A 62,437-nucleotide genomic window follows, 5' to 3' on the forward strand; every position below is an offset into this window, starting at 1 on the left:
GCCCATATTCGTTTTTAGAATTTCGAGAACGCGATTATCCTCGGCGCTGTGGCCCAACAAATTTTGGCTATTTCGACGAGTTACGTGCACTGGAGAGGTTGCTTTGCCTGCAAGCTTCTCAAACCGCATGTATTTTGGCGCGATGTAGGCGAAATTTGTTAGGCCACAGCGCCGAGGATAATCGCGTTCTCGAAATTCTAAAAACGGATATGGGCATCACTTACCGTGGGCTACATGCCTCTCAAAAATTAAGGAGCCCAACGGTAATAGTTAAAAAGTTAACTATTAAATATTGGTTAACAAGCCTGCTAGTTAGCACGTCTTAGCTGCATTATGATGTACTACACCACTGACAATACTATGCCAGAAAAAGCGCGCATCTAATTCAAATAGCTTATTTTTAAAAATTGCAGAAAGTCTTAGGTGAAACACCCTGTATACATACAGGGTGTTTTTTTTAGAAGGTCCAAAATTTTTAAAGAAAGGTAAATTCCTTTAGATTTATTTTAACCCTGGAGCTATACTGAGGGCTACGGCGGACACCAGGTAAGAGGCAAACTACTTTAATTAGTTCGCTAATTAACTGAATACGTTAATTAACTTTTCTAATTTTTATTTTAGCGGATATGTCGTATTAGCAGAATTGGAGATCGTCTTCCAAACAGTCCAGCCAAGAAAAAAGATTTTCATGAAAAAATTTTTTGCGCGCGTAACGAAGCGAGAAAAAGTCACCCTGGTAGGCAGCTTCACACAGTAACACAGCGTCTGTGAGCGCCTGTGACGTAGCTCGCTCCGCCCTGCACTTTGTGTCAATGCGTTTTTCTTCCAGTGCGGCATTCCGTGAGGCCGCGGAGCGAAGCGAGATAAGCAGCGATAGCGCAGGCCGCCAGTCCGGGACGCGTGACGCAAAGCACAGGGCGGAGTGAACTACGTCAGAGGCGCTCCCGCCGCTGCGTTACGGTGTGAAGATGCCTACCAGGGTGAATTTTTCGCGCCTCGTAACGTGCGTGAAAAGTTTTTAATTGAAATTGTTTTTTCTCGGTTGGACTGTTTAGAGGACGATCTCCAATTCTGCGAATACAACATACCCCCTAAAACCAAAATTAGAAAAGTTTATTAACATATTTTGTTAATCAGCGAACTAACTAAAGCAGTTTTCCTCTGGCCTGGCGCCCGCCGTAGCCTCCAGTATAGCCCCAGTGCTAAAATAAATCTAAAGCAATTTACCTTTTTTTAAAAATTTTGGACCTTCTAAAAAAAACACCCGGTATATATATATATATATATATATATATATATATATATATATATATATATATATATTCACCACCAGAGTTGCCCGTACGGCGCTGGGAATGTGCGACTGTTAAACTCAAATTTGCCGGTGGTAGCCGCTTCGTTAGAGGCGAGAATCATGCAGGCACCTGCAGTCACGCCGAGTGTCATGTGCTATAGCTGCCGAATATACCCCGAGTGAATAACACCAAAAATTAATTTCTCCACTGGTTAAGGTGCGTGCTTTTGACACCGGAGAAAGCTTTACACGCTGAAAGCCTGTATACGAAGCCACGGATAAAAGAGCATCGACTATTTCAGACAAGAACAAGAAGCACGAAATGCAAACGCCTGATTCCATTCACAGCAGGCGCCCGCCGGTATCGACAAACCTGCATGATGTTTAGGACACGATAAACTCCGCATGAAGTAATAACTAGGGCCAGCAAGAAGCGATAATTTGGGTTCTTGAAGCAAGGATGCTTTCGTTCACCAAACAGCTCTATGGCAGCTGCACTGAGCCCATTGTCTCGCAGTTGCGTCTACTTTAGCGTGGTAGTCGACGAATTCTGTGCAGCCCGCCACTTCAGTCACGCTGCTTGAAAAGAAAATCACACGAGCCTCGCCCTGATGACGTGGCGGCGATGCTGGCGTGCGGCAGTTACAGCCGGTAATGTCGAGGGGCGGTATTAGATACACAAAACGTTACGAAATCTACTTCAATATTCTGTTCCCAGTAGCAATATCATTGGAGCATCGAAACTGTTTTTGCTTGCGCAAAATGCAAAAGAAAGCACAAGCGCATCAAAGCTATCTCCTTTCGCAGCGAGCCACGCAACAATTTTGACGCACGCTATCATGCGTTTGCTTAATCTCATTTTAGAGCAGCAGTCCGCTCCAGCGTGCGCGCGTGGAATATCGAACGCATAGACAGTGCGTCTTTTGCACAACACCGGACAAGCTTTCGTCGAGTAACGCCCCTTTCGTCGAGTAACAGTTGCGAAGGCGAGACGGTAGCCGATGGCATCGGCCGTTCGGTGAACTGCTTTAGAGCACACTGCTAGGCGCTAAGGTAGGAAGGCCAGAGCCTCCAACGTTTATGGCGGGCGAGACGGCATCGGCGGTGGAGAGGACGGAGGCCACTTACACCCTGTACGGCTTCGGCAATGACCTGGACTGGCGGCAGACCTGCTTTCTGGAGCCGCTGCCCCCGAGCCGGTACTGCGCCTACTGCGGTCGTGTGTGCGCTACCATGATGATGCTGCCCTGTTGCCACATCGTCTGCGCTAGCTGCTACAACCAATGCATCAAGAGGAACTATATCTGCGTGTTGGATGCGCAGCGATTCCGGCTGCACGATGCCGCTGTAATGGTCTACACCATCCAGGACCTGGCCTCAAAACACGTAAGCGTCGACCACCAAGGCTGCCCTGCCTAGTTTTCTTGAACTAAGACATCGCGCTTCGCAACTTAAAGGGGCCTAACTATATTGCCCGAAATAGTCTGCAAACATCACTGCCCTGATATCAATACACAAACCCGGCGTCGCCCAAAAAGTCACGGCGTTACAAAACTCGCGGGAAAAGCGAACGTCGCTCGCAAAATAGACCGGAAGTCGGGTACCCGCGACGCCTCCTGCTAGTCTCGCGAGTCACTTCTGGGCGATGCATGGGCTAAATTTTATGCAAACCCAGAACCTGATCGGCGCGGTGAGGCAGTAGTTCAGCGGTCCTCAACACATGCGCGTAGCCATCGCAAGGCGTAACGCCGAGAATTATCGCCTCGCGCGGTTAGCGCTTGAAAGCGTACACAGGACCCCTTGCGCTACGCTATACCTCCTCTTACAGATCCACTGAGACTAGCGGCTCTATTCGGATTTGTTTGCACTGCAGCTGGATGCATCGGCGATCACGCGCTAGGCCTCGGCATACAGTTCTGTGCTGAATGACTGTGCGTGGCACAGTCATAATCTGACGCATGCGATCGAAGTGCTTGACCTTACTAGTCAGGCACTTAGATTGGAATGTCTGTGCTCAAAGCATAACCACCCCTTTTCGGCACCAAGCTCTGTCAAGCCCAGCTTTGCCTCTCAATACGGGTGCCTGCACTGGGATCATGCACACATCTTTACCGGACGCACATTGCGCTGCATGCTAGAATGATCACACAGGGAGGCCCTTGTGGCACACAGCGCTCAAAACTACCGAACACTAAGAAAGTGCAGGACGAACACGAGCGCTGAAACACGAGCATTCCGATCGTGCTCGCCGTGGTTCCTTTCTTATTGTTCCGTCTTTTTGTGCGCGGTGTTTCGCAGTGTGCATTAACTGTCTCAACGTTCTACTTTGCTATACTTTGATATTTTGAGCAGAGCCTCTGAGGTAATTCTACGGCTCAGTTTCCTTCCTCCGTAATTGTCCTACAGTATAACAGTCGCCGCGAGTGCTCCGCAGCTGAGGAAAAGCGAACATGTCTCGTTAAAGGCGTCACAAATTATCGCGCAGGCTAAGCTCGAAACCACCGCAGGTGCCTCGAGGACGCCGAAACGTCGTTTTTCACCTTTTACTTTCTCAGCATTAATTTCAAACAAAGGAATAACTTCTGTCGTTCTTGTAATTCTTGGTAGCATAGTGATGTTGCTACCAAGCAAAACTATACGGCATTATGAATCTACTTTTACAGGGTCATTCCACGCGAAACGTCTGACCGCAAAAACTACCAACGCCGATTCTTTTGAAAACAATTCGGTTAGTTGGCGATTATGCGATTGCAGTTTCAACGAAGTATTGTTCTCGAAGAATTTTTGCTTACGTGAGCGCTCTTTGAAGATTCCGCGAAGAAGCAAAAGTTGGCTGCAGTTAAAAATTTTTAAATCAAGTGCGAAACAGCTTACAAAGATAAGTCTTACTTTACAATATTTTACTTGCGTTTTCCTTCATCTGTCTTGAGTAATGAAGCCATGCAAGATGTGTCCACGTTCTCTTAGTTCAGTAAAAAAGCAAAAAATGTGGATTTTCAAGAGTTTTTTTTTATATAAACGTCGTTAGTCCCAGACACAATAATTTTTCCCTGCTTTCACCTGTTGCTGCAGCTTATGCTAAAAATAAATTCAAACGGTTAAACTGTTCTTTTTAAGAAAGTTACTTCCAAATTTCGCAAAAAAGTGATTTTTTCCTGAGAATTTAGGATCAAGGCCCTCCAGATAAAAATTCGTGAGATGGCTCTTAATATACACACCAACTTCGTTGCTTGTAATCTAGAAATTTTAATTGGAGCAAGTTTTGTTCGACGCGATAAAAAAACTTAAATCGACAACCAGCCTCCTGCGTAGATACTGCCGAACTGTGTCTTCAGAGCAAAACACGAACTATCCAGCTCAATATTAAATGCAACGCACAATATGTGATAGGGGCTCAGTTCTCGAAGCAGTGCTAGCCCAATGGTGCTAGAAATTGTGGAGTTAGCTGTGGATGCAAGCAACAAAGTACAATGAATGTTTGTGCAAGTCATGTGCTCTTTGACATGGTGCATTGATGTACCATAAAGCGAAAACCTCAGATGGTTTTCATCAGACGCGTTGCAAGCTATATTGAGCGCAATAATACGTGCCACCGCATATTTTTATGGCATGAATATGCACTGTGGCTCTCTGCGAAGCGAATATGAGGTGCCACATCTTGTGCGTTGCAGTTCATATTGAACACGATAGTTCGTGCTATGCAGTGAAGAAAGTTCGCCAGTATCTACCGAGGCGGCTAGTCGCAGAGTTCAACATTTTTTTCTCGTCTCAAACAAAATTTACTTGGATTCAAATTTCTTGATTACAAGCAACTAAGTTGGAGTTTATTATGACCAATCTCACGTATTCTTATCTGGAAGGCCTTCATCCTTACGGTCTGAATCTGAGAAAGACACATTTTGCCAACTTTGGAAGCAATTTTCTTAAAAAAGTATTTTCACAATTTTAATTTATTTTAGCATAAGCTCCAGCTGACAGGTGAAAGAGAGGGAAAATTATTGTGGCTGGAATATAAACGACGTTTATGTGAAAAATAAACTCCTTCCACCACATTATCGCTCTTTTAATGAACCAAAAAAACGCGGAAAATTCTTGCATGGCTTAATTGATGAAGTCAAATGAAAGAACAATACAAGTGAAACATTCTAAAACAAAATTTGACATCGTGACCTATTTTACATTAGATTTCAAAATTTTTTAACTCTAACCAACTTTTGCTTCCTCGCGGAAACTTCAAAGAGCACTTACGTCCGCAAAATTTTTTTTCGAGAAAAATACTTCGTTTAAGTTTCGTTCACAGAATTACCAACCAGGCCTTTTTTTTTTTTTCAAATGGATCGGCGGTGGTTGCTTTTGCGGTTTGGAGTGTTTCGCATGGAATGAGCCTATAGTTAAACAAAAATTTGTCTCGGTCCACGGCTTCAATTAAGGTGCGCCACCTACCTGGTTTGGTTGGTCGACCAATTAAACTAGCCGGGGAGGCTAGTTTAATTGGAGCACTTGCTAGGGCGACGTCTTAATGATCTACAACTCGGAGCGCGGACAGCCTGTGTATGCTTTGTTTACGCAGGGCTGCGCTGGCGTGGATTTCAGTAACTGGACCTTTACTTGAAATCGGGCCCTCTTCGAAGTAACACCTTTCCTATTTCGAGTAGTAGATCAATTCGATTTCGCACTGACAGCTGCTGGCTGTACTGTAGCTATCTTAGTAGGGTGACTGTTCCGGGCAAGCCTTTGTCCTGGACGGGAAAATTTTGAAGTATACAATGGTGTAGAAGTATACCCTTATTTTGTGCCATGAAGCTGGGGTCATGTCTATGCTATCTGTACTTTTTTTTAATATGCTTCATATTAGGCTTTCCCCGTAAAAAAATTCCACTACAGTCATTTTAGTTCATTCGCCCTAAAAACAGAACATGATGTTATAAGTCTAATTAAACCCACATCGTTATAATGCAAAAGCTGCATACTCGTATAGGCATTCGTCCAGATTCCTGCGTTTTCAACAGACAGCGTAAAACAAAACATTTCGTTGTACGTCTTCTTGCCACTTGCAGATCCGATGTTGGAACGCTGACAGGGGCTGTGGCATTGTAGGGCCATCGTTCCAGATCTTGGAGCATTACCGGAAGGACTGCCAGCACCATTTAATTAGCTGCCTCAGGTGCGGCAAGGCGATCCCTCACGGAGACGTCGTCGCTCATCTGGCGCAAGACTGCACCCCGGACACGTCGTTGCGGCATCTGCCCTTGCAGACAAATCAAGCCTCGCTGTTGGGAGCCAAGGAAACTGAAAGGCAACTCGAAGGGCAAAACTCGGAGGCTTCCCGAATTCCGGGCGCAGCCGATCAGGATAGGTCCCCCACACATAACCAACGTGCAGACTTTGAGGGCAGAGTTGTCTCATTAGAACCATTAGAAGAAGTTTTAAAACCATGCCATCAGGAACCACGCATCTCGCAGACACTTCAACCGGGGAAAGCGACCGGCCAGGATGAACCGTCCAGCAGTCGCCGCGGAACGCCAGCTCCTACGGATGACAGCAGCAGGCCGCCCGTTGTAGCGAGTGGTGTGTACCAACAGCTCCCAAGCACTGCACGCGCTGAATCTGCAGAAAATAAATTATCTGCCACTCCCCACGAGAACGTAATAGTGGCGATAAAGAAATCATGTGCATATTTAGAAGATGTAATGAGAGAGGGGCTAGAAAATTTACCTTTCCAGACGAAGCCGAGCATGACCACCACACACGAGGGGAGCGTAAGCTCGTCAGAAGTTGCCAGCGCAGTAGTCAAGACAGCGCGGCAAGGGAACACTCAGTACCCGGACAAAACAGCTGCAGAGGCGGTCGCTACGTTACCTGTTTTAGAACGGCAAGACCCCAGCGGGTCGATGGCTAGCGTAGTGACATCGGAAGCAGCCACAGTGCCAGGAGACCTCGTATCCTCGGATGCTGAAAAACAGACTGCTACCGCTCAAGACAGTGGCAAGGCAGAAAAAGAAGGAAAGTGTGATCCTTCCCAAGGTCAACCAGCTATGACCGACAGCGCTGCGCCCTCGCATAGCGAAGTTGAAGGTGACTTCAACTCGCAAGGCAGCGCGGGGGGCGATGGCATGCAAGCTACAACCTCAGACGTCAACCCAACCTCACCAACTTCCACTTCCGTCAGTCCTGCCGACGAGGCATTGTTGTTGCTGCTTTCTGGTTACATAAACTGCATCAATCGCTTCCTGAGCACTATTTTCGAAGGAATCGACGACGTTCACGATTCACTCGAAGAACTCGATCCGGAAGACCTATCCTTCGTCTTAGATGCTTGCGAACAGCTTCGGGAATGCATGAAAGAAGAGTGCCTGGGATGGGGTGCCATGAGGGACCAAATCCAACAGGAAGTAGCAAAGGTGTTTGACGCTATTCGAGGACAGGTACACATTATGTCCCGCGAAGATCTATTTCAGGATCCCGTAGGGAAGAAAATTGATCGCCTGATGAACATGGGCAAGCACATTTTGCGCGAGCGCATCAGGGACTCGGTTCCCGTGCAGTGGCACGTTGACAGATGGTCCGAGCTGAAGGCCAGGGCTGTTGCTGCGGGCAAGGCGGCAGACTACTACTCTGGCATCCGCACCACCTTTTTCGGCTACTTCATTGTCCCCGGTCTTCTTCTGGAGAAAACAGGCAGGAAACTAGCGCTTCGGTCCTCCTTCTACGTGCGCAAGGGAGACTTCGATGATTTCCTCCAATGGCCCATCGAGAAGGAGTTCACGCTGAGCATCCTTCACCCCACGGACAAAGAAAAAGCGCGCCGTCTGGAAGAAGACACGAGGGTGGGTCAAACAGAACGATACGCGAGACCAGGCAACGAAACCAGAGAGCCCGTCTCGAGCAAAAAGAGCCTCAAGGCGAACTACTTTGACGTGAACGGGTATGTCGAAGGAGACAGGCTCTTGCTGCAGTTTGAAGTGAAGTAGTGTCTCGCAGCCAAAGGACTGTTTCGATTTCACCTATTCGACCTGCTCTTCGAACGACTGTCCGTAATAGGAAAACTCAGACCTGTGTTCTCGGCAGCGAAACTATAGCATGCGACGAAGACAAAGCTTTTTTCCCAGATATCTGACTGCTTAAGTGAGCTTGTGTGTGATAAGTGTGTTTTAAACATGTCACTGTGATCTTGACATCAGCAGAAGGTGCGCACCTCACTAACTTTTCAGTCCACTTTCTGTACATCATGCTTTCCCTCAAGCTTTTGTGAATATATGCTCAAGTTGTGCTTTTTATGCTGTATTTTGGAGCCGTAGTACGCTGATCTTCAACGCAAGCCTTGCGATGAGTAGGTACGCGCAGCACTCTTGAGCGAGCTCATACTCTGCTGAATCAACCTCCATTCCGATACTAACCCCCCCCCCCCCCCCCCCCAGAAAAAAAAGTTTCGTCTTTACGGTCTTTCCTACAGCTTTAGAAGAACATTTTCGTTAATTCATTACTGCTGAACGAAGTTGCTATTATCGAATTACCGCTTCGTTTGAGGTTGTGTTAATGACGAAAAATTCACAGGAGCAGCTTCAGAATCGCCTAAATAGACCGGCTGGAATCGGTGGGCTTTGACAGCACCGGTCACCGGGCCCTCATTTTTGCTACAGACATGCCGTCATCTCTGCTAGAAAAGTCCTGCGCACGCCGCTTTGGAAAGCACCGGCAGGTGCTACCAGCGAACAATGGTTAGCGCTGGCGGCGTGAGTCGCACGCAGTAGATGTTCTGTCGTCAAGCGCATACGTGCAACTTGAGCTTTGCGTGTCGCCAACACAGCGAAAAATGTCTAGCATGTAGGCCTCAATATCAAGACTTTATTCAAGCCTCTACGCCGAGTTGCTACTTCATACGTATTAACGAACGCCTTGCGGGGACCATGACCGACCGAATCGCGTGTCGTTGTGAGAGTTCGCGTTTGTGAGTCGAAAATCTTCCGGTGTGCTCGCGAGCTTGGGTGCGCTATAACGCGGCGAACGACGGTTATTGCCGAAGATTGGGGAACCGGCCAAACACCATGGTTTTGCGTGGACTGACACAGGTGGTGATCCGTTGCTCCTACACATTTCCGGAATCCAGGCCAATATCGCTAGACCGTGTGGCGTTGCGATGGCGCCTGCTCGAAGGCGTCAACATAATTTTACCTTCATCAGTATACAGTCTTAAATTGTAAAGCGGGCGAAAGGCAGGAAAGGAATATGATGTTGACGTTTTTGCAGAATACAAGAAATTATTGGCGAAGCGCCAATCCAGAGTACGGTTTCGGCACAGACTTTCGCACTTTTTTTTACCGGAGATCATTTTACTGGGTTACTTATAGAAGCACGTATGTGGCGGTGGGAAGAAGCACCTCGAGTATCAGGAATTCGAATCATTTTTCGTGCACTTGACAGCAAACTGGCGCATGATGGTGGCGTGCGCAGCCGTGTACCGTCGCTGCGAGTGCTACTCGAGACTCCTCGAAGAAACGCTCACGAGGCTCTACGCGCGTTCTTTTTCGCCATGTTTTATCTCCTTGTCTTCGAGCAGTCGTTGAAGCCCGCTGAAACTATCCTGACGGTTGTACTCTGATGCAATAAATTTGTACTGGAGGTTGTCGTGAGCATTCAAGTCGTTTAACAGCTTCGAATGAGCCAGCAATTTACAAATAACTACAAAGGCAACATTGGCTGCTCAACATTTATCCCCTGTTCTTACTCGTTTATGCATGGAGTTTCCTCCAAGCGTTTAGGGGCCCCCAGATAGCGGCGACGGAAGTGGCCCGCCTCCTTCTCCTCCGGTGGCTTCACTTTCCGGAGCGCAGCGCTGCTGTCCGGTAGCAGGCAGCGGGCATCGCGAGGCGTGGCCAAGTGAAGGCGGCGCAGCGCAGAAGAAAGTGATTGCAACTTTCATTCACGCTTCCGCCGACCACCAAACTTGATAGTGAATACGCTTTAACCACTGGCATTCTTGTACAACCCCGTGAGTGCAAGTTGCGCACTGGCGGATCGGCCACATTGCTAGGCCTTCAAGACGTCAAGGCGGGTGTGACGCTGAACCAGTTGAGACAGTATGCGACTGCGCACCCCTTTCGTAAACGCAGAGACCCACGACGTGCCTTTCGCATCACGAGGTCAAAACCTTCGTATTGGGTGAGTATCGTCGACAACTACACTGCTCTGCAGGCCTCATTTCACCGGTGGCAAACATGTGACTGTGCACGCTTAGGGGGAACGCCGCTATAGATTCGCGAATGACACTTCGTCGACGGACAACCACAGCCGTCCATGGCGTCTTAGCGATTTCCGCCTCCGAGATCTTCCCTCCGCACACTCCGAGTCGCGTCGCTATATGCAGTCGCCTGCGGGCACTGAACAAGCATGACGTGTCTCGAGGTCGCTGCGAAGTGTCTGTACCGGGCGTCTCTTTTTTTAAAAGGACCCTGCGGGAAAGTTGCGGCTGGACTAGGCATACGATATACTTAGTCATGACAAAGAACCGGAAACAGGGCCCTGAAAACCACATAGTGAAATGATAGAAATGCATTGCCTGCGCAGAGCATTTCCACAACTAAATAGTGGCGCCATCATGTGGATTTTTTTAATGCTTAGAAAACCAAAAATTGCACGCTTGAACTTACGGATGACTTAGTCGCTAGAGCACAAAAAAAAAAGACGAAAAGAGCTGTAGCGGAGCAAAGAAAACATTCGGCGTCATGGCCAAAGTCGCGAGTCTGAATCTAAGTGGCACGAAAAAAACATGCAAATTTAATTCCAGCTTTCTCAGCAGTGAAAGTCTTTGCTACCCAGTAAGCGTAGAAATAGCCACGCAAAGCCAAACAATCTGATTTTAATAACAGAAACCCATTAAAGCAGGTCCCTTAAAACAGGTACAGTCGAGCCCAGGTATATCAAACTATTCTTTATATCGAACAGTCAGGACATCCCCTTAAAAATCTCATGCGAAAGTATAGCACTATTGTTCGCCTTTATCGAACTTACATTTAGGCGCCGCGCCCCAGCAAATGGCGCGTCTCCTGACAACACTCATCGATCACTTTTCACGCGCAGAAATGGGCCGGCTGTGCGGCCTTGGGCACCTGCTGGCAGCGCTAGCACCGTGAAACCACGTGAGATGAACGTGGGTTGTGTCTGAGGGTGGCCCTCGATTTTTCGTACTCATTTTCCGCGCCACGTCGCTGTCATGCGGTGAAGTCAACCTAAATACCTGGAGCCCAGCGGTGACCCTCGCGTGCTTCGCTGCCGAATGCGTTGCGGAAACCAACTGCACCTTAATTTTAGTAACATATCCTATTTATAATGTACTGATAACAGGATTACACATCAGGTGGTAAGTTGTGGTTAGTTCCAAAGCACTGTGCTCTGCGGCTGCGATGCGAAGAAGGTTAGGCCTAGAAACACCTAAAGTCCCTTTATGAGCTTTTATAAAGAAAGCTGATCTAGGGGCTTTAGCAACACGTAGCGAACAGGGCGCTTCCAGCACGCCGACGGGCGGCACATCGCTGCAAGAAGCGCGTCACTAGTGTGGATGCAATGTATAATCTTGCTTCTAGGTTACAGATAAGCATATCAACTGTCATTTCTATATATATCAAACTATCTCGCGCTGCCCTTCGAATTCGCTATGTCAGGGTTCGAGTATATGCGCACGCCTTTATCGGCTATATGCACGCGCAAATAAAAGTCTGTCCGCAGCTCTTACCACCAAGCAACGCATCCGATTTTTTTTTTTGGCATGAGTAGCATCAATGGAGAGTGCATGCACGCCAATATGAATAGGTGGTGTATCGATGCAATTATAGGCGATGATATAGTAATTAGAAACCCAATCGGTACAATCATTTCCGACATTTTTTTACGAAACCCAGCTAGATCTTGATCACTTCTGCGCTCTTTGTAGCGAGTATTGCTTGACATATCTTTAATAAGTTATGTATCACCTGCTGGGAAACCCTGATACGACTACAACCCCTTTTATGTTTGTTCTGTTTGGTTTATGGGGTTTAACGTCCCAAAGCGACTAAGGCTATGAGAGACGCCGTAGTGAAGGGCTCCGGAAATTTCGACCACCTGGGGTTCTTTAACGTGCACTGACATCGCACAGTACACGGACCTCTAGAATTTCTCCTCCAAAGAAATTCTAGCCGCCGCGGCCGGGATCGAACCCGCGTCTTTCGGGCCAGCAGCCGAGCACCATAACCGCTGAGCCACCGCGGCGGCTATGTTTGTTTGTATGTTTGTTCTTTTTATTGTTATGCATGTTCCCATCATCGCCGTTGTAAACCAATATGCCCCCCCCCCCCCCTTATGTAATTTCTTCGGGCCTTTAAGGGATCAATAAATGAAATGAAGGTATGTTTCAGGCTACACTGTTCAATATAATGCACGCGTGTTGAGTTACGAAGCACCATATACAAGCTACTCGACACCGAAAGCAGTATGTTGTCCTCATTAGTTGCAGACGTCTCTAAAGGATGTGACATTTGTAGAACGTTCAGTTGGACGAGTTGGTATAAGTTCATATTGTAAAAAAAAAAAACAGCGCACAAAAGACAGAAGACCAGAAGAAAGAAAGACACAGGACGAGCACTGACTCACAACTGAGTCTTTATTCATAAAACCTGGAGTATATAAAGGACGAAGGAAAGGCATGACACGTTACTTAAAAGGCAAAACATGAAAACAAAACAGACATGCTCGCGCCGCTCAAAAATGGGCAAGAAACAAGAGCTCCTTGTTAGATAAAACACTAGGTTTACTAACGCAGCCGCGTTGCTCCGTTGCGATAAAGTATGCTTCTGCCGCTTCCCGCGTGGTCCTTGTGGGAGTATAGAGCCTGAGCGTGACGTAACATAGCAGAGCATTTTTTTTATGCGAAGCATATTGCTAGAGCTATGCCCCACGCCGTCACCGTGGCTGTACGCGTCCAACCACGTGGCACGATGACGTCATGACAGATGAGAAACAGGTCCCCCAGCTCGCGCCATCGCTCGGAGCTGTACGCGACCAACCACGTGACACGATGACGTCACACCACGTGACAGGATGACGTCACACCACGTGATACGGTGACGTCATGACAGATGAGAAACAGGTCCCCCACCTAGCGCCGTCGCTCGGAGCTGTACGCGACCAACCACGTGACACGATGACGTCACGACAGATCGCCGTCACGCGCTGGGAGAGGGAGAACGATGCCATCGCACAGACGCCGGAATGTCCTCGAGCGGCATTCCCGCGCATTTATTACCGAGCATCCAACGTAGGCGACCTCGAGGGGAACGAACCTGTACCCCAAGATTATTCGGCGATACTAAATTATTACAAGGGCTGCAGAAAGCGGTATCCACCACCGGACAACTCCCTTAGCAGAGAGGACTCTGTCGCGTGGAGGCAGCTACAGACGGGCTCCTACCCGAACCTACACGTACTCAATAAAATATATCCAACACAATACAATGACAAATGCCCTTGGTGCCAAGAACCCCCCACGCTGTACCACATAACGTGGGCATGCCAGAGGATAAGCGTGGTACCAGTAATAACAAACCCGAGTGCGGAGCAATGGGAGGGAGTGCTCTCCAGCGATCGCCGGGTCGACCAAGAAGGTCTGATTCGGCGAGCAAAACTGGCAGCAGCATCCAGCGGAGCCCTGGACTAAGGGCAACCGACCTTTGAGCAAGATGGACGAAGCCATCTCAAAACCGCCGAACACAACCGAATCTAGAGCTAATAAAGTTTTCACTCACTCACTCACTCCCGCGCATTTCGAACGCGCGTTCACACTCGGTGTAGGTGAAACGCTCGCTCCACCGGGCAGGCGGACGCGGCTTCCGTGGCAATCCAGGGGCTCACCCAACGCGCGTCTCGGGGTTAGTCGGCGTTCCGCTGTAGCCATGCCGTTGTCTTCTCCCACGACGAAGGCTTCTAGTGGTTGTATTAAAATGACCAAGTATTCAACCAAGGAAAGCCATGTATTACCAAGCCTAGCCATCAATATGCTTCGCATCTGACAAGGCTAACCTTAGCTAAGTCTCAGCCATTTTTTTTTCTTTTTCATCGCTTCGCACCCCCGACAGTGTGTGACAAGATGAGACTGGTCATTGTTGTTTGCAAGAATATTTTGGTGCTCTTGCGAACGCTTCTTCAGGCAGCGACCAGTCTGCCCAATGTGTCGGACTCCACACTCTAAACACGTAAGAGTAAAAGGAGAGTAAGTTTTCCTCTAGAGCACTCCCTTTTAGGGGTAGGGTGTGCTGATCAAGCCCTTGGGTAGATTTTCATTGGTAAAATTGCGCAATACTTACGACTGTCGATGCAAACAAATTGCCTCTTCAAAATATGCCAAGTTCTAGCAGTTACGAAGATTTTAACCGAGGTTTCAATCTCCTACATTTGCTGGTTGTGTGAGTGCTGGTTGTAGAAAGGGAAGGGTGGAGGAAGAAGGCTGCTGTGGAGCCCGCGGTTTCCGTGAGACAGGCGATACACCTCCCCTCCTCCACGCTCGCCCTAGAAATACACGGGATCGCCGATGCCATCACACACTTTGCCACTCTACCCCCCGCCCCCGCATACGTTGTCTATACAGACTCGCAGGCAGCTCTGCGTGCCTTCCATGAAAGAGCCCTCCCTTTCCCTACTCGATCAGCCTTAGATGCCGCCCTCTTAGCATTAAGCCCACGACCGGTGACCCTTCGGTGGATCCCTGGTCACATGGGCATCCCCGGCAATGAGCTGGCTCACCAGCTTGCCTGCGAAACTATACACCGGGCGCCGGGGATCCCATGGACGAGCCCACCGACAGAGCAGGCGGTCAAGGCTTACAAACGCACTGTCGACGAATACTACACGCAGCAAAAATTGGATTTTGCTGATTTACCACCACCGCACCCATCCTTATCGATCCGTGAAGCTCGCATTCTTCGCCGAATACAGTTTAATCTCCTGCATACACCAGCCAAACTTTACCGATACCGGTACACTTCCACACCTCAGTGCCCAAACTGTCCACACACATATGCAGACATAGAACACTGCCTTACACAGTGCCACGCAGCCTTCCAGTCCACCGCCTATCCATTCCCCCCACCCCCACCGTGGCCCATCTGGCTCGCCTCCCTGGATCTGAGACTGCAACGTGCCCTCGTCGCCTTGGCCCAGGATGTACTGAACACCTAATAGAAAGGATGTTCGAATAAAAATGTCACACCACCACCACCTACATTTGCTAACCTTAGGGCACCCGGTGCCGCCTTTGAAAGCCTCCTCCCAAGGCTAACTGTATCAGGTTACTATTGCATTGGGAATATGCCTCCGTCGCGAAGAGTAATAATACCGCATGTCTAGTGATCGAAATCTACTCCGGGACTTCATCCCCACACCCTGCCCCTAAAAGGGGGCGCGCTAGAGGGCAGCTTACTTCCGTTTTATTCCCATATAGGATCATTGGTGTTTAGAATGCACAAGATAGGGGAATGCTGTAAACAACACCTGTGCGGCAGTTGACGAACGGATCACTGTGCCCGACACCGCACTCTTTTTTGCTTTTTTTAGAATCTCTCTTTCTTTGAATTTTTGGACATAATTGCTTTATTTTAACGGGTGCTGAAAGTACGCTTCAGTAGTGATGTCATTCAATGTTGATGTCGTACTTCCGCCACTGCCAGGGAGGAAGAACCGGCAGTGGCGGCTGTAGAATGGAGTGCGACGACGCATAATCCCTGAGAGCACACGTAGTGTGCAGTATAAGCGGTTTTCGAATCTGCTAACCATCTAGGGTGTGGCCATGACTATGCTGTCACTTTCGCTTTCTCTTTTTTATTGTTGTTTATTCCGCAGACTGCACGCTGTGCTTTGGCTGTCTGCCTGTGACTAACTTTTACCGTGATGTGCCCTTTGTTTCCTCTTCTTTTGAGTTTTTTTTACTGCTCTGTTTTTTCGTCCTCTTTGGAGCATTTACTTTTTTCATTTATGTTGAATTGGCGTTAAGCCTGGCAAAGCTTTGCTGGTCAAGGCACCCTCTCTCTTTCTTTTATGATTCTTTTTTTACTTTTCTGAGAGGGCCAATAGAAAGGTAAAAGCGTTCTGAAGTGATTCGTTGTTGATCACGTCTGAGAAGTTATTTTTTCGGTTTTAGCTAAACGCTGCCGCAATCACCAATTGAAATCGCGGTGTTCAAATCTCCCGCTTACCGCGAGAACGTAGGAAAGGAGAACAGCGAAAGGGAAATCTTGTCTACGTCGGCCCACGTGACGTCACGTTTAGGAGCCAGGGATACTTCGAGCCACCTGAGCGAGCTTTCAGCGAGCGTTGTTTCTCGTGCTGCGTGCGTTGTGGACGCACAAAACGTGCCAGCTGAGTTTGAGCACCAGGTACAAAACAAGGTACTGCCCCGCATTCGGGCACACGAACAACTACGGCCGCGACTGTGCCGCCTTCCACAGTTTCCCGCAAGATCAAAAGCTCGCAGAGCGGAGGGTCGCTGCTGTGAATAGGTCGAATTTCAAGCCGACCAAAGCAAGCGTCCTATTCTCGAAGCTCTTTCGTCAGAGCGGCTGCATGCAGAGCTTGTCCCTAATGCGATCTCTGGGGCTTTCTGTCAAAAAGTCGCGGCCGAATCACGACACGACTCCTTCGATATTCTCGCGTACAAGAAGCGTGTCACCATTGCCACGAAGTGCCTCTGCTATAAGAAGAAACATGAAGTAAAGGTTTCTACTTCCGTTTCCAATATCATTACTTTGCGACAGTTCAGGTCTCTTGTGCGTGGAGCTTTTCGTGAAGTGTTGACAGCGATCAGTCCACGGAAAGTGACCCCGCAATGGGACGGACAGCCAGTTTAAACGCGCGGTTGCATCTACGTGTCTCCTTTTTAGTGTGAAAGTATACTTCTAGCCTACCCCCAGTGATTTCGACGATGTCTCACGCGAAGAAAATTAAGCCTCAGCCAGACTCAGTAAGGGAATGGGTGTGCATGGCAATGGACCAAGCAAAACAGAATTCTGGGGATGGCCCTGCAGGGTAAGGACGGCAGCACATAGTATGGCACATGAGGAATGTCCTAAACATGCTTAAGGCCACCCCGAAATTCGACCCTGGAATGACCTCGGCCAATTTAAAGACGCGTGAGACACCAAGCAAAGCTCAGTTTGGGGATGGCCTTGCAGGGCAGGGATGGCAGGCATGTCCCAGTTATGCTTAGGACACCCGAAATTTGTCCTTGGAATGACCTGGGCCGAAGTTGACTGCCGGTGAATCTGGGTGCGAGGGGGTGAAAGACAGGCTTGACTCAGTCTCGAGATGAAATTGACCCACCTCCAAAAATGGGGTTGGCCAACCCCAAAATTTGGGCAGACCACCTCCGAAAATTTGAAAACTGAGTTGACCAACGATCGGCACCGACCGGGGACATCCACAGAACGGGTTTGGCCCACTCCAAAATTTGGGAAGCCCACCGTGGTTTCGAATAATATTTCGTCCTTTCTACTATCCCCTCCCCTCTTTCTTTTCACTTCTACACTCTGCCTGCTATCCTTTATTTCCGCTGCCCCAGCTCAGGTGCTTCCAGCGGCGATAGCAGATGCCGGGGTAGAAAAAATTATTTTACCTTCCATATTCAATGCAAAAAAATAAAAAAAAAACACAACAACACTTCAAAATTTGGGAAGCCCACCGTGGTTTCGCATAATATTTCTTGCTTATCATTTCTAAACTGCCAGCCATTTTTTGCACACAAGGGGACACACTACAGGCCTCTGTAGGTGTAATGGTCGCGTAACCCATCAGCGGAACGATTCGGACAGGGTACTGAAAAAAGCCTACTGCAATGTCAGAGGCAGTGGCAACTCTGAGAGATGCTTTCCCGCATGGCACACGCCTGACATGCTCACGAAGCCCCTGCAGAAGCTTTATAGCGACTCAGGCATGTGTCGCTCTCCTCAGCGCAGGCGCGGCCAGACCTCCTGGGGCGTTTTGAGCAAGGTTCGGTTCGACGCGTCCAAGCAATCAAGCATCGAAGCTGCTGATATGCGGCATCTTGTTTTTCCACCCATTGCTGCCTCGTCACTAATCCTAGCTACGCGATTAAAATGCAAATGCTCGACAGAGGTCTGTCTGGTTTGGGATACAAATTTAAGCGAGAAATGAACACTAAACAAGCTCTTGTTAGAAAACACGACGTTTCGAAACCTTGCTCGGTTTCTTCGTCAAGGTTTTACTGCGGGAGAGTTGTAGATGGTTGTAGCTTGGCTTTTAAAAAGACATATAGCTGACCGCCAAGTCACTGAGCTTGAATGCGGATCTATGATTGGTTTGGTTTTAAGGGGCTTACGGTCTCAAAACGACTCAGGCTATAAGGGACGCTGATGTGGAGAGCTCCGAATAATTTCTACCACCTGGGGTTCTTAACGTGCACTGACACCGCATAGCATACCAGCCTCTAGCAATTAGCTTTTATCGAAATGCGACCGCCGCGGCCGCGGTCGAGCCCGCGTCCTTCGGGTCAGCAGTCGAGCACCACAACCACTGAGCCCGGGGAAGAGTTCCCGGCGTCTGCTGAACGTGTCATGACTGAAGCAGCAGTCTTGTGCTTGGTCTCCAGCACAATACACCCGTCAAAGTCTACTCTGTGTTCACATGCCTCGCAGTGCTCGGCCACTGTGCTTCGCGCACTTTGACGTCAGCTTTGAGCTGCTTGATCCTTGCCGTGAAATACTTTGTTCCCCCAGTCCCCAACGTACAACGCCAGGCACTCAGAGCAGGGTATTTTGTACACAACGCCTTGGGCCTTTTCTTTAGGATGCCGGTCCTTCAGGCGGGGCAGGAGGCGTCCAATGGTGGCAATCGGCTTGAGTATATTTATTTATTTATTTATTTCAAAATACTGCCGGCCAGCGTTGGCCCAAGCAGGAGGGGCATAAGAAAACACAAATTACAACACCACGTGAAAACATTTCATCTGACACACAGCAAAAATGGAACTTAAAAGATGAACATAGCAACGACTAAGAGAAATACATGCTTAAAATTGAATACAGGAGAGTCACTTCCTTTTTACCGAAGCAAAAATGTTTTTAGCGCCTGTTCTACGTCAGAAGAGTTAAAAATCGATTCAGGGAGTGCGTTTCAATCTGCTATTGTTTGAGGGAAGAAACTGTGCTTAAATGAGTTTGTTTTAGCGAAAAGAGGCTGTAAGGAGTGCTCCCTAGTATGGCGGGTCCTTCGAGCAGTGGAATGCTTGATGAATGAAGGGGGAGAAATGTTAAGCTTGCCTGAGATAATTTTATGAAGTAAAGAAATACGGTTAAGTTTCCTGCGTGTACGAAGCAACGGAATGCTATTGTCTTTCATGAGCTGTGTTGGGGAGTCAGACCTTCTATATTTATTAAAAATGAAACGTACTGCCTTCCTTTGGATGAGCTCTAGTTGATAGATATCTTTCTTGGTGTGCGGGTCCCAAATTTCAGAAGAGTACTCTAGTTTGGACCTGACAAAAGTTTTGTAAGCCAGAAGCTTGATACCTCTAGGAGTATGTTTTAATTTGCGTCTCAAGAAACACAGCTGAGAAAAAGCGGCTGAACAGATCTCAGAAATATGAGTGCCCCAGGTTAATCGGTTGTTAAGAGTAATTCCTAGATATTTGTACTGTGAGACCTCTCGGATGTGGCTGTGGTGAAGGCAATATTGGTAATTACTAACATTTTTTTTTTCTCGTAACTCGGAGAAGCGCACTCTCATCAATGTTTAAATCCATGTCCCATTCTTCACACCAGTGACATATTTTGAGCAAAGAATCTTGCAGCAGTTGATGATCTGCAATTGAGGTTATTTCTTTATATACAGCGCAGTCATCCGCGAACAACCTTATTGACACAGACGGAGGAATAGTGTCTATTAAATCATTTATATATATTAAAAACAGCAAAGGTCCTAACACACTGCCCTGAGGAACACTGGAAGTAACAGGGAGCGATTCAGAAAGAATACCATTCACATCAACACACTGAGTTCTACCGCTTAAGTAAGCTCTGACCCATTCAATAAGATACAACGGAATACCAAGTAACTGCAGTTTATAAAGAAGCTTTGCATGTGGTACCTTATCAAAAGCTTTCGCCATATCCAGTTCGCACCCCTTCCTTTCCGAGAATACAAGTCGAGGTTTCACTGACACCTTTTACGTGTGGAATGCATACGCCTCTTTCCAGCTGGTGTATACGCTTGGGCATGCTTGGGCTAAGCGTAGAATTGCCTTGGTTGCGTCTTTTTTGGTTTCAGGTAATACAAGTAATGAATAAACTGGGGTGTCCTTTTCTTTGGAGGTCACTGAAAAAATAGTCGCCATAATCCCTTTTACAACACCGCGCAAAGCTCGACGCAGTGCGGGATCCATATCCGCAGCTTCTCCGGTCCTCAGTGTGTCGTCACGACCTCTTGACCAATCACAGGCGGCGGCAGACCCACGGTGTGCCCCGCAGCGCCGGCTGCATATTTCTGCTAAAAAAGACAATTCGCGCTTGTTTGTGCCTAGTTTGGGTTCGGTATTCGAGTACGCAGCATGAAAAAGAGTAGGACGCCACTGCGAGCCCGATTTTTACCCAATCACTTCAGTGTCCCTTGCCTACGAGCATCGCGCCGATGCTGCACCAGCTCACCCAGTGTTTAGCTGTGCCTTCTCTTGAAACGCCATGTTCGGGGCGAAGCGTGGAAGGCAAGTGATTACCCTCATCGCCTCTCGATTCACAGCTTCAAGGCGATCCCATTGCGTTCATGTCAAATGCTGGAATTGGGCTTTGTTAAGATCGGAGAAGCGCAGTCTTCAACAGCTTGGTAAACAAGGCCTGGTTGTACAGCAGCCTAACCACCGTGCAATGCACGAGCGGGCGCCACCCGTTTTATGAGCAATACGTCGAATCAGACCCATAGTCTTAGCCGTGGCGCTCGGCTGCTGACCCGAAAGACCCGAAAGGGTTCGATCCCGGCAGCGGCAGTCGCATCTCGATGGAGGCGAAATGCTAGAGGCCCGCGTACTATGGGATGTCAGTGCACGTTAAAGAACCCCAGGCGGTCGAAATTTAAGGAGCCCTTCACTACGGCGTCCCTCATAGCTTGAGTTGCTTGGGGACGTTAAACCCCCATAAACCAAACCAAACTTTGCGTTTCTCCGTAGCCTCAACGGTAGCACGGCTGGACTGGACCACGACAGATGGTGCCACTAGGACAACCGCCATTCCTGGCCTTCGGAGCAGTCGTTAGCGCCATCGGTGCGCAGTGCGAACTGCTGCTGTGCAACTTGTGTACGAATGTCAATAGGCACTCAAACTCCCGGCTGTAGTATAGATGCCATGCGTATAGTTGGATTAAACTTGTGTCATATATTTAGATTGTCATTTACCGTTCTATTAACAGCGCTGCAGATAATCTTCAATGTGATCTACAAATGTGGGAGCAGTAGTGTCGTAGATGGTTGATGGTCTTAAACACTAAAAAAACGGCGCTTGTTTCCACAGACGACAAAATTACCCTACCCCAAACTATCTTCTGAACATTTCCAGTGCCTCATCCCTCAATTGCATTGAGTATCTTGGTGTTCACATCTCGGGAACCCTGAACTGGTTTACCCACATAGCGCGAACAATTACCAATGCTAACAAAACTCTCGGCTGCCTTCGTGGTAATTTACGCTTAGCTTCACCAGCAGTTAAATAACTAGCTTATAAAACATTAATTCGGCCGAAGTTAGAGTACGCATATGCCATTTGGAACCCCGCTCAACTTAACCTCACCAGCTGTAATGAACTTGCTCAAAATCGCGCCGTTTGATTCATCTACTCAAACTACTTATACTCCATCAGTGTTACTTCCCTAAAAAATAATGCATGCCTACCCAACCTCCAGCAACGCCGTATATTTACAAGGCTATATTTGTATCATAAATGCTTCACAACTTTCCTTATAACTTCCTTATCCAGCCTGCTCATCGTTCTTCAGCCCGCATAGGCCACCACAAGGCCGTTTACCCACCTCCTGCTCGCACCATGACCCATCTTCACTCCATCTTATTCCAAACAGCTCGTGACTTAGGAACACTCTTCCCACAAGTGCCATCCTTCATAAAAACCCGGATCATTCAAGTAAGCCATCGAGACAGTGTTTTATTAGCACCAGGTTATTAGCCCTCCCCACATGTAAAGCCTTTATCCAAGGGCCCTTGAGGTAACTGAAATAAATAAATAAACAAATTTGTAGTGATAATGCCCCTGTGGCCTAGTGGCGGAAAAATAGACGCGCTTATTACATACGAGGCACTTCGCGGCACAAGCCGGCCTTTTTCGAGAAGCTGCCTTGCGAGTTAGTGCTGCTTTCTGGGAGAACAAAACGTTAATCTGTTGTTCAAAGAAAAAAAAATTAACATATCACCAACCCCACGAGCCAGTTGATTTCAGCGCCGGCAGTAGCTGCGGGAATGCCAGTGCGGGCTGGTAACGTCTCCACAACAGTAATATATGGCACCCTTGTAAAGTCGCCGCGTCATTTTCATAGTGTATTAAAAAGCATTTTCTTATGGCTATTAGTGGCTATTAGTGCGACCACATTCATAATTCATCGTGCGAAGAAGGAAGGTGAATGTGACTAAAAACCAACACTCACCAAAAGGAAGAAAAATAGGCTAAGAAATTGGAGCGTAAAGGGTTAATTCCCATATATGCAGAAGGTAATTCTCTACACTACACTGCCACCGCGGTGGCTTAGTGGTTATGGCGCTCGGCTGCTGACCCGAAAAACGCGGGTTCAATCCCGGCCGCGGCGGCTGAATTTCGATGGAGGCGAAATTCTAGAGGCCCGTGCACTGTGCGGTGTCAGTGCACGTTAAAGAACCCCACGTGGTCGCAATTTCCGGAGCCTTTCACTACGTGTGGATATGTGCCATCTGTTGCTAGGAGAACAGCAACTACCACTGATCTTCACACAAACTAGTCCGACAGCAAGACCTCAGTTTGCGGTGCTTTGCGCGATCTTTGGCCAATATTCTGTGGCGGGTATATATTCCATTTACCTTGTCAGGCCAACAAAAATGACATTCTGACGCCGGATTCAGCACGAGACTGCCGCAGTCATACTCGCTATTCTTTCGGCATCGTTGGATTTACAGCGAGCCCTGGCGTCTCACGCCATCTATACACAACGCGAGCTTATTTTGGTCCGCTAATAAATATTTTCTTTCCTTCCTGTTAACTCTAAAGGATCGTCGAAGGCCTAACTTTTCTTACTCAAAATTAAAAAATAAATAAATAAAAGGTCACATCTCTTTTTGAGTGATCTAATAAGGGCACGAATATTCACAGGCGTTTAAATTTCGTGAGTCTTCTTTCTCCTCTCGCGTGCTCTGCTGGAGCCAACGTTCCAGCGTGAGCGCGCGGCGCGTTCAGACACGTAGACCAAGGCAGCGCTGGTACACGTCGGTCCTACTTCCCCTGGAACACCCAGCCTTCCAGCAGCGGCTGCTACTCCGCTCGGACTTGGAGGCGTGGACGCCAGCCGTACCGAGACGCTAGGGTAGGGAGGCCCCCGCGTCTTCCTCATCGGCGACGGACGCCATGGCATCGGCGGCTGAGAAGACGGCCGCCACGTACACATTATATGGCTTTGGCAATGATTTGGACTGGCGGAAGACATCCTTTCTAGAACCGCTGCCGCCATGCAGGAGCTGCACGTACTGTGGACGTGTTTGCGCAACCATGATGATGCTACCATGCTGTCATATAATATGCGCTGGTTGCTACAGCCAGTGCACGAGGAGGGACTGCGCCTGCGCACTGGATGGGCAGCGCTTCCAGCAGCACGACGTAGCAGTCATTACCTTCACAACCGAAGACCTGGCTTCAAAACACGTGAGTTGCGACAGCCGGAGCTCTTTCGTTAGATCTCAGCAGCTGTAAAAAGTGCACCGTAGAGAACCTACAGAACGCCGATCTAGATCATACCTGAAGCGTACAATGGCTTATTTCTGGGCTGGTTGCTTCATAGCTACGGAACAGTAGCCCAGTTTCACTAGCTAGCAGTGAAGAATGCCGGAACAGGACAATCCTTGTTCAGCCCTTTGCTGGTTCGCGCTTTTCTTCACCTGAAATGGCACGCGAACTTCGGTCCGAAACGAGACCAAAGTACAGGGCTCGTTTCTTTCGCATTGCTTTTTTTTTTAAGCGACACCTGTTAAGGAGCCTATTAAACGGTTTTGAAAATAGCTATTAAATGTGTGCATTATGTACAGTAAACGCCATTGTGCGTACACGTCGCATATAAGTTTTCAAAAGTGAGCCGACCATTATTAAAAATTTCCATTCACGCGCCTCGCGGCGACCACCGGCGCCGGTCTTCCGCGTGAATGCTGCCTTGCGACATCTTCCTTGAAAATTGGTTTTTGAGGAAAGGATATGGCGCAGTAACTTGTCTCCCATCTCGGTGGACACCCGAACCGCGCCGGAAGGGAAGGGATAAAGGAGGGAGGGAAAGAAGAAAGAAGTGCGTACTGGAGGTCTCGGGAATAATTACGACCACCTGGGGACCTTAACGTGCACTGACATCGCACAGCAGTCTGGCGCATTTTTAAGGCCTTTAATGCGTCGTACTGTCGTTAGCAGCCGTATCGGCAGATGTGTCCGCATTTCGGTTACGTGCCTTACATGGGCATATGCCAATCATTACTTAATCGATAGCATTCGAATGACATCGGAACGCGATTTAAGGCATTCTATGATAACTGCATAATTAATGACTAATTGAGTAATAATAGTTAAGCAATTAGCCTAATTAACCTTTCTAGTCAGACCACATAAATAAAACCGAGTAGGAAATTGGTCGAGTTGGGGAATCGAACCAGGGTCTCCGGAGTGCGAGACGAGCACGCTACCACTCTGCTGACAGCTCGATGGATTGGAATGAACAAATGCGCGTCTAGTGAATACGGTGTCTTCGTTCACTCCCATCTTCCTCCCTTCCCTTACGGCAAGGTTCAGGTATCCACTCAGATATGCGAGACAGATACATTTCCTTTCCTCAAAAACCAATTTACCGACGAGCAAGGCAAGACAGCCGAACGGGCGATGGCGTTCTGTGGACTCCCTGGCAGGGTTGCAAGACGCTATCGCGTTCCGCTCTTAGAGGTGAAGCTTAGCATCTTAACCACACATCAGTGACACAAGCAGCAACACCGCACTTAAGGCTTTCGCCTCACCGCACTTTAAATCAGCAAGTGCCCCCCTGAATTTTTTGTTTCGCCTCCATCGAAACGCGGCCGCCGCGGCCGGGTTCGAATCCGGGAGCTACGGATCAGTAGCCGAACGCTCTTCCCACTGAGCTGCCGCGTTCCTGACGTCAATCGGGAGCGGTCTGTGAGCGGCTTGCAAAAAACCGCAAGGATGTTCGTAGAAAATGGACGCAGCACCGCGGCCAGCTGGCGACAGCGCCGCGCAGCTCCCGTCTTCTCCCTTCTATTATCCTGCCCGGGGGAGCGACGTGGCCAGAATAAAAAAAATTAGCAAACAATAGAGCTAAGGATGTGGAGCGGGGCCTCGGTACCTATATATTTTTTTAGTGCTAAAGCACTTCTAGCTGCACTCTCGGGATTTCAGCGGTGTGTGTCTCTTACCCTCCGTTGAATTTGATGAAAGGAAAGGTGCATATCTGGCTCCCTGTGTCAGTGGGCACCTTACTTGAGCTTCGAGGTACGTGGCGGTATAGTTTCCACCTGCAAAAAACAATGCTAAACCGCCAGCCATTTTCTTTTCTCGCCCCGGTTTACGAGTTGAGAGAAAAGCAAAATGTTCGTTTTTAATATTCGATATCTCGGTGCCCGAGCACGCATCGAGTTTTTCAGGAAAAATTTCCGTTTTTTTTTTTCGGGTCATTTTTTGTAGCTCATTTCTTGCTCATTCGTTGACAAACACAGAAACTGTGTGTTCCACTAAAAAGTACTTCCGAAGCAAGATTTTTTCCTTACTACAAATATTTCTTCACACATGTTACCATGCATTTTCCTACGGAGCACTCCCGTGTCTGAGCAAGACTGGCCTGCCTTTATTTGTACAGTGCGAAAACATTCAACATCACAGCAACCACGAAATGCGAGATCTTTGGATCAGGTCTCGATTAGCGTGGCTTGCTTCATTACAGTGACTCCGTTAAGACGTCGGGATGGTAGCCATGTTGTGGTCTCACTTCTAAGATGACATTTTCGAAAGCATCTCAAAACTCATCTGCCTCATGAAAACGAGCGTTAAATGAGGTTTAATATCCACTGTGAACCGAAGACACCTCTCTGGAATGAGTACCAGATTTCCACTCATTTTTCTTGCAGTGTCCTCACAGAGCTTTGTGAAATGCAGAACTAACATAGCCTGGAAGGCAGATTTTCAGAGGTATAGGGTTTAGCGAGATTTTTAGGAAATATGTTTCGGGTGCAAGAATCGGGTAAATCAGGTTCTACCCGAAAATGAAGGGCCCTATGCAAAGGTGGAAAATTTAGCAACAGCAGTACCACCTGCCTGCACTGGTGACCTTCACACTGGACCGTAACGACATAAACCCAAGACATCCCCCACCCCAGAGTTTCAAAACATCCACTTTGGATTCTGCACCACCCTAGCCGTTTTTGGCTATTTCGATGAGTTACGTGCACTGGAGAGGTTACTTTGCCTGCAAGCTTCTCAAAAGCGCATGTATTTTGGCACGATGTAGCTGAAGTTTTTTGGCCAGTGCCGAGAGTAACCACGCCTTCGAAATTCTAAAACCCAATATGGATATCACTTTTGTGGGCTATGTGCCACTCAATAATTAATGAGCCTAACAGTAATAACTAATATTGGTTAACCAGCTTGCTAGTTAGCACGTCAGCTGTATTCTGATGTACTACACCACTGACAACACTATGCCAAAAAAGTGCTCTTCTAACTCAAAAAGTCTATTTTTAAAAATTGTGCAAGGTAAAATGCGGTCACAGCACGAAAACATCACAAGAACGGGACACACACTGCGTTATATGAGTTTATTCAAGGAAGTAGTCAATAAATACAGACTATAAAGCATGACACCTGATGAAAAAAAAAAAAAAGACTGAAAATGGGGTAATTTACAACCTTAGATATTCGATTTCTTCCATAGTTAACGAAACAGATGGGTCACTGACATAGAGCATGGTGCTTCACAATATGATAAGCTTCTATAATCTCCCTTGCGAGCCTGAATCTGCCCTTGTAAAAAATTTGGCAGGATTTTCCTTCGCTGCAGGTTCAATAGCAGGCCGCCAGGTTTCCAGATACAGCTATACTATCTACTTTGTTTCTGTGTTCTAGTAGACTTGCATTCAAGCACCTACCTATCTGGCCAACATAAAAGTCTCCACATGTGAGCGGCAAAGAGTAGATGACTTCTTTTGATTATGAGACAAAAGGGTTTCGATGATTGGTGTGGGAAGCATTTTTACGAGCATCCGGTGATCTTGTCGAATTTACAAGCCCGACCATTTTGATGTTTGTTAGGAGCGGGAAATAAGACTGACTCGTTGCTGGTTACCTATTTTCTTTAGTTGATGGGCAAAGCCGTGGGGGTATGGAACCACAGTTGTCTTACGTCTTTCTCTAGCGTTCAGTGAAAGGTTGTCATCACCTGAGCTTTTAGTTGTAATTTTTCGTCTTAATTTTTCCGCGACAGAAATCAAGATATGGTGAGGGAAACCAGCTGTCAGCCTTGCTATTTGATCTTGAAAGCTAATTTCAATGCAGTGCCCCCAGGATTTCTGCAAGGCGTTGTGCATACACATTTGCTACTGCCCTTTCCACTAGTTTCGAATCTGCAGACTAGTATGCTAAAAAGACCAGGCCAGAACCCACAGCAACATATTTCGAGGCTAAAGCAGATTGAACTAATGCAAAAAGGGCCAGCAACAGCTTATTGGTGCTCCTATTCTGCCCATCACTGAGAGTCATTTCTAAGAAAAGCGATTCGTTGCATTTCTTTTTCGCTACTCGCAGATCCGCTGCTGGAATGCCGAACAAGGTTGCAAGATATCTGGATTGTCATTCCAGATACTTGAACACTTCCAGAAACAGTGTGCACATCACATCATAAGCTGCTCCAGATGTAATCAAGCAGTCTCTCATGGGGAAGTTGTAACTCATCTTGCATCAGGCTGCAGCCAGAAGCCAGTGGCACTTCTTGGTGTCGAGGACACTCGTAAACACCCCGAACGGCTAAGCCCGGCCGCCTCCAGACATCTAGGCACTGCTGTTCCCTTTCCCCTCATTCCTGACCAACGTGCAAAACTTGAAGTTGGAAACGCAGATTCAAGTTCCACGGCATTTGCCTTAGCCTCAGAGCAATATCACGCAACAAGCATCTCGCCTGGCCTTCACTCACCGCGCCAACCTGAACCGCTCTGCGAACTCCCTGCAGGCCACGCAGAGCATCCAGAGAACCCAAGCAGTGACACCCAACGCAGGGAGTCGCTGGCAGTGGATAAAGCACCTGGTTCCATGGAACTTCAAATCACGGGGAGGCCGGAACGTCTATCAGAGCCAAAGTCTCACTTCACACCGGAAAGAAGTATTCAGATGCAAGGAACACCGCCAGACAGTGCAAGTCCATCACCCGAAGCAGCGTGGCCTGGGAGCTATCGGTACCTGCACACTGCTGGTAGACTGGGGGCTGAAACGTTCAGTATGCCCGAGTTGAACGGTGGCAAAGAGGCGATCCCAGAAGCGGAAGCATCAAACGCAGCCACCGTGCAAGTGGACCACGCATACTCCCGCGCCGAAACAAGAGTTGGCACTCAAGATAACAACAGCAAATACAAAACAGAAGAGGACAATTCGTCCCAAGACCAACCAGCTCTGACAGAAAAATCTGCACTGCCCTATGAAAAAGACAAAAGTGACACCAAGCTCAAGAGCCGTATGGACAACGACGCGATGCAAACTACACTTTTAGTTGTATCACAGAGTGGAACAAGTGCAACTTCTGCACCTAGCAACATTAACAAAGAAGACCTGCCGTCGCTGCTTGAACGCTACATCAACTCTGTCTGTCGCTTCGTGAGCAAGAATTTTGATGAAAGAGACAGTGAAAAGAATGCGCTCTGCAAGCTCCCACCAGAAGACCTCATCTTTGTTTGGAAAACATCCAAAGAGATACGGACACAAATGAGTGCAGAGGGTCCAGCGACGAGTTCCAAGCCTGGCACAGTGCGAGCGGCAATAAGAAATCTGCTCCAGGTTGCTCGGGAGAAACAGAGCCCAGAAAGCGGCGAATATGTTTTCTCGAAAGAATATGTCGCACAGAAGATAGACAACCTCATCAACCTCGCACAACATGTTTTGAGCCAGCGCACGCTTGTCTCCATGCCTGTGCAGTGGTACCTTCACAAGTGGTCAGAACTAAAGGCTAGGGCTCTTGCTACAGGAGAGGCAGCAGAGTACTTCGATGACATTAGTGCCACGTTCTACGGCTACGCCATAGTCCCTGGTCTGTTGCTGGAAAACACAACCGGCACACTACGGCTTCACTTCTCCTTCTACCTACAACGGGGAGTTTATGATAGCTTCCTAGAGTGGCCTCTCAAAAAGGAGTTAACACTAAGCATCATCCACCCTACAGACAAGGGAAAGATTCGTATCCTTTCTGTAGACACAAAGAAAGGTCAGGTAGAGGGATGCATGAGACCAGAAACTCAAGTAGGAAAGCCCATATCCAGAGCGAAAAGCATAAAGGCAGACTATTTCGACATGAACGGATATGTCGACGGCAACAAGCTAATGCTGAAGTTTGAGGTGAAGTAGTGGCAAGCGTCCAAAGGCCTGCGCATGAATGTCACCATCAACCAAACTTCCCTTCAAACCAGCATGTGCCTTTCTCAGAGGATGCATCCAATCGTGGAAGCAACTTTTTTTTTGTTTTACGGGAGGGAGTAGGAAGAGCGATCGGGCAGAATGGTGCTTCAACTCTGAATCTTGCATGCAACCAAAGGAAGAGACTACCCCCAAGATGAGAGACTGCTGGATGAAGTTTTGAAAATGCCACTGAAGTTTCTGCTACAAAACTGTCAGTGTTACTTCGCTTTTGCAGCAACAAGTGCAGCCCACATACTTTTTATTTTGTGACGCTTGTTCTGACAAACTTTTTTTCACTGTTTTTGCAGTAACAAGTGCAACCTTCCTTTTTTTTTTTCATGCAGCTTGTTCTGACCAATTTTTTTTCACTGTTTTTGCAGTAACAAGTGCAGCCTTCCTTTTTTTTTTTCATGCAGCTTGTTCTGACCAATTTTTTTTCACTGTTTTTGCAGTAACAAGTGCCGCCTACATACTTTTTTTTATGCAGCTTGTTCTGACCAACTTTCTTGTACCTTCTGTGTATGTGCATAAAGGTATTTTATGCCCTGAAGGTGTAAAGTTACTACACAAGAGTCGCTGTTTAGGAGCATGAATCTGTCACCACTAACGCGAGAAAGTTGATCTGCCCCTCCACCTGGCCAGCAGCACATACAAAACCCATTTCATTAGCAGTGTGTCAGTGCCAAGGCCAGTAAATGTTCTTGGCATCCCAGGTTTGCGTATGCTGCTCTTCCCTTCCTTTTCACACCATACAACATTTGATGCACAACTTTAGAGAAAAACTGTCATGGGTCCTTTATGACCTGGTAAGTGTTCTATAAGAGACCCATGAGCGACTGGGACCAGCAAAAACCATTACTATTGTTGGATCGGCGGCCGGCAGGCTATCTCCGGTAGTTTCATTTTTCAAGTTTCCTCCTTGCGTTAGAAAATGGTGTTACAGAAGCAAAACAGGTTCACAGCTTGTCCACGAGCGCAGTCTTGGAATTTTTTACTGCAGGTCTAAAACATGGGTCATATATGACCCATGGTTTATGGCGCGCGGTAAGGAGAGAGAGGCAATAGTTAAAAGGCTGGCAACACAGTCAAGGCGCTCATGCCCACCCAGTACCACCACGCCTCCGTTTCTTGCCGATGCTTCCGTTTCAGGCTGCTGTGCTGTAAATGTTCGCCCTTTTTTCCCTTCCTTACACTTTACTGTCTCATTTCTTAGCGGCCCAAGCTGCCACCTTTCTATGTTCATAGCCAGCTTTACTTTTTACATGTGCACCACGCGCTTTGTCACACAGGTCCAAGGACTTCCAACTTGTGAGCTTGGTGAAGTTATCTCAAAGAGCACAGTCCTTGGTATCCATCTGCCTCCAAATGTTGGCCTCGCACAAGCTCCAATGTGTTAAAAGTTTTAAATTGCGGGGTTTTAACGTCCTGACGCGACACTTTGACTATGAGGAATGTTATAGTAGAGGGTTCGCAATTAATTTAGACCACCTTTTTTTTTTATGCGGATTTAACGTCCCAAAGACTCAGGCTGTGAGAGACGCCGTAGTGAAGGGCTCCGGAAATTTAGACCACCTGGGGTTCTTTAACGTGCACTGACATCGCACAGCACACGGGCCTCTAGAACTTTGCCCGCCACAGCCGGGATCGAACCTGCGTCTTTCGAGTCAGCAGCAGAACACCATAACCACTAAGCCACCGCGGCGGCTCCCTGGGGTTTTTCAATGGCGCCAGTGCCTTTAGCACTTGTCCCCATCCTAACACTGCCCAGGTCCTTAGCTCAGTAGCAGAGTGCCCTAACCACTAAGCCACCGCGACAAGGCATCAGCGTGTTCATGCACATACATACTTGCAGCAGGGTGAAAAATTCGCAGAATTGCGACATGACCTGGTTGCACAAGGCATGAGCAGTTTCAGAGGTGAACTTTTCCTTCTTTCATGCAATGAATAAAAAGCAGTCATGGTACACTGGTTAAAGAACCTTGCTACCAGCAGAATGAAGACTTTTCTTTGGAGTTTTATGCATACATGATCAAAGCATTGCACACGAAACTGATTCTTCAACAAATCCTTCCCAATATTTTGAAAGGTCACTTTGCCTTGAAAAGGTGTTCTCTTAACTGTCACCAATGCACTAGAGCAGACAGCAGGAAGAAAAACTTGTGTTCAGGGAAAGTTTGAAAGGCGAGCTTTCATTCCCACAGTGGCCTCTGAAACTGCCAAAGTAATAAGAGTACAACGCTGTATACTACTTGCTTTCAAGCTCCAAAAAACAACAAACATATGGTTATATCAGTTTATTTGACGTCAGTGCAATGTGAACATGAAAGAGGGCTAAATGACGTCAGTCGCGGCAATGTGCTTCTGTGGGTGTAGTAGATGTGGTAGGCCCAAAATCCCCCCCTCTCTATCTTATTAACACGACTAAAAACATCACCTCTTATGCCACTTTAGGAGTCCCTTTCAACCCAGGTGTCTTCTTCTGCAAAGGTGTTGCCTTGGGTGTTCCCTTAGGTGTTCCCTTTGGAGCTTCTCCGGGTGTCTTTGCACCTCCCTTGGGCTGCCCTGGTGTTTTGGGGCCTCCCTCCTTTCCTGGTGTCTTGCCCCCCTTCTGCTGGCCAGGTGTTTTGGGTCCCTTCTGTTGCTGCTGCTGCTGACCAGGTGTCTTGGGAGAGCCCTGGGGAGCAGGAGTACCAGGCTTCTTGCCAGGGCTTGAGCCTTTTACAGGGCTCTCAGCTCCTGCTTTCTGTTTGGCCGCTTTCTTGGCCCTCTTCTTCTGGCTCTTTGAACCAGCCTTGTCATCACCCTTGGGCTTCGCTGCAGCACTGCTGCTAGCCTTCAACCTGGCTGGTCCTGCATAGCAAAACAGTGATCAAAGGTGATGGAAAGGCAGGAACAAAAACAAACCCAGCTATCTGGCACTGATGTCAGCAGATAGAGCATGCATGTCTTTCCATCACTGCAAGTTTCTTTTTTTTTTCCCGCATTTTTCCATTTTTGCTGCTGACTGCACATAATAGGTGCATAATCCAAATCAACTCTTTTACTGAAAGAAATACAGTAGACTGGATAATTACGACTCTGACCAAATTTTAAAGCTGCTTAATTCATATTGTGGTTGCTCTTTAAGCTTAATTTACTGCCTCACTCCAACACTCCTAACACTCGAAAAACCGACGACCAAGGTCTGATGTGTCAGGTTTGCGGCGCCACATGAGCTGAAAAATCCAGGGGGCACTTTGGCTCTCTAAAGTGCTGCAAGGCGAAAGCGTTTCCTGGCCACTGTTTGTTTTTATTTACTTTTTTATTTTTCATATTTTCCTTTATTTTTTTGCTCCTTTTCATAATTTTATTGTTTTTATTTTCGCATCTTATATTTATTTTGTTTTTATTTTTGTTTACCGTATTTACTCGCATACAGTAGAATCTCGATGATACGATTACGGCTGATACGAATTTCGGGATGATACGAATTTAAAGAATGCTTTGAACGGACTACATGGTACAGAATACGTTAAGATTCGGCGTGATACGAACACTTTCTGAACCCGCCGCGGATGATACGAACGCGCAAACCAGCGGCGCATGCGAGCGGGCCGGCGCGGCTGGTCTCCAGAGGAGAGGGGAACACCCGCCGCGGCCGCCGTTGACTCCTCTCCACCCCTCGCCGCGGAATACACGAACGAACGTTGCACGAGCGCGCAAACCGAGCCACTGATGGCACGCAGATGTGGAGAGGGGTTTCCAGCTGCCTCCTCTCCATCCCGCTAGCCATCCTACCCTCACCTCCCTTTTGTAACCTGTAGCACGGCGCTCGCTCTTTTTTAAGAGCGTGCGCCCCCCTCGAGACAGATCGTGCCTGTAGCAGCCTGACGAACCAAGGGCGGCAAAGGCGAGTCACGTGCCCGGTCACCCATTTGCTGGCAGCTCATTGGTCTATCGAAAAGTTGTCTCGCCAGCTGCTCCCAGGAAGCCTGTGCCGCTGTCTGCCGCCGCCGCAGTTCTCCGTTCGCCGCCTCTTTGTGAGCTTCGCTGTATCGTGGCATCGTGAACTGCGCAAATTTGACAAGGACGCAAGCGTTCGCAGCTGCCGACATGTCGCGGAAGCGTAAAGCCCTCTCTTTTAAGGAGAAGCTTGAGGTGCTGAAGAAGGTTGACGAAAACCCCAAGAAGAAGCGCGTCGACTTAGCGAAAGAGCTAGGGTTAGCGCCGTCGACGCTCTGCACCATTGTTGGGCAGCGAGAGGTGATCTTAAAGAATGCGCAGCACTTCGGTGTGAACGTCAAGCAGGCGAAAACGGCGACCCATGTCAAGCTGGAAGAGGTCCTGCTAACTTGGTTCCGCGAAGTGACGGCGGCCGGCGTCAACGTGGACGGCAAGGTGCTGCGTGAAAAAGCCGACAGCATCGCACTTGCGCTTGGAATTGAAGGTTTCCAAGCGTCTGGCGGATGGCTGCACCGCTTCAAAGAGAGGCACGGACTTGTCTACCGGGTCGTCTCAGGTGAAGGCAAGAAAGTGGACGAGGCAGCTGTTGACGAGTGGCTGGACACGCTGCCGGCGCTCATTTCAGATTACGCGCCACGCGACATATTCAATGCCGACGAGGCGGGCCTCTTCTACAACCTTCAACCGGAGAGGAGTTTGTGTGTGAAAGGACAGGCATGCCAGGGCGGCCAGAAGAGCAAGGAGAGAGTTACAGTACTCTTTTGTTGCAATTCGGATGGATCCGAGAAGCTCCAGCTTACCGTCATCGGTAAGTCCAAGAAACCGAGGTGTTTCCGATCGGCGGAACGTTTGCCTGTCATTTACAAAGGCAATCGAAAGGCGTGGATGACTGCAGATTTTTTCCGCGAATTTTTGACAAGCCTTGATCGCAAAATGGCGTCAAGAGACCGGAAAATTTTGCTTTTCATGGACCAGTGCTCTGCCCACCCAAAGGAAATGTTGTTCAATAACCTGACAGTCAGGTTCCTGCCGGCGAATACTACGAGCCACCTGCAGCCACTGGACGCTGGGATAATACGAAATGTAAAGCATCATTTCAAAGGACTTTTAGTGAGGCGTCTGCTGGCAAAAATTGACCGCAAAGAAGCCAACTTGCGGATCAGCCTCTTGGATGCTTTACACTTTATAGCTATGTCCTGGGATAGTGTAACTCCAGAGACAATCTCAAACTGTTTTAGAAAGTGCGGATTTGCCATCGGGCGTGATGCGGCCTCCGCGGGAGATTGCCAAGAGCCAGATGAAGACTTGACCATTGATGGCTGGGACAGCTTGGAAACTGAAGCTTCGGCTCGAGACTTCGTTACCGCGGACGACAACGTCGCGACCTGCGGGCTAAGGTCTATTGAAGACTTGGTTAGCGAGCAAGCAGATGATGGCGAACATGAACCTGACAGCGATGGTGAAGACGCCGACGAGTGTGATCAACCGCCGTCAACGGGAGAGACTCTTCACGCTCTGGACGTTCTGCGCCGCACCGTAAGTGCCGGCAGCGTGAGCGACGAAACCGCTGCACGGTTTTATGCATTTCAGGCGGGGCTTGTCCGCGACATCGATGGCAAAAAAGTTCAGACAAGCATTACGGACTTTTTCGGCCGGAAATAGCTCGCCATAATAAAGTTTGGTTCATTTTTGTGTTCGTTCTCATGTTGAAGTTGTCTTGTTTTGGATCATACGAATTCGGGATGATACGAATATTTTGCGTGTTACCTTGAAATTCGTATCATCGAGATTCTACTGTAATAGGCGCACCCCTAGTTTGGTCGCGAAAAATCAGATTTTTTTATTTCCGCGCATAATAGGTGCACCCCGAACTTGGCACTGTGATCAATACTGTATTTACACGATTGCAAGCCGACGCCTCGCCGCCCCCCACCCCCAATCTTTATTTTAACAAAGTTTTTGCTGAACTGACTACTGGTCCACACTAGTGCCGCTGCCGTCGCAGCTGCTGCAGACCCACAGCACGTACAACGACATCGTGTAGAGCAGCCGCACTCAGTTTTCAGGGATGCTCACTTTAAACGTCTGTTTGGAAAGTTTCATCTCCAGCCGGAAATGTTCCCGACTTAGGCCCGCGAAAACCTCGGCGCCTGGAGTCACGTACGAAAATTTAGGCACGCAACTGCCGCACTACTCGGCCACGTCGAGTTTCCGACCTACCGCACGCTTGCCGTGTTCGAGAGCAAACTCCCAGCCGTGTAGCTATTAAGGTGCTTGCCCGTCGAGCTGAAACAGCAACGTTCGGCGGCAAAGCCACAAACCACGATGAACTACGCGCTACCGCAGATCCCGGCACTTGATAGCAACAACAACAAAAAAAGAAACCTGGAGCTGGTGATGCTGATGGCGATATAGATAGTGAACGCTCGCGGCGGAAGAAAACATTGATGATGATGATAAGCTTGGCCTTGGGCGCCCTTCGTGGGCGGCGTCTGGAAGCTCCTTTGCGCATGTGTGGCCTCCGCGATCAAGCGCCCGTTGCGCGCAGCCGGAGCTGATCGCGGAGGCGTCGACGCGTGCATTTCAAAGGCTATTCCCGCGTGGGTCGTGGAAATTTTCGGTGCGGCCCTTAAACGTTTCTTTTTTTTTTAATATTTTCTTCGGGAAAACGGGGTGCGGCCCGTACACGAGTGCGTTTATGCGGTATGTTCAGTTTTGCGAGTCGAAAAATTTCCGGAAATTTTACCCCGCGTAATAGGCGCACCCCGAACTTTGAGCCGGATTTTCTGGAAAAAATGTGCGCCTATTTTGCGAGTAAATACGGTATTTTCTTATTTTTATTTTCCTTTTCTTGACGTTACTCCTTTTATTTTATTTACGAAGCCCATGCATTCACTAGATGCGCCATTATTCATGCTGGAACCTTGAGCCTTTTAAGCAGCGACGCCGAAAGGCGGACGAATCTGCCGACGCGTCTTTCGACACGGCTGCCGACACGTCTGCTAACGACAGTATGAGGCATTAAAGGCTTTTGCCTTAAAATTCTGTCCTAACCGGCCAACTTGGAAGCAGCCCAAAGGGGAGCTGTGTAGAGGCCAGCTCTCCACTACAGCATCCCTCATAGCCCGTATGTTGCTTGTGGTGTGTTAAACCTTACAATTCAATTCCAAATCGTTCCTCTCCTCTTGGACACTGCTTGACAAAGGCTGTACAGAGTGTCAACTTGCTGCGCGCGTTGTGAGAACGGGAGCTCATGGCAGATAGTCCCTACTCTGGCAATATGCAGCGACTCCTTTTCACAGTGTGGAAGAAAGGTCAGCTGCCTTGCCTGCTTTTGGCAGATCGAGGACGGCACCTTCCTTTCCATTTGGTTTCTGAGAGTGGCTGCAGCGTATCGCCACAAGAAGAGCTTGAGGTTAACTGCCATGTGCTTCAGTGTTCCTTTAATAAAAGCTGATGACTACACATAATCTATCACTGTGCACTGGCAGCCAACACTGCCAACTTGCAGCACTGATGTTACTCTTGGTTTGGTTTGACAGCAATTTAACACCCAAAATCAAATTTATGCGTCAAAGCACACTCGCAACCAACACTAATTTGGTATCGTTACAAAATACTGCCAAATTAAATTATCAAGACACCAGTTTTTAAGTAACACCAAAGCTACAAACAAGTTCGGAAAACATGACATCTCAAGACAAAAAGCACTGCACAGGAAAAAGCACCCAACGACAGTAGCATCACAGTACCTAGCCAGGGGTAGGAAACTCTGGCTAGTTTCGGATTCAACTACTTCAGCACACCTAGTGACAAGAGGAGCAATGATGCTGTGGCAACAGCTGGATTGGTTCGAGGCACCAGGAAACAAGGCTGCTTTGTTTTCGGTTGTGGTGGTTCAAATCCCGCTCTGAATTTTGTTTTTTAAATTCTGAATAAAACTGCCATGACAACAATATGACGATCCAAGTGGCTTTCCTCTGGCCGCTATGGCAGCAATTGGTGCTGGCAGAAGTTTCCTACCCCTGACTTACCCACAAATGTAACAGCATTAATACTCACTGTCTTTGAAAACAACTGCCACAGAAAACTGTAGGTTCTGTCCATCAATGCTCCGGCACTTCGGGTTCTTTAGAGCTTTTATAAGTGCTTCACTGGACGGGAACTTCACCTGAGCATACCTATAGAAAGTAGATAAACATCCTGTGAACCTCCAACATACAAAGTACATGCATTGCCATGATGCCCAAATGCAGGATAATTTGCCATAGCATGACCCTATATGCATCAAGTGAACATTCCGTAGTTTTCAGGGGGCAGAACATGCCCCAAACTTTCAACGAACCCCCTCCCTTTTCCCTCCTATCAGGTATGCACGCACCTGTACGCTGTTTCATACATAGCAGTCAACGCTGCAAAAACTAGTGCACCTGTTTGCGCAGGCCAAGTCCATGCTCAAAAATTAGTTAGCAATACAACCAGCGAACACGGGAATATTCGATTGCAATAAATCTCAAGTACCGTGATTGGCAACCTCGTGCATTTCGTTTTACAAAAACTCTTGTCCTGCAACTCATCAAGACTTCAAGAAGAAAGATGTGCTGGTATGTTAAGTGGCTCTTAGGGCGAACTGCTGACTCCATCTGCACCAAAAGTATTCACACTCGGTTCTCATTAAAACTATCGCCAGAGGAACCGAACAATAAACGCCTACAGCTTCAAGCATGATTCCCAATGCTAGCACTTCGTTTCATACCGCCCTTTGTTCTCATCCAAGCAGTCACCGAGGCTTCAAAAAGACGGATGATATGTGTGTGGTATATAATATGGTTTTACGGGTGCATTACCTCAGCAGCCTCTGCAGTGTTGACTGCTATGCATGAAACTGAGTATACTAATTCCACATTGCTCAACCTATAAGTAGAAAAATTAAGGCAAACATTACCATCACTAAGTACACGTGTGCTGTTCACCAAAGTTTCTTCAGGCTCCCCAAAATCAAGAGCAGTGGGAGGGTGAACAACAGTTAGCTGTCCACTTGTACAGTTGAATTAGCACCAGCAAATGCCCATTTTGTCACGAACCCGCATCCTGCATACTTTTGTCCATGACTGGACAGCATAGGTATAGATGTCCACAAAAGTTTTCAGAACATTGAAATTACAGAAAAACAAAATCACAGAACAGCATGTAGCAACAAAATACTAAATGGTGGACCTTGAACTGCCCTGCGCAATGCGCCAGCCAATGCCTAGCCACAAACCTAGGCAAGAAAATTCGGCATTGCCTTGGTTTTCTACAAACTGTGCACATCTGTATGTTAGTCTGTTAAACATACTACAGTGAATGCTCATTACTACCAACCTCACACTATTTTTTCAAATTTACGAACTTCTCAAAAGTTCTCACCAGAGTGCCTATATTTTCAATACAAAAAAATCTGCAACAAATTTCAACATTCTGAATATTTCAGAATAACATGAATAATTTATTTGGTCACCATCTTATTAGGCACCTTCTTATTAGAACATGGCCCTTGCACCGGAAGCTGATGCGGGACTATTAACGACGAAACAGCAAACCACAAAACTTCATTTTTTTTTTAAGGGTGTGCCTGTGCGGAGGAGGCCTTGCCAGCCCCACTGCCTTTGTTTTTCTTTGTGCTTTCGCTGTCGCGTGTGTTGAACTATGCCGCTAAGTATTATGTACAGTCAATCCGATTATATCAAATTCTGTTAGACTGAATTATCCATTACATTGAATAACTTCTAAGCACCATAAAGCTACACGTGAATGTATGGCTAGATCGTACAAAAATTAGCCGTCCCATCCAATCGATCAACTGTGGCTAACACCGGTCACCTCAAGAAGCTGGCTTTCCCTGAACACATCTGCCAAGGTTAGCTTCCACGCAGGTCCGATCAATCTTTGGATAACTCCAGTCGACTCAAGAAGCTGGACAGAAATGTTATTAAAATGGGCAAGACCACAATCTACAGTGGCCGGTGCTGCACCAGCAGTCCAAATTATTCGCATTTCCAAATTAACGGACACAAATTAAAGGTTTTCTGTAACATCAAGTGCAGTGCTACTTTTGTCTTCCCATGTGCACAACATCACTTGTTGGCTCCCAGTTTTGAAATTTCAGGCACTGCAAACTGCTGGTTTCCTAAACACTGATAGCTCCTTAAGGGGGGACGCTACCTTTGAAAACCGAAAAATCGCGAAAAAGTCAATTTTTGGAAAAGTATATATTCCGTTTGTATATGTTATAAACTACCTTTTCTGTAATTATCAATGCCTAATTCGCCGTAAAAATATTGAAAATTAGAAATATAACACGCCACAGCGGCCCCTGAGCCGCGAGCAAGCGCCGAAAATGCCCCAACTTCGCGCGCGCGCCATTCCTCCCACGCTGAACCGAGCGCCGCCATTTCGGTCTTGTTTTGTTCGTGAATTCTTGCGCTTTTCTTTGCTGCTGCCGGCGGCGACGGTGGCAGCATGCTCGAGGCGTGGCTAGCTTTTGATTGGGGGCCTCGCGGCTGCTTTCGAGTTTCCCGCGTCCAAAATCCGAGGCTACGATTGGACCAAGCGCGCGCTCCTCGAGAACGCGGGGGAACGGGCGGCTGCTATTGGCTGCTGCTCGCTGACGCGATGGTCTCCGCCGGCTGCTCCCTGCGCGTCGTCTCTTCCGGGTCTCGCTCTCCTCTGTGCAGTGTGTTCGTTCGCCTTTCGCCAGTTTTGCGATCGCCGTCTTCACAGTCTGTCGCGGTGCCCTTTGAACAGTGTCGTGTAGCTTGTTGATCGTTGCGCGGTCGGTCACGATGCCTACAACGAAATTCAAGACGCGACACGCGTTCGGTGCACGGACGCATTCTATGAGGTCCATCCGCATGGCGAAGCGCGCTGCCGACGACTGCATCGACGCGTCCAGCGTCCTAGATATGTACGGGTCGGTCAGCGGCGGAGAAAGATGCCCTGCGCATGGGCGAGGCTGAGGAACAGAATGAAGTGACAACTCAGAGGGGGCAAAAAAAAGAAAGCACGGAGACAGCTCCAGCTATTCAGCAGGATCGTTTTAGACCTGGAAATGTCAACTTTTGAGGATCATTTTCTCTGATTTTTAAAATTTTTTTCCTTGTATGGCTGCTCACCGCAGCATATCTCAGAAACCACTCATCAGATTTCTGTGTGGTCTTTTTACCTTATACATAAATAAATTTTGGGGGGCAAGAAAAGCCAATTTATTGAAGATATTGTGTTTGGAATTGTTGATAAATAAAATTTGGTTAATTAGTGCATGTCTAAGTAGTAATTAAATTCAGTGATGAGCAAAAATTTTTTACCAAAGAATTTTCGAAGGGCCTTGTTGTTGCCTGAGGTGCCTATCCAGGAATTATCATAAATTAACTTCATAGTGCCAACACATTCTGCATATTCTCCTGGCCTGTCCCAAGAACTCTTGTAAACCACCTCGATATACTCCTGTAACTTCAGAACCAGAGGGCACAACTCTGTGAAACTTAGTAATTCTTCAGGTGTTTATGCTGTGAGCCTACTCTGAAAATTTCGTCAAGATATCTCAAGAAACAAAAAAGTTGATGTTCTCTTGAACTTCTAAGGCCATTTTCTCAGAATCAATATTTTGCCTGGCGTGGCTGCTAGGGAAAGCCATATCTTGGGAACCACTTATCAGAATTTCATGGGGTTTCTTTTGCACCATACCTGAATAAATTTCTGAGGGCAAGACAAGCCTGTTTTTTTAAGATATTGTCTGTGGAATTTGTAATAAACAATTAAAATTTGGTTAATGAAGGTCTAATAAGTAACACTAAATTCAGGGCTGTGCTAAAATTTTTCAGCAAAGAAATTTAAAAAAAGGGCCTTGTCTTGCCCTGGAGTACCTATCCAGGAATGACTATGCTGAATTTCAAAGTGCCAGCACATTTTGCAAATTCTCCAGGCATGTCCCAAGGAACCTATGTAAACTACCTTGATATACTCCTATAACTTGAGAACCAGAGGGCACAGCTCCATGAAACTTGGTAGTTCTTCAAATGTTTGTGCTACGAGCTTACCCTGAAAATTTCATCCAGATATCTCAAGAAATAAAAAAGTTGATGCTCAAGGGTAGCCTCCCCCCTTAAAAACAACTGAGGCCATATTCTACAATGATCCATTCCATTTTCCACTTTATTTGGCCGTGTCATCAACGTGGCAAAAGCAACAGCAGGTGGGAAGGCAAACAGCCAACCACACACGCATCCAATCTGGTTGTAGTGCTGCTGCTAGCCAGCCTCCTGCCGCCGCATAGAGTCAGTGGAGTCACACAGACTACGCTGCACCAATTCGTCACATAAACAATGCCAAGTTTCTTTGCCAAGATTGGAATAGCGCCAAAAAAACTCGTCAGGCATGTCGAACATGTCACACTTGTCACCGATGGCCGTTTGCTCTGGTCTGCTCGTGCAACATGGACATGTTCGTGTCACGACCAGCATGAGATTTTCTCTGATGCCCTACATGAATGGGAGCAGTGACCAATGTCAGGGGACCACAGGGAATGGAAAAGCAATGGATTGTTACAGAATACGGCCTCTAGTCCAAAAGGAGGCAGTGTGTAGCAAGGTGGTTCCTCCCTAGCAGACAGACCACAAGCGAAGATAGCCTTGCTTTTTCTGTTGCACCCAGAGGCACTAGCACCCAAGGCATTTAACACCTTAGAAGCCATTTTCAAGCCCATGGTGCTCAGACCGCCACACTGTATAAAACCCCTTAGCTACTCACCCACCTTACTAGCATTCGAGTACAGAGAAGGGAAACAAAGATGGCATCAATGGTATGAACAGCAGTGTCACTGCAGCCAAGAAATGGCAGGTATAACTTGCATACAGTGCAATCCAATTATAATGATACCAGATCTAACAATATCCCTCATAGCAATCAAATTTTTAGATTATTCAGTTCTCCCATTGCCACTTTTAAAAAATAAACCATATTGTATAACGACAATCATCGCCTAGAATTGTGGTCACCAGGAAGGTGTTTACTACAAAAACTTGCCTGAAAGTTTGACAAAAATAAAATACTTGGAAGCAAATGACATGAACACTCATCGTAAGTACTGCAAACAGACCTGCGTGGAGAAATACCATATCATTGCGTATGGCCTTGGAAACCAAGCGCTATCACTGTCGCAACAGTTGGAGGGAGAGAAGAGCCTTTTAGCCACCGTCGTGCAACGCTTCCTCGCACAAACGTAGTTTCCACCCGTTTGTGCATTCGTGAGCTGGGCACACAGCGCAGACCTTGGCAACGCACCAAGATGCTGTGCGTGAATAACATCGCGGTGTGTGCCTTTTGATGGGAGCTGCAGCGGCGGTGGCACGCTCAGCGAACTTTGCAGAACGCCAAGGCACTGTGCGCATGGGGAAATTCCTTGGAGGTTTTTTCTTTCTCCTTTGCCGCTCCAGATATAACAGTTATCAGCTACAAGAATGGATTTTCTGGTTTTCTCAATATTTTTACAAGTGGATTGCACTGTGCCACATTTCTAGTCACTATCCTGCTGCTTTGGATATTGACTGCAACAAAGGCGGGCACAGAGAAAAGACGCAAGCGCTCTCTGTGCTGGAAAGTGACTGCCTTCAGTGTTATTAGTATCGCTCAAATGTGCATATTCTCCTTCAGATGCTTTGCCCAAGGACACATTAGTAGTGGAAGTACGCTGCAACCTTAACTGATAAACTGCTGCGCCGCCAAGCAGAAGACAAGCAGCAAATGCCAACTCACACTCACTGCTTCCCCTTGCAAGACTGCACCTAGTTGGTGTCTTCACTTTACTTCTTGGAACCTTACTCTCCATATGCAGCAAGCACAAAGCTAAAAACTCACCCATCAGGAAAGGCTTTGACCACATCGCCTGTGGGAAAAATAGAAGCCAGCTTCTTCCTATTCTGGTACTGCTTGGGCACTCTCCGCACGTCCAGAGTATCACACAGATACGCTGGGCGCAGTGCTGGGTTGGTCCAACGTTCTCCACAGTAAGAGGCTGTGACCGGACTCCCCTTCAGTTTGGCTCCTTGCAGTGCCTGCACAGCTGATGTAGCTTTCTCCTTGTTGGCAAAGCGCACAAAAGCACACCTACAAAAAGCAAGAGTACACATTAAGACCAAAATGCATAGTACAGAAAACAAAATCTTTCACCGGTCTTTTTTATGTGATCCATACTGTATACAGGCGAACCCAATTATATCAAAGTAAGAAGGAATTATCCACCATGTAAAAAAAAAAATTGGAGGACGCTTAAGCTTCGCCTTTAGGAGCGAAGTATGACAATGTGTTGCAGCGCTGCCAGGGAGTCCACAGAACGCTATTGCCCATTCGGTGCGACACCTTGCCCGTAGGAAACACCTCTGAACACAACGCATTTTTGAGGAAAGGAAATGGCATAGTAATTGTCTTGCATCTCGGAGGACACCCGAACCACACCGTAAGGGAAGGGAGGAAGGTGGGAGTGAAAGAAGAGAGAAATAGGTGCCATAATGAAGGAAATGAAAATTGGATTTGAGGAAAGGAAATGACGCAGAAATGATGGAAGTGGCTGCGAAGCGACATATTGCTTTAATTGGAACCAGTTTACAAATCTATGCTTCGCTGGCTCCATCACACACACACAAAAACCGCACAGGCTGTATACTATAGCTGAAAGTTCATAGGGCACTGTTCACATGTTTTATTCTGGCCTGACAGTGCACAAGGCTACTGTTGTGTTCTGGATTCCTGCGACTTCATCTTCGTCGTGTTGTTCTGTTGCAACAAGAATCTGTTGCACTCTGGCAGGCAGAAAAGAAAAACTACCAAATGGTCCAGGCGGACGCAGCTAATTTTACGTTAAAGATAGGCTAAAGGTCAGACCTTCGAAATGACCGGGCTGGTGCGCTACTACACTTCAAATTATCCGGTTAAACTTCTATTAGAAATTACGGGACCGCAAAAATTCCTTAAATTATCAGAGTTCAAATTACTGAGGTTCCACTCCATACAGGACTGCTTCCAACATTCTGGTCGCTGCTTTCCAGGAGAAGACAGCAAATTCTTTGCCAGGTGAGCTCAACGAAGCCCTCGCCAGTCTCGACTTGTGGAACCAGTTGTCTGTATTTCCTGGTGCTATTTGTGATGGGGCAGCCGTAGGCAACTGTCTCTGCGGACGACAAGTTGACATGGCGGGAAAGCTTACAGACAAAGACGTCATTGCAAACATCGCGGATAACCAGGGCCCCACTGATGCAAACTGTGACGAGGACCTGAGAGAACCTGTGCACACGTGATTCGATGTGCTCAGCCTGCTCAGCATGGTTTGTCGCCACTACGTGTCAATAGAAGGCTGGGACCTACCTCAGCTGTTCATAGTCCATCAACAACACTGAAAAATGTATTCCCTCCGAGGCAATTAAAATACAGAAACAAAAAATTCGAGACTATTTCACTTGGTAACCTGAGTGCAGTAAGTAGCTATCACTGAAATACATTTTTCTCCATCTCAGTGTTTGTATGCTGTTAAATTTACTGCTACTTTTATGTAAAACGACACGTCATAGGTCAAACTCGTAAGAAGTTTCTATGCAAGGTCGATATACATGGGTTTGACTGTATTACAGCATACAAAACAAGCACACTGTATTTGCTTGCATAATGATTGCACTCGCGTAATGATTTCACCCCGAACTTGCCGCTGAGATCTGTCGTGTGCATCGCTCTTGCCATCTGCCAGCACTTGCTGACAGATGGCACGTGCAGATGAGCATCTTGCTCTCTCAGCCGCCATTTTTGTTTTGAAGTACCGCACTGTTACAGCAGCAGCCGCCTCTTGGTTGGCCTGTACTCATCCCACAGCAAGCGCGTTCCCATGAGTTGATAAAAACGCACATTCACCATTTTGCAAGTTGGCGGTCTGCTTTGTGGCCTGACCTGCAACTTGTTTGCATTTCTGGTGCTTGCAAATTTTTTGTGGAAAATTTACCCCGTGTAATGATCGCACCCTTAAATTTGCATCTTTTTTTTTTTCAGAATGTGTTATCATTATGCGAGTAAATACAGAATAACAAAAACCTGGATGTAACGAAAAATCTCACTTTTTTTCAATTTCATTATATCCAGGTTGAACTGTATTACGTTTCCCAGCTGGCTAATTTTTTTTTTCGTCAGCCCCATGCAAAACGTAACGGCAGGGTTCTACTGTATATAGGAGGCAGCACTTCAGACACGCACGCGAAACTGAGCCTACAAGGCCGGCGACACGTTAACTCCACACAGCAGCGCTCAATCACGGTTCCATCGCTACTTTCTACAGTTTCGACATTCAACAAATATGAAAACTTCAACAGCTTTGCAAAACCCAGAAGCCTCACAATACGCCGAGTCCGTTACCGGTGCAGTCCTAAACCGTGCGACGAGGTGAACCTGGGGTGTGCTTTACTGTTATCCATCTCGCGTACCACTTGTTTACAATGCAACACTGCCGTCGTGCAGGAAAAACAGGCATTTGGTAGACTGGTTGTCACATGGCAGAGCCAGTTTAGCAGATAGAAGGCTTGCAGCTGCTTTCGCATGGATTGCTTCGCTGCTGAAGGAGACACAGATCAACTGCATCCTAACTTCAGCTTCAATGCGGAATCAGCGTGAGCGGTGTGCTACCAGTACGTCAGTGGGCAGCAAGTCACTGCAGGAAGCGTGCCATTAGCGTGGGAGCATCCTATGCACCTGTTTTATATATCGAATTATCGATAGCTCTAACTGTTTCGTGATCCCCTCTCCATCTCCAAGTAGTCACCTAGCTTCAAAAAATGCTGCTACAGCAAAATTTCCAGTTAGAAACTACAGTGGAATGGTACCTCAAAGGAGCGGGAAAACATGTTCCATCATCAACTTGATAACAGTCAACTCAACAAATTAAATTCAAAGGGGCCAAAAATATGTGCAAGTATGCAGAGTTTGAATTAAAGGGAGTCTTTTTAATGAGGCATATGACAGTACAAAAAGTTAGGAAAAGATAACCATGTCAAAATTTTTGGCACCAAAAAGCTAAAAGAAAAGAAGGTGGAAAATAGCACTACCATAATGAAACAAGTACCTGACAATACAAATTACAATGCAGACAAAAGCATGTTTGCTGCTAGTGATTAAACAGAGGAACAGTTAGCAGCACCCAATTTCTAACCACCACCTAAGCATTCTTCTGAATCAATTGCAATGTTAATACAATGTCCCAGATCATCTTCCACTTACTTTAATTCAATGCTCACAAAAAATTCCCTCTCAGCTGCCATGAACTGCACTGTTAAAATCAGACACTTTAAAACATTTTATCTCATGAGAATTACAGCATTTAAACCAGCACCCACACAGAAAGCAGTCAAATCTACTGCCATGTTTTCTGCATAATTTTTCAACTAAAACACTTTGCTGAACCCATTTTCAAAAATATGTGCCACTTACGTGAGCTTCTTGCCCCTAAACTTCTCTCGCACTTCAACTGCATCTTTGCAGAGGGCCTTGACATCGCCTGCTGTGACGCCGTCTCCAAAGGAACTCAGCTTCACGTCACATAGGTCTCGAGACTCTGCATACGAGTACAAGCAACAAGCCATCGTTCCCTTCCACAATGCAACCTTGAATAGCAGTTATTAGCTAGATTATGGCCAACATAACACACAAAGTACCACGACCCTCCTCTGAGAGAAGTGAAAGAAAGCCGTTGTGAGTGCGAGGAATGCAGCATCGCTCTTCACATGCCAGAGTGTTTTAAAATTTATCACAATTTCTCATTCTGAAACTGTGCATTTTGAGATGACTTTTGTAGTGAAAGTTATCGCAGATTCTTTGCAGCGACCTAGGTCGCACCGCGCGCTAAAAAAAATGGCACGGATTGCAGCGTGCGCAACACGGACAAAGCAACGGTAGCGAATCGGTCAGGACCAGCAGTTTAAAGACGCTTACTACACAAATATGTTGGCTTTGCATGTAGGGTTGACTCCCCCAATCTTCAAGGGCCATTTTTTGCGGAAAGTTTACACAACACTGAGGGTTGTTGCATAATGGCTTTGTGTGTTAGAAAAATAAACGATTTAAAAAATACCTACTGTGCCTTCAAGCTCGTTTGTGTGCCAGAAATTTGCAGTATATTCGGTTCGACATAATTCAAAGAACATTACTATTCACTTCAAATAATGGCTTATGGAGGTTTAACGTCCGAAAGCTACTCAGGGTATGAAGGATGCAGTGGTGGAACTGGCAACTGGCTTCTTGTAGCAGCTTTTGTAGCAGAAGAAATCGCAGTTTGTAGCAGCAATTTTAAGTTTTGTAGCAGGAAAAATGGCATTTTGTAGCAGAATTCGAGCTTTTGTAGCACAAAAAAAAAAAAGCTTCGTACCAAAATTTCATGCCAAAAAACGTTATTTTAAATAAAGAAGCTTTGTTGTATTTCTGGAACAGGCATTTGCTCAGACGTTTTTAGCAACCACAGCCATGCAAGAGCAAGCTTCAATCCCAAATGCAGCTTAAAGTGCTTGGTTCCTTAAATATAGCCGAAAATAAACAAAACAGGAGGTTCTCCTAAAAACACTGCTGTTTTTGTTCAGAAGAGCGACATAACGAGATGCTCAACAGAACTATAAAAAATGATACCGTTCATAAAACAAACTTTCAGGTACTATTTCTTCCCTTTTCTTGATCACTCCAGCTTAGACAGTGCCGCTGCGAGCTTTTCCTGTCCATTCTTCAGAAGGGCTTGTCCACTCTCAACGACTGCAAAATGTTTAGACTTGACACCTTTTGTGAAAAGCAGCTCAGCATTGGTGATCATATTCCTGGCCAGTCTGATCTCTCCTTGTACCTTCTCTTCATTCTGACCTCTCTTCTGGGTGTCTTTGTCCTGTACATCACAGTCTTGTTTCGCTTGTTTTGCACGGGTCTCTTCTCCTGCATCCGCCTCCAACCGTTGCAGCTGACGCTTCCGCGACCCTTTCACCGCTCTGATTAATCCTTGTGTCACAGGAATGGCAGCTGGATTTTCTGCCCGATATAAGTTAGTCATAAGTTTTGTTGCCTTTCAGCTTTGACAAAGACATCGAAGACGTGAAGTGTCCATTCACACAGGCAGTGCGCTGACAGTGGTCCCTTTGTTCACCTTCGGTTGTGTTCGGTTGCAAAGCAGCGATGGCGATGTGGCTGCCGGCAGATGCGTTGCCGGAAGTGTTGCCGGCAGACATCAGTTTTGGTTTCACGGAAATGAGTTTCGGTTTCGTTCTCAGCAGAGTTATTGGAGTTATTCAGAGATATTTCGGCGCAGGCGTGGCGCAAAAGTAGGCAAAAAACCGATTTTGTAGCAGCATGTAGCAGGATTTCCCATTTGGCGCAGTTTGGCGCAATTGGCGCAGCAGTTCCACCACTGAGGATGCCGTAATTAAGGGCTTCGGAAATTTCGACCGCCTGGGGTTCTTTAACGCGCACCGACATCGCACAGTACACAGGCCTCTGGAATTTCGCTCCATCGAAATTCGACCGCCGCGACCGGAATCCGCGACTTTCGGGTCCGCAACCGAGCGCCATAACCACTGAGCCACCACGGCGGACTCACTTCAAATAAGCCCCGAACCAAAAAAAAAAACACTATTCTCACAGGCCTACAGTGTGTGCAAGGTAAAAGGTACTGACCAAGGTCTCGTGACTACAAGCTTCAATTTCTGAAAACTAATGAATGGAGCAAAGTACAATGGGTATATCTCCTCATATATCTGCAAAATATTCAACCGACTTGTGCACATGACACTACAGTCAAACCTCGATATAACGAACACGGATATTACGAATTATTGGCTATATCGAACTCTTCGTAAATATTTTTGACTAATTCATGCAATTTCTACTTTATATACCAAACACGGTTGGCCACGAAATGGGTATATCGAACTCCCCGGCGCCAAACTGTGCCCGTGCGGATGGCAGGCTTCGCCGCACTGCACAAGTGACTGGTGGTGCTGCGGCACGCGTTCGCACCAAGGTTTGCACTTTCATCTCGCACTCGCCAACACAGGCGTGTAGGGCTGCAGTCCGGCAGTCAGCACGCGTTCACGCCTCTGGCATCCGTCGACAGCGCCATGGAAGCAGCACTGGTGGTTGTATGCATGCAGTAACAATCCTGCGCTCATGTCGGCTGTCGCGGAGGTGGTGAACTCGGCAGCAGCTTTCGCTCTGGCGTACCGCTTTCCACGCGACACCGCTGTGATGCGGGGAAGCCACAGTAGCAGGCGCTTAACCTGCGCTTGCGGTGCTGTGCGGGAGAGCCAACCTAACTGGCGCTCGGTTTTTTGCGGTCTTCGGAATAGCCGCGAGCGTCTTCGGAACGCCACCAAAACCTGGGAAAACATCTATCCGCTTCTCTTGTAAGGATCGCCAGAATTGCTGTCCTTTCAATGACTAATTGCGCCGTTATTGCGCGCGTTTCGGACGAAATTTTATATTACGAATTTCGGCTATAGCAAACTGTTTTGAGATTTTGTACTAGTTCGCTATAACGAGGTTTCACTGTATTACTATAACGCTATGTTTGCACCTTTCCCTACACATCTTCACCACAAAGAACAAGCAGAGATAAATTTTAAAATGTAAGCACATCAGCACAGCTGTTTACAAAGCAAGCAAGAACTCACCATAATCAACCACAAATGATGCAGGAATATGCTCTGCAAAAAGAAAAAAAAGGAAAGAAGCAACGTCATTTCAAGGCAACATCACAGCTATTAGCTCAATGCTTGTTCATGGAACAGCCACATTTATGTGTCAATAGTCCCAGTACAGTCAATCCTGGATGTATGGAAGCAAGATACGGTAAACTCAATACTCCGAACCTCACACTGACGATTTATTTCAGATTTACGAACTTTTAAAAAATTCCCACCAGAATGCCTATCAAAAAACTCCTCGCCACACCCTTGCAAGTAGTGCCTCTCCTAACAGCATTTCCACAATCACTTTACGCACACTCACGCACAGACTGGTCAGCTGCGCTGCCTTGGGCACTTGCTGGCAGCGCTAGCACAGCTAAACCGTGCGACGAGGTGAACCTGGGGTGTGCTTTACTGTTATCCATCTCGCGTACCACTTGTTTACAATGCAACACTGCCGTCGTGCAGGAAAAACAGGCATTTGGTAGACTGGTTGTCACATGGCAGAGCCAGTTTAGCAGATAGAAGGCTTGCAGCTGCTTTCGCATGGATTGCTTCGCTGCTGAAGGAGACACAGATCAACTGTATCCTAACTTCAGCTTCAATGCGGAATCAGCGTGAGCGGTGTGCTACCAGTACGTCAGTGGGCAGCAAGTCACTGCAGGAAGCGTGCCATTAGCGTGGGAGCATCCTATGCACCTGTTTTATATATCGAATTATCGATAGCTCTAACTGTTTCGTGATCCCCTCTCCAAGTAGTCACCTAGCTTCAAAAAATGCTGCTACAGCAAAATTTCCAGTTACAAACTACAGTGGAATGGTACCTCAAAGGAGCGGGAAAACATGTTCCATCATCAACTTGATAAAAAAAAAGGAAGGTAATAATTTTTAATTGTGCAGTCACTCTCCCACCTACGAAAGAGCCGAAATGTCTCTTGGAAGGGCTGCACTTTTTTTCTGTAGTTGTCGGGATGCGGTCCGTACACAGGACCGGCATTTTTCCTCAAAATTTTTCCGTCCACAGGAGAGCCCCGGATTATGCGTCCTTTTTTTTTTATGCCGCGACACAAATTTTTACGACGAATAAACGCAGTCCTGATGAATGCTTCAAATATATAATGCATTGATAGTATGGATGATAGCATGTGCACGCCCAAAGACTGGCACAAATTAACCACATGAAGTCTAAAGCCTAAAGTCGATAAACCAATTGCGCCTTGCAGCCAGTTTCGCAGTCAGCTGGAGATTTGCACAAATGAACCTTCCACAAGGTGTTGCTCGTCAGCGCTCACCAAAGACGACATTCAGGCAGACGCGATGTGCTATTTATGCAGAAATCGCCATGCGTGTGTGTCAATTATATTTTGTGCCATAATTAAATGCAACCTTCGCATCCTTTGACTCGTGCTAAGCTTAATTGGACAGCCAGTCTGCAAAAGGTAGACTCCAAAGACACGCAAGCCCAAGGATGTCGATCAGCCTCCATCTCAACACAAGTGCTACTCGTTTTGTAAGCAAGACAGAAATAGGCAATGACTCAAAAACACGTGCCAAAACTTTGCCAGACCAAAGGTGGTTCACGCATATATGGCAAAAGAAGTACACCATAGAAGCCGCATTGAGACATCAGTTTTTATTAGTCCATTTACTGCAAACTTCGGGACATTAAGAACGGATGCCGAGTGACAGCTTCGTTATAAGTGGGTTTCAACGTATCTTAACATTTTTAAACGAAGATGAGAACAACAGTTATGTATGCCTGGATAGCCAGCGCACGGCGGCGCCAAATTCAAAAGCATAGTTCAAAGCAGTCTGGCGAAATTTTCCTCACTTTTATCTGGGTGGCGCACCTTATCTCATTTGGCTCATTTTGGCGCAAGAGTAAAGTCACTGATTTTTCAGGAAAAAAAAATTTTTTTTCATGGACTATAGTTTAATCTGCCAATTACCTGGGCAGATTCCATTAAAAACTATCCACTCCACCTACATTTTTTGCATGACCCGCCAATTTTGTTGCAGTGGGGTTTACCTGTGCAATACTACCCCCTGCTACAGAAAGCAACGCTACTGTACAGCCACCACTTACATTATAAGATTCTAACACACTAGTTTGACACTGCTTGACCATAGGACAGGAAGAAATAGCTCCTAAATAACCTGCAGTCATTACTAACACTACCAACAGTATTAGTGTTGTAGCAGGTGCAAGAAGAACAGTTAAAAATGGCAAGGAAGACTAATATTTTCGTTTAAGGAGGAAGACTGTCTTAGAAATGAATTTTTATTCATGCACAACTATGAAATCTTCAGGAAACATGCATTTTTGTGTGCCGGTACCAAATATGTACCGTATTTACCTAATTCCAATGCGCACCTTTTTTCGGGGAAAATACGTTTCAAAATCGCATGCGCGTTGGATTCGAGTGCAAACCGAAACTGCCCCATAGCTGCCCATCGTCATCGCCATTATACGATGTGGGAGCTCGTCGTTATCTGCGTCGCAGGAGCCGTTTTCAACCAGTGTGGCGCTTGTCATTGGTTGCGTGCTCAGCGACCACGGACCACGTTCACGGCGACGGTATCCCGTGCACTGCCGCGGGCGGACGCCTCATCACTGCCTTTGCACGATCGAGACACGCGGCTCAAAGAATATGTTGATGAAACAACGGTTGTCGGAAACGAGTCATTTCGGCGGTAAAGTTCAAAAAATGATGAGAGTTCTTTCTGTTTTGCAGCCAATTCTCTGACAGAGATTACATCGTCCGCAGGCGGGGCACGCCGCGCCGCTGACAAGGTCCCGCATCATGCCGATCTCACAGATAACAGCTCTTCCGCGCTCATTTTTAAGCTTGTTTTGGCAATCGAACATCTTTATCTTTCGCTCAGATACACTGACGAAGACATGGATGCTCCGCAAGAAGCTTGAAAGATCCAAATGGTGCATCGCCATTGCCGCAGTTACGCCTAGCAGCAGACGAACCTCCCGTCACCGCAGCTCTCCGCTTGCGTTTGGGGCGTCTTCCTTTATACTGATGCTTTGTCAGGAACTTGCGTGAAAGAAAATCTAGTTTCTCAGTCACATCCATAGCGGAGAAAGGAGAAAAACCTGGGCAGAAGCGTTGGTTCACGTCTCGGTGGCGGCAGAACGAAGAAAGAGCGTCTGCGTCCGACCGTGCGGTGGAATGCTCGTAGCCAATGGAAGGGCTCCGATCGTACCACGTGATTTGAAGGGCCAGTCGCGACGCTCGACTAGGGCTGGAAACGATCTTTTTTTTCGTATTTTTATCAAGAATGCCCCGCTGCCGAAGTGGCTTCTGGTAGAAGATGGGTAGGCCTACTTCCTCACGAAAATTCAAGAGCAGGCGACGCCGTAGAGCGAAATGCCGTGTTCCCGAAATTCGGTCAAATTCGCACTATCGCGAGCCACCGTGAGTGCTTTAATTGCATTTTTTACTAACTTCCCATTGATTATCGGCTTTGATTTTTTTATATGCGGGAATACAAAACGCAAGACAATACAAAATCGACTTTATCGAAAAAAATCGCGGTTTTTTCACCCGCATCTCTCCTTAAAATATAAAAACGGTTGCAAATTATTTTCATTCGTGGAAGTCACATGCAGGTTAGAAGCGGGGTTTGAATTTTTTTTTTTGGTGCCGTAAATTGGGTGCGCGTTGGAATTGGGTAAATACGGTAATTTATTTTTACGCACAGTAACTCCTTGTGCAATTATGCAATATGCTAGGTAACTTTGCCGAAAGTTTGAAAGAAATTCTACTGCAAGGACCTTGTTAGACTGCATGCCATTGGTTTCTCTTGACATCAAGCTATGCAATAAGGGTAAAATTATCGTCCTGCCTCTCATAGAAGGTGAGTTATAGGATTTTGAAATCATCAGTTTCTTCTCATTTGTGAAGTGGCAAATTCAGAATCCTGTAACTCAACTGTGATAGGCAGGATAATAATTTTGTCCTTAGTGCATAGTTTGATGTCAAGACAAGCCAATGGCATGCGTCCTAGCAAGTTTCCTGTAACAAAATTTATTGAAAGCTCTCGGCAAAAAGTTGCATAACATTGTATATAAGTACACAAAGATTGTCTTAAATAAAATTAAATTACATATTTGAAATCAGCACGCAAAAATACATGTTTCTTGAAGATTCCAATATTGTGACTTCATTAACAAAATTTTTTTTCTAAGACCAGCTTCCCCCCTTAAAGCCAAGCAAAGTAAAGTAGGCAGCATCTACTACAGCATCTCAGTGATGCAAACACAGCCGATACAAATTAGTAAAATTCCCTGGCAAAAATGCACTGCGTACAATGTCGAAATGCTTGGGTGTTCTAAACTCTCTCCCATGCAGCCCACTCATTACCAAGGCTGGGATCATCAGACATAGTGCACTGAGTAGTGGCGAGTAGCTTTAGAATTCCGCCTCCGTCGAAATTCGGCCACCGCGGCCGGGACAGAACCCGCATCTTTCAGGCCAGCAGCAGAGCGCCGTAGCCACTCAGCCACAGCAGCGGGTCTGTTCACTTAAGACGATGTGAATTTTGGAGCATACAAATATTTTCTACAATCCTGTGAGATTCCTATTAGCAAGATTCTACTCTTCAAAGATAGCTCTGAAAGCTAGATAATGTGCACATACCTAGCCTAACCCATGACACATGAAAGGCAGCAGTCCACTCACCTTCCAATCGAATCTTCTTGGAAGGAGAGACAATTTCTTGATCCTCTGCCTTGCGCTTGCCGTTGGTGGCCTCCACTGGAACTTTCTGTTTCGGTGTCTGTGCTTGCTTATTGGGGCCTTTTTGCTGCTGGGCATCTGCCTTCCCTGCAGCCACACCTGGCTTTGCAGCCTTGCCAGCTGGTACTGGAATGAAACAATGGCACGGTTGCACCGGCCCAAGGTCACTAACGCCATAAGCACACAATGCAGCAAGGTTCTTTCTACGTCAGGCAATGTTTGCACATTCGCAGCTTGGGCTTGGCTGTAAACTTGACATCAATCCAGGTACCATAATAAGCACTTAAATTACTCTACATGTTTTACATAGCAAGCTGGAATTATTTTAACACCATTTTGAAAGCACTGCAAAGAATGTCAAAGCTGACCAGTCACCACCAGTACACCCTCTCGTTTATTACACAATTATAACCGTATCAGCACGCCACGGCAATGAAGCTACCAAACTAAATTTAAAAATTTTTGCTATCTTCACTACAAATTATACTATTTTAGGTTTCCATTGATATCCAGCAAGTATCTGACCCTCTTTTGCATATCTTAATCTGCTTGAAAAATTATAATCCTTGGCATAAAGTTACATGAAATATCCAGCACGCAAAATGGATTGGGAAGTTTTCTATCCACTAATAAGAATCCAATGAAATGTGCATTGCAAAGCAAAGTACTTTCCTTAGGGTTCAATTACTGAAATAGATTAAAATTTTCAATTAGCCATAGCCCAGATCCAGGAAACCTTGGGCCAGGAAAAATTCTTCAACTAAGAAAGCAAGGTAACTTTTCTTCATACCCATATAGTCACACTAGTTGGATACAACTCCAGAACAAAGCGGCAAAAACCCCTCGAAGAAGGCCCTCCAACAAATGGCATCGACACTGACCGACTGCCATGACACAGCGGTTAATCCCATTTCACAGATGCACCTGCCAGCCAACTGTGATGTCGCGCTAGGTGATTAACTGCAAAGTCATGACAGACAGCTGATGCTATTTACTGCAGGGCCTTCTTTGAGGGGTTTCTGCAGCTACGTTGTTGAGGTGTACCCAACAATAGGGGTTGACGCTAATGAGTAATTACTTCATAAAATGAGATCTACTCTCAGGAATTCCACAAAACACAGTGGTTTAACAGTCTCACTTCAAGCTGTTCATCAATTCTGCCACAACCTGTCATCTATTAGCAGTTCTGGTTAGCTTGACTGGTGACATGCTTTCCCCAGACAGCACCAGGTTCAAGCCCCTAACAAGATTTTTTTCAACTGCAAAGGCCTTGAAGAAGCTGCGTTTCCCTCCTCTGTAGTCATGTGACAGCAGTAAGGTGGACATTAACGAGCAATTACTCACTTGATTGAAATGTATTCAATCTAGATAATGTTCCCAAGAAATAGTGATCAAACCCACCAAATCTGATTCACTGGAAGTTCCCTGCTTGTGTGACAAGCTCCACTCTTCGCAGCTAGCACTCATGTAAAAATGAACTCACCGTCTGCATCGTCAGATTCTTCATCTAGATCCTCATCTTCGTCAAGTTCTTCATCATCAAGCTCCTCATCATCAAGCTCCTCGTCGTCCAAGTCCTCATCAGCTGTACATAAAATAACCAACAGAAGTAAGTACTTACTAGTTCACATAAAATAACTAACACAAGTAAGTACTAGTTCCTTCTCAAGAAAAAAGGAATTAAAACACAGCAATGCGTATCCCTTTACGAGTGCATGAATGTATGACCGACCGAACGATTGCAATGTTGATCAAATTGAGCATAACTTCCTGAATTCAACAGAGAATGTATTTTAAAGGGATCCTGAAATGATTTCGGTGGGCATATTCTAGTGCAATAGATCTGTAGAGCTGGTCTTTGAGGATATCAGAGTCAAATTTGAAAGCTCTACGTGGACCCAATAATTTAGAAATAATTTTTAATAATTCCTTCACCCTCGATAAGGTCAGTGGGCAGTCTGGGCGAGCTTGTTCATCCAGACTGCCCATTGGTTCGAATCCCTGCCACAAGCTAGCCTCCAACTTGACTAGCACATGTAAGCTATGCACAAGAAATGTTGACACTACTTGAAACACTGCACCACAAATGGTGGTGTCACAATTTTGGTACGAATGTCGGGAAAACTGGCACCACATGGAGGTTGGACAGCGACGAGTATTACAGACTAACAACAGTAGAGGATTGTCTGAAGTGGCGGTGCTCGGCCTGCTGTGTGCATCATACCATCATCACAGCCAGCAATTACCCTATAAACGCTTGTAACGGCTGCATCCGTGTACAGGGAGCACTCTGTTTTCCCAATGGAAATAAAAAGAAGATTCATGTAAGGGCCGCATCTAGAGTTTCCACGACCCACGCAGAAATAGCCTTCGAAATGCGTGCGCACAGAAGCTTCCAGGTGCCCAAGGCCGCAGGCCATCATCATCGTTTTCCTCTATCACGACCTCCCGCTATCCATATCGGCATCAGTATCACTCAACAGCTCTAGCTTTTTGTGGCTGTCAAAGGCTACAGGAGTTGTGGTAGCGTGTTGGAAGAATGACAGCTATAAACATATGCAACATTTTGTATATTCCAGTTTTTCTCTAATCAAGTTCTGGCTTGGTGCAGCCGGTAATTTCTGTTTTTGCTGTATACTTCCCAAATGTTCCAAGTACTCTTGCACACACGACTCTGCTGTTTGTTTCCTTCAGAAGTGTAACTAATATGCTACAATTTCATGCATTGCAACATGCGCCGGGTTCGTTACTTCTAGTGAAAAAAAATTTTCTTCCAGTACACTCCAAATCGTCCATTTTTCCAGCAAAAAAAGCAAAAAAGGTGAAGCCTGTCGCACATGCAAGCGAAAACGCTAGCGATTCCTGCCGCGGCGGCGCAAAAACCCGTTTTTAGTTGTCGCAGCGGCTCGGGCGGCCAGAGCAACGAGGTTCCAACAGTTGGAAATTTATTGCTGCGACGCACCACTCAATCGTTCAATCGCTTGCACGTGAACCACCCTTAAGGAAATGTTTAATGCATGCTGCAACCAAGCAAATTACACAACACATGCTCCAAACAAAACTTCTGCTAGGTGCAAAAACAAAGCACTCGAAGTAGCCCACAATGCAACTTTTACACTGTTGCATCGCTCATGTCATGATGCAGCATCTCTTTAAAATCAAGACCACACCCAGCCAGCCACATTTTAAAAAGTATCACACAAGCGTCAACTTGCGTAATGACGAGCACTACACATGTACCGACCCTCAAAAGTTATGCCTCTTCACCACAGTAAAGCAATGACACCGAAACTAATCGACGATCACACAACACTGTTCAGAAATTGGCTCATTGTACTGCACGACTTCACTACGGCTAAAAACAATACACGTGGTTTGACTTTATGCTTAATGAAAGAGAGGGCCGGAGGACCCTGGTTCAATGCCAGCCACAGCGGTCACATTTCGATGGATGCGAAACAGTCAACGCACGTGACAAAACCCCAGGTGGTCTAAATTGGTAGAGCCCTCCACTATGGCATCCCTCATAGTCCATGTGTCACTTCAGGGCATTAAACCACACAACTTACAATTTTCGATGGGAAACTTAACACAATGACAATACGCTCAATGCATGCATAAGAAAAGTGAAGGTCTGTGGTTGTCACACAATGGTACATTGATGGCACACTGATAAAAGCAACACTCCAACCTCATTGCCTCCCCCATTATCCTGCAGCTAACCTCCGCTACTAGCAATGCACCCACTCTTCAAATAAAGCAGGTGGCATCCAAGATGGATAGTGTATTGTCCCAAAGCGACATGGGATTTGTGGGACGCCATAGTGGTGGGCTCCGGATTAATTTCGCCCACTTGGGGTTCTCGTTGCACAGTACACGGGCGCCTTGCGTTTCGCCTACATCCAAACGCGGCCGTCTCAGCCAGGATCGAACCCTCGAGCTCGGTGGTCGAGCGCTCGAACCACTGAGCCACCGCGCCGGGTATGCAACTAATATTAAAGATGATCACCATAAATATGTCGTGGTAACACACGCACATAACACACGCGACGCTGTTCTCGATCGGGTAAAACCTTTCGTTACCTCTCCACGTGGTCTAAGAGACAATGCTAGTGAGGCTTAATAAAAATAAAGTCAACAATAACACAAATTCGTGAACACAACACATGCGCAGTTTTCGAGCTTACCGCGCATTGCTCTCCACAGTGCAATAAACATGCCGATTTATGCTCTGCATATGCACGAAGAAAACCGCGCGCGCGGGCACCGGCACTTGCCCGCCAAAACTAGCAACGCGCAACGGCACTGTCCCCGCCATCAGGAAAATAACACGTAAAGTTGGCCACTCAAGGCGACACTCTGTCAGGTTCATTAGCTATACTGGGGATGATAATCCTCCAAAGACGAAAAGGTACCGCATTTGCAACACGTGCGGGCAACCGCTCATGGTGACAGGCGCTTGCTCATCATCAATCGACACTTGCTGATCCCGGAAACTGACAAAAGCAGTTAAGATGCAAAAATAGTGCGCAATCAGTGCATCTAGACACATTACACAGCGGGATTCCACGACGAACATAGCAGTAAGTGGGAACCACGAGGCTGCCGTAGCAAGCTTACCTCCGCTGAGGTCAGAATCTTCATCCATGGAAAAATCATCGTCGTCTTCTTCCAAGTCGTCATCATCTTCATCAGCTTTCGCGGCCTGCGGTTTTTTAGAGGGAGGCGCCTTCTTCCCAGCCTGCGAGAGAAAATGAATATCGACGGTTCCGCTGCCGCCCGCGACTATGGACGGCCAATGCTGCGACACGAGCACGTGGAGGCAACCCACAGAATTGCTCGTTTTTACCTGTGGTCCTCCTTTCGCACCGGGCTTATGGGCTTGAGCGGGTCCTTTCTTAAAAGCCATGTCAGCTGTTTTTGATCTTTTTTTAAATAAAGAGGATATATGCCGGCGCAATCTGCAGACACACTAGCCCTCGTGCTGCACGACGCAAGCCTCACGACGAAAAGAGCGCGGATAACGTGGTGCGTGGTCTACAAAGCTGCAACGGAAGGCGGGAGTTGGTTGGTGGGAGAGAGGGAAGTTGAGGGCAAAGCCGGTCATGGTTGGTTGAGAGAAGAGGCGAAAATAGGTCTTGGCGAAAATAATGTTATTCGAAAATGATGGCATCGACGATCAGTGAAAAAAAAATAGTCCAACAGAACGACATCATCGAGCAGAAAATGTGTTTGAAATTGCTGTGCAGTATTTCAAAAGCGGCTGAGAACATTTGTGTGCCGTATTATAAGCTTAAAATATTATTTGCGGCCATTCTGCACCACTTTAGCCATCAAAAGCCAAACTAAGTACAAAGTCAACCACAAATCCGATAAACGTAAACAAACAAAATGGCTGACATGGCGGCGCGCGGACACGCGCGAAGCTTGGAAATGACTTCCAAAAGGTGAACTGCTCAGTTACGTCTTTAAGTTCCTTCGAGCTTAACGAACATGGCACGCCAACCAACAAGAATCACGCATACCAAATGACCGACGGTCGCGGGAAAGACTCTGCTTCACGCTCGGCCGCGGCGGTACGCTTCTGAGACCGAGAGTAACAGCTATCCACGAAGCCTCTAGTGTGAACAGATTGACACAAACATGAACTTTTTTTTAGCAGAACTAAATAAATGCACTTTCTAAGTTTGGCAGTGTGCACATTATTTTTTTCGCGTCGCTTTTTCCTGCTGCGTATCTGGTGTCCAGAGTACGCATTCGGTTCGAGATCGAATGCGAATGAGTTCCCCTAACCAGAGCCGTATATTCCCTACGGCTCTACCCATAGCCTCCTCTATTTTTTCTATGCCCTAACCATAGCCTCTATGCCCTAACTCATTCGATGGCGAATGTGATTCGAACCTAATGACATTACATGTTCCCGTGTAGCAGTCGATTAATGACATTAGGAGCTCACTCTCAATTTCGTCTTTCCCTTTTCAAACGTCTAATTTGACGATATTTATGGCGAACTCACCACTCGCTTAGATTTTTGTATAATTGTATAATTCAAATAAATTTTATTTCCATTGAGAGGCCTTTTCTTTATCTCTCATAATTTGGTAGTCAGTACAGGCGTACAGGCTTTTCGTTAGTCTTTTCGATCCCGGCCGCGGCGGTGGAATTTCTTTGGAGGAGAAATTCCTTGGATGAGAGGCCCGTGTACTGTGCGATGTCAGTGCACGTTGAAGAACCCCAGGTGGTCGAAATCTCCGGAGCCCTTCACTACGGCGTCTCTCATAGCTTGAGTCGCTTTGGGACGTTAAACCCCATAAACCAGACCAAGCCAAACCATCGCATGAAATTCGTGGTCACTAAACATACATATGCATGTTTATTTCATACCTAGGAAAGGAGAAGGGTAGCATTTTTTTTGTTTGTTTGAAGAAAGAAGCGATGGAGACCTAACTAAAAAAAGCAATGTTTTGTTGGTGCGGTTGTCACATGCTATTCTCACAACGGCCGACTACGCACGACTGGGAGTTGGGACTAAAGCGCTAAGGCTAAAGGCTCTAGATCAGCTAGGAGCATCAAGCGGGCAGACAGGTGTGCCGATGAGTGACGCGCGTTCCAAGGAGTGGTTAGAGCTCTTTCAGGCCGCATAGTTTCGTTTCGGCCGGTGCGGCCATGGGCGAGAAGCAAAAACTGATATGGATATTACTCACGGTAGGCTAATGCGCCTCAATAGCAGTGATGGTTTACTGCTTTGTAACGAGGCATAAGACATTGCATGGGTATTCACGGGTATTCACCACGGGGTATTCGCCTACGACCGCTAAA

At 47.0% G+C, this 62,437-nt stretch overlaps 3 protein-coding genes across 3 annotated transcripts; 2 read left to right on the forward strand and 1 right to left on the reverse strand.

The window, feature by feature from the left end:
• The first annotated feature begins 7,185 nt into the window (after window positions 1-7,185).
• Window positions 7,186-8,265, forward strand: LOC149352022 (uncharacterized). Its single transcript, XM_089575660.1, has one exon. It carries the CDS (start codon window positions 7,186-7,188, stop codon window positions 8,263-8,265), a length of 1,080 nt encoding a protein of 359 aa, XP_089431786.1.
• Window positions 8,266-23,674: 15,409 nt separating this feature from the next.
• LOC149352023 (uncharacterized) lies at window positions 23,675-30,815 on the forward strand. Its single transcript, XM_089581246.1, has 2 exons — window positions 23,675-24,210; window positions 28,348-30,815. Exons 1-2 carry the CDS (start codon window positions 23,917-23,919, stop codon window positions 30,148-30,150), a joined length of 2,097 nt encoding a protein of 698 aa, XP_089437372.1. The 5' UTR covers window positions 23,675-23,916; the 3' UTR covers window positions 30,151-30,815.
• Window positions 30,816-32,480: 1,665 nt separating this feature from the next.
• On the reverse strand, window positions 32,481-60,649 carry LOC149352024 (uncharacterized). The gene is made up of 9 exons (XM_089581245.1): window positions 60,468-60,649; window positions 60,239-60,359; window positions 57,102-57,203; window positions 55,562-55,744; window positions 50,853-50,885; window positions 47,641-47,764; window positions 44,038-44,286; window positions 38,206-38,324; window positions 32,481-33,051 (listed from the first exon to the last, which is right to left on the reverse strand). Exons 1-9 carry the CDS (start codon window positions 60,525-60,527, stop codon window positions 32,639-32,641), a joined length of 1,404 nt encoding a protein of 467 aa, XP_089437371.1. The 5' UTR covers window positions 60,528-60,649; the 3' UTR covers window positions 32,481-32,638.
• Between the last annotated feature and the right edge of the window lie 1,788 nt (window positions 60,650-62,437).

This window comes from Amblyomma mixtum, chromosome 3 (genome assembly GCF_055824585.1).
Source record: "Amblyomma mixtum isolate Tamu chromosome 3, ASM5582458v1, whole genome shotgun sequence".
Taxonomy (NCBI): domain Eukaryota; kingdom Metazoa; phylum Arthropoda; class Arachnida; order Ixodida; family Ixodidae; genus Amblyomma; species Amblyomma mixtum.

Excerpts from the sequence above, each read along its gene's own strand:
- LOC149352022 (XM_089575660.1), top strand. The coding sequence starts at position 7,186 with ATGGCTAGCGTAGTGACATCGGAAGCAGCCACAGTGCCAGGAGACCTC.
- LOC149352023 (XM_089581246.1), top strand. The coding sequence starts at position 23,917 with ATGGCATCGGCGGCTGAGAAGACGGCCGCCACGTACACATTATATGGC. Across the intron at positions 24,211-28,347 it reads AAGACCTGGCTTCAAAACAC|ATCCGCTGCTGGAATGCCGA; the intron begins GTGAGTTGCGAC and ends CGCTACTCGCAG.
- LOC149352024 (XM_089581245.1), bottom strand. The coding sequence starts at position 60,527 with ATGGCTTTTAAGAAAGGACCCGCTCAAGCCCATAAGCCCGGTGCGAAA. Across the intron at positions 50,886-55,561 it reads CAAGAAGATTCGATTGGAAG|AGCATATTCCTGCATCATTT; the intron begins GTGAGTGGACTG and ends TTCTTTTTGCAG. Across the intron at positions 38,325-44,037 it reads GTCAAAGCCTTTCCTGATGG|GTATGCTCAGGTGAAGTTCC; the intron begins GTGAGTTTTTAG and ends TACTTTCTATAG.